Here is a 72,089-nt window from a genome sequence, read left to right on the forward strand (position 1 = left end):
GATACCGTGAATCTGCTGAAATGGATGTAAATTGCAATGGGTCCATCAAGAAGAATGAATCCTCTCAGCACGAAGGCCCTGATGAAATGTCCTGACTAACGGAACTGTGTGTCACTGGACGCATTATATCAGCTTACATCTCTTGCTGCTGTCCCATCCAGCCTTGTTTCTCTTCCTGCCATTTCCTAGCACGCCCATACCCATCTCCCCCTTCCAAGGCTGGCGTGCTCATTCTTCATCCCTCTGTGCCAGCATCACCCTTGCCTACTCCTGTTGCTCTTATCGTGTCTTAGACGGTGCTGTATTGAGGTGGTCTTAGTAAAGTGGTCTCCTTTTTACCAGATATCAAGCAATTTGATGCTTTACCATGGTAGATCATAAACATTGCTTGGATTAAATAAAATAAGTGTGCAGCTCTTTTAATGGAACCTGACTGGCTCGTCACTCAGTAATCTGGTAAGCCAAGAGCATGTCAAGGTATGACATATACTAGTTGCAGATAATTGTCAAATAGGAATGATAATAGTTCATAGGGTGACTGAGAGGATGAAATGAGATAATGCATGTTATAATTAATGAGCTCAGTTTTACCCACTGTTATCAGCGCCAGGTACAAGGTAGGTTCCTAAGTTGTTTATGTGGTTACCACAGTCCTAAGGAGTTACATTTCATTGGCTAGCATAGACTACGTTTTCTAGATACTTGCGTACAGTTCAAAATTGAACGTTCATTTCTTTAAGTGAATTGAAGTGAAATAGTCCTGCCGTGAGTAAGGGAAGACTGGAAATGCAGCTCCTCTAGGCGGGAGTGGGATGTGCTGTATGTAGTGCAGTAAATTAAACTTGCCTTCAGCTGCTCTGTCTCCTCACCAAGGTGAGCCATGCTTATGTTACATAGGCAACAAAGAGCACAGATTTAATTTATTTGACACCCAGAATAGGTTTAATAAAGCTTGTGAATTGTTGTTTGAAAAATGAAGGAAAGAAGCTCCTAATAACTGGCTAGACTCACTCACCACTCTTTAGCTCCTGGTTTGCTGCAAGTTGGTGTGGATAAGGGATCCAAAATTTAGAGCCCAAGGGCATAGGTCTCCACTCAAGAAACGCAGCTTCCTACCAATACATGTTACTGGACCTCTTTAAGCCTCTAGAAGTATGGAAAAATACATAACTAGAACGTTGATGACTTTACTTTCTGATAGTTAATCTTGTGAATTTGACAGGATTTAGAACCACGTGAGAGCAAACCTCTGCATGTGGGGATTTTTGGGTCCTTCAAGGTTGGGAGAGCGATCCTAAATGTGGGTGGTACCACAGCATGGTAGGGACCGAATAAGGAGGCAGCATGCTGGCTGAAGACCAATGTTCACCAATCTTTGCCTCCTGACTGTGGGTGCTATGTGGCCAGCTACCTCACTCTCTTGCCACCGTGTTTTCCCCTCGATGATGAATGGTATGCCTGACCTGGGAGGCAAAAGAAAACTCTCCTTTCTTTGATTGCTTTGGTCAAGCATTTGATTACAGCAAAAAGAAAAGTAGCTCTCTAGTGCACCCGGCATGCTGCTATGCACAAATGTTTTCCATCCGTGCCTGTGAGATGTGAGAATTTTAATAAATACATATGTAAAGCTTTAACTAAAATCGTGTCTGTGATGGAAACACTGCTGTAAACAAAGTAACATGGGCTTTGTTATCAGAGGAACCTTGATTCTAACCTTAGCCCTATGACCCCAGTAGGCTTTCTTTTCATCATGAAGTGGTGGTATACACATCACAGAGGAGACAAGAAGATAACATAATATGTGGAAGTGATACCACGGTACCTGCCATTCTGGACATAGTAGACACCGATGATTCATTTCTGACCATTAGCCCAAGAACTGGTGTGAACCTATGTGGCCGTGCAGGCTTGTAATCCCAGCACTTTGGAAGCTGAGACGGGAGGAATGTAAATTTGAATCCAGCCTGGACTATGAAGTGAGAGCCTATTTCAGAAACAATGAGGAAAGAGAGGAAGACAGGAGGGAAAGAAAGAGAGAGGGAGATGTGTAGAAGTTAATTGAATAGGATAACACAAAAATAATTCCAACATGAATTGGTTCTAATGGACTACATTGGTGTGTCTGTTTCAACACAACCTTCCACATAAATTTCAATACAGGGAACAACACATATGGAGAGGACCAATTGGTTTGAGATTTGGAAATACTCTTTGAAAATACTAAAATACGTTCTTCCTTCGAAGTCCTAATAAAAGTTAATATTAAGAATAATGTATTTTTGTCAGAGCATTAAGCTTTCGCATTATAGAAGAGGCAGATTAATTCAGGTTAGTTATTATAAACAAAGATAATCTAGTTTCAAATAGTCACAAGTTCATTATTTCAAACATTTTAAAGCTTTTCTCAAAATTGATTGCACGCTCTTGTTTCCAATGGTTAAACTTCCTTGCCTTTTTAATACTAATCCAATAGAAATTTGGTTTTTGCAAGCTGTTGAAAGACATGCATCCCTTTCATGGGCTCCAGGTCTATGGTTATGTGCTCTTGAAGAGTTATGTCTAGGTATGTATGTCAAATTTTAACTTACATATTGCAATTGCTTGCTTTAATAAATTACAAAATCATTAGACTCCTTAATTAAGCCGTACTTTAATGGTACAGTGGCCACCTCTGCCTTACTGGGCAGTGGTAGAATTTTTTGCTTTATCTTTCCTGTGTTAAAAGATGAATAAATTAATCCAGGACACCCCCATTTTCAAATAAATCCATGACTTCTTTTGGGGAACAAATCAATTTTTCAGTAATCTTAAAATATGACCCCCCCACAATGCTTTACCATTAGACTTTGATACAAGGAGGAATTCAGAGGCCTTTTATGTTTTTCATGATAATCTAGAATTTTTATTTGATTCCAGGTAATTTTAGACAATAGACATGATGAACTGTTTTCTTTTGAATAAATAACAATTAAATTACATCAATGAAATAAAATATACTGTAGGCTTAATACATTGTAAATATTACAGAAGTACTACTTTGCTATAGTAATTTAATGACTGAAGCTACATTTAAATAACAATCTTACCAGTACTTGTATACAAAATATTATACAGATTACTGACAAAGACATCACAGCAGTTTCAAGGATGCTACCAGCTTAACAAACATCTAACAGTACAATGCACTTTAAGAGGAAAAGGATGTACCATTTACAGAGACAATAGGGAGATACATTTTCCACTTGAAACACTGGAAATGAGAATCAAGATAATCTGTATCTCGTTTCCTATTTTTACAAGAAAAGATTTTCTCCCTTGGGGACTCTGATCCCCAGGACCTAGAGTTTAGTAAGTTTCCACAAAGAAAGCTTTTTCAAGATACCACAGCAATGGAAAGAAACTCTGTCATCTGAAAACCACGGCTTCAACACCTGACTGCTTTGTAAAACCTATGTACATACATTCAGTCCAAATCAGTAGATAGAATGTTTTTTTTCTTTTTGTATATTACAATAGGTGCGTTAACGTTTTATCAGAAGGCCAGCGCCAAGCGATTGTGAATGGCCACTTAGGAGATCTTAAAATATTATACAAACATACAGTTAAGAGGATGAGAAATCTAATTTTTTTCGCATGACGTTAGTGATCTTGGTTATGGATATGAAATGGCGGAAATTAATGAATGGAACAGTAACCAGAGACCTAGTCCTCATCTGGTAGTTAAGCCTATTTCCTGCAGAGTGGGATTAGGCAACAAAAGTTTTTTTTTTGACATTTGATACCAGCTAAGCCTGACAGTCAGTATCAGGGAGCTTGGGAGTCACCTGTCACAGGCAAATGTCCAAGCTGCCCAGATTCATGCTTCTTTTACACAGGTTTAATACATAGTGGAAAACAGGGGTCCTTGGCGATAGCTTTTCTTGTTTAAATGATGCTATTAGTTCAGGACTCAGTCTTTATTCTGGAGAAGTCCATCAGTTAGGGAGTTGACTCCCTTTGAAAGTGAGAGGAAAGGCAGAACGCATGATCAGGATGAATGTCAGAGGAAAGCAGATAACCCTGATGCCAGAGCATATAAGCGATTCAACTGAAATTAATGAATCTAATTAAGGGGCTGGTAAATGAATGATTCTAATGAATGTAATTCTAATGACTGTATCCACTAGGGAGAATGTTTTGGTCGCTAGAGTTAGGAAATGATAGAGGAAACACCAAAGTGGATCCAACTAATTTGAAGTATTTTTTTAAATGAAGGTAGTTTAATGCGCACATGATGATAGTTCACAGATATTTCTTAGAGTATCAATAAGCACCAAGTTTAGTGCTATCAGCCCCATTGTCCCTTAGCTTATTATATACGAGTTAGGTCTTAAAAGTTCAATACACTATAAAATCTACCACTAAAAATGGCATTTGCACGAACACAGTTTTAAAAGTGAATCTTGGAATTTTTTTTAATACCTATACTCAGAATTTCTACCAGGTCTTTGTATCTATGAGAAGAGGCCGTAATGCCTGAAGACATGAAGATTGATATTCAGGTTGATGTAGGACAAGTCTGGCAATTCCTAGCCCCTGGTGATAGTCTGTCAATACTCTTCTCTATGGAGTTACTAATCCTCCTGAATCCTCATCTGTGCGCACAGAAGGAAATCAAGAGGCTCAGAAGGCAAATACATCCCAGTCTGATCCTCAGGTCACATCTGTCTTACTATCGATTACAAGAAGGGGTACTGCCCCTTGAGGCTGGAAACCCCAAACACTAGAAATCACAGGAAGATGCTAGTTCTCTGCTTCATGCTATGGCGTCTTTCAGGACTGGTGAGAATCTATACAAGGAGGAGAGACTCTAAGTAGAACTTATCAGGACCAAATGGCTTTTTCAAAGCAATAACTCTCCTTACTGGAAAAGGGCCCAATTCTGAGCACCTCAGCAGAGGAGCCAATCAGAAGCTAGCCACCCTCATTTCTATGCTTTTCGGCAAGTGGAAGCACTGACTATTCCTTACGCAAAAGGCTGACCTAAACGAAGCCAGGCACAGGGCTGTCGCAAGATGTTTGCTACCCTTTTGCCAGACCACCAACCTTCTCACCCTCTGAAATCTAATGGCCTGGACCGGGTAACGGGCACGCTGTGTGCAGTTCTGCTTAGCCTGGGAACTCACTGCCGCATGCTCCACTGATGCTTGTTCCTCTTCGGAGTTTTGTAAAGTCTTAGAACCACCTTCCTTTTATTGATTTTCACTTCCATGAACTTGGCCCTACTAGGTGCTCACCATCCCCCACACTCGCATGTCCCTGCAAGAATCCTCTACGTTTTTGCACCTCTTACAGATTACTCTTTGCTGAAGGCTGGCCTTACGGAATGCCTACAGGTCATTAGAACACTAAACCCAGTCACTTAGGTGGGAAGATTTTCCTGGAAGGCTTTAGTTAGGATTTGTACAGCCACGGTTTCATGAAGAACTTGGTTTTAGGACCTGGATTCGTGTGCAAGAGTGTAGCAAGTGGTACAGTTCACACTTGGTCGGTTTTCTCGTGTTATGACATTGCTGTAATAGTTACAAGATAGAACACACACACACACACATTTACAATCACACTCAAATGGTACAATTCCACTGAATCAGACAATACTTCTTCTGAATTAAAAAGAAGAAGAAGAAGAAGTGTTTTGGCCACCCAGGCCTGAAATCGACTTAAATCTGGAAGGTCACTGTGCAATAGACTTGGTGCAGACAGCAACCGCACAGTAGTGACAGTGTACATCAGCGCTGACACATGCTGGCTGAAGAGGTCCGGTGAAAGCTAACAACGCAAGGATGCCAGCGACGTCAGCCTTAAAAAGTCAATACGCTTTTGCTTCTCCATTTTGATTATAATCCATTACCCAGCTCAAGAGCTGTGTTCCAGAAGATAGGAAATGTCCTCATGGCAATTCAGGCCTAACACGGTTTATGTCTCCAGGAATTCTGCTCAATACTTTGGATAGTCTTCAAATTCTTCTTGTTGTTTTAACCAAAAAAAAACAAAAACAAAAACAAAAACAAACAAACAAAAAAAAACCCTTTATGGTTATTTCTGTGTTTTCTTTAGATATGAATACTGGAAGAAATACTAAGGTTTCTAAATGCGTATCATGGACAACCATTCCATCTAAACAGGGGTCACGCTGCTACATGCCCATCGAGTACGACATTGTTCTTATGAAGGTCTACCTTCTGGTTTTGCTAAGCTAGACAAAGTGACACAGTAAACACTGATACGCAACTCACAGGACATAAAACAGTTTACAAAGTATCTCTATTGTAGCACTGTACCTATTGTAAAAATGCACTTTTTAGTACTAGGGACAGACACATACCACATTATCATGAAAGTTGGGGTTACAAAGGCATTACTCATTTTGTGGTGTTTCTCTACAGATACTTAGACTTCAGATTTTGTAGTCTAAGGTTTCCCTTCTATTTCAGAGACTTGGAAGGACTGTTGAGCAACTGAAGCAACAGGCTTTCTTCATTGTAAACCCCTGGAGAATGGGATTTAAGTACCTAAACTACTAAAATGTCAGCAAACTGAAAAAAAGCACAGTGACAGTCACTATTTACTAAACATGGTAAATTTTAAAAAAAAATAGACCACAGACTTCTAAATTTTAAGCTAAAGAGAAAGAAAGAATTTCCTTTTCTGTGCAGCCATGAAAGCAGCAGGCTCACAGAGCCTCGGCAGACGTGTCTGTGGACACAGACATGGTCACCTTGGCGATCTTAACCGTGCTCTTGATGCAGCTTTCCGCGGCCCTGTGCATGCTGGCTGTGTTATTGGCGTGCTTGTGCAGGCAGTCCGAGTCCCCCATGCTGTTATCTAGAGGCTGTGCGGTGCCTTCACACGAAGGGAACATGCTGCGGAAAGCGTGTCTCAGGTCCTTGCTCCTCAGAGCATAGATGATGGGGTTCACGGTGGAGTTCAGCAGGCAGAGCATGCTACAGAAGGCAAACACTGTCTTGATGAGCTTATTCATCTTCCCAAAGACATCATACACCATGATCGCAAGCAGGGGGCCCCAGCAGATGATCAACACCACCAGAATCAGGACCAGGGTTTTGGCCAGCCTAATGTCCATGCGGGCTTGGTCGGGCCGGGTCACCTGCACCTTGCCATCTTCTGACGTGTGGATGATGATGCTCTTCTGGGTTCCACGTTGGATCATGCGGACTGCATGGCTGTGAGCCTTCCAGAGAATGTACATGTATGCATACACAATGAACAGCAACAGCACGCTGGTGACTCCGATCCAGAACATCAGGTAGGTTTCATCAATGAGTGGGAAGATGTCCGAGCAGACAGATTGCAGCTTCTTGCAGTTCCAGCCAAGGAGAGGCAACACGGCAATTACTATCGCAATAGTCCACATCAGGCAGAAGGCCACTACGGCCTTGGGCCTAGTCACGATCCTCTTATAGGCCAGAGGCCTGTGAATGGATATGTACCTGTCGATGGCTGTGAGGAAGAGGCTGCCCACAGAGGCTGTGAAGGAGGCCGTGACCCCACCCAGTTTGAACAGAAACACATTGGGGCTGTCTTTACGGTGGAATACATGGAAGTCAACAAAGCTGTAGACAAAAATGACGCTGCCCAGGAGGTCAGCCACGGCCAGACTGCCAATGAAGTGGTAGGAAGGCCTGCATCGGAGACTGCGGGAATGCAGGATGACACACAGCACCAGCAGGTTCTCCAGAACAGTGAAGGTGCCCAGTGTGAGGGACAGAACAGCAATGGCCAGCTGCTGGCTAGGGTTCAGGATCATAAAGCACTCCATGTCCATAAAGTTCTCTCCACACTGGATGTTTTCCTCATTCTCCTTGTACGAAGAGAGAGACTTGTTGTAGAACTCTGTAATGTTGGTGGCGTCTACCACGGGGACCAACTGGGAGTTGTCTCCTGCGGTCATCTTTTCTTGGAAGGGACTACCCCGGAAGGAAGTCAGAGGGAATTTCTGCGGGAAGTATCCTAGTTTGGATGCCATGTCTCCTTTGATGTCTTCGTACTGAATGTCATTGGAGCCCACGTAGAGGAGGTCTGTGGTGATGGTGCGGAAGGTGGTGTCTGCAAGGCCATCCAGAATGGACTTCATAACCTCAGACTTCGATCAGGCCAGACTCACAGTGATGGAGAAAGGGGTGCCAGAAAGGAACCCTAGTAAGAGGGAAAACAGAGAAGCTGAGTGGTCAGAAAAGCAGGAAGGTAAGAAACAGAAGCACTGGGCACCATAAACCACCATCACCTCTAAACACAGAGGTTCAGTCAACACAATGAGTCAGCTCAGAGAAGAACTCCCTGCCCCACAAAAGTAAAACAAAAACTACAAGGATATGGAGAGCCACACATCAGACCCGTGATTGTTCTCATTTCTTAGCAAAGTCAGTTGGTGCTGCATGAACCTGCACAGTCAAATAAACCAAGATCAATGGAAGAAACTTCACTGTGCATGTCATGGGAAGCGTTGGCCAGGAGGCTTCTGCTATCAAGTATACAGCCATCTGTGGGGAAGTGGCTGGAGGCAGCAAGCTCACAGCACAAAATCCCTGAAGGACAGGTGAGACTAAACAGGCAAGCCAAGCAAAGAACACGACAGCACAGAATCAAGGGCTGAGCTGTGTAGTTTAACTGTAAAGGAGGATGTTTAGGACAGCCAGAGAGAGCTCCATACCACAGTGGAAAGATGCTCTCCAGCAGGCATGATTCCTCACCCAGAGCAAGGGAGACTGGGATCAAGGCATGGCTGATATGAACTTATAAAAGATGTCTATGCCAATCAGTTAAATGTCACGAAGGTTTGCATCAAGGCTTATGGAATCCCAGGGTTAACACGAGGAAGGTGGTGGTGATGAATGGCACTTCAGGAAAGCACCCCTCGGCGTGCTGACACGAGGGACAGGAGAGAGCCATGGTGGTGCCCAGTGGTTTCCTAGAAGACTGTGCTGGAAATGGGGATGACTCATACAATGTGCCTTTCACCTCTACGTTAAGCAATTTGATGTCATTTTCAACATAAATAGCAAGAGAACTGATCTCGTTATTTATAAATATTTTAAAGATGGCTATTTATCTCTTTAGTTTATAAAATTGCTACAAATACGGGATGATACACATGACAATTAAATAACCACAAATTTCAACATTTTACTTATCAATTGTCCTTTGTCGTTTCACATATAACACATTTGAGAAAGCTTATTATCTCCTGAAACAAAATTTAAAACCTGTCTTTGTGTTAAAATACAGAGAGCCTATTTGTCACAATAGCTAAGTCATTAATGCACAATCCATTCCATAAAGGATAGCGCGCCATGGCACACCATGCACTGTGCCAGACACTTACAGATCAAGCCCACGGGGACCCTGACATCTAGCAGGGCAGATGGCCAGCTACCTCAGCACTTACTGGCAAGGGTGGCTGCCCTGCAGATGGCAGAACTCTGGAGCATTAGCTCAGCACAGCAAAAGGGACTTCCCCAAGGAAGTCATATGCATATGCTGAGCATCTAGGATGAGTGTGGGAGGGGACAGGATGCCAAGATGAGGACTTTTTAAATTAATATTCTGGGTTTCACGATTTTTCAAAAGCAACCTGGGGTAGGCATGAAGTGGTGGATGTGGCCCTCGTTCCACACTCGGCTGCCTCCAAATCCAAGCCTTACCACTGCTTACCAGGGTCAGATCACAAGCCCCCCCCCCCCCCCCCCCCCCCGCCGTGTAGCTTTCCTAATCCCAGCCCTGATAATGCTACACAGCTGCTGGAGGTATCTTCAGAAACAGATGAAGGTTCTATGACTCTCATTTCAACCACTCTGCCCCAAAGACCAAACACAGCCTCAACCCAAGCTCCCCTTCCAGGCTCACACAACTCAGACGAGCTTCTGGACTCCCTGAGAACATTCCACCTCCGTCCACCATCCATCGGCATGCTTCCTGGGTCAAGCTCAGCACAAAACCTTCTGCTATCCAACCCTCGTCCTTTCACCCTGCCTCTCCTCAGCTTGGTCTCCCCATTTGGGCTGTACCACACAGAGTTTGGTCACACAACACTTGCTCGGTGCTGTGGTTTTCACTGTCCCAAATTCTCTGCCGGAACACTCTTTACCTCCGCTTGTGGGAGACCCCTTACCCTTACCAATTTGCTGTTTCTAATTCCCTTAGCTCACTGATTCCCATACTCAGATGAAGCCCACGTTTGGGGCTTCCAGAATCCTGAGACGGTTCCATCAACAGCATTTACCTAGTCTGCTTCTTGTTCTTAAGCTCCAGAGAAGGCTCAATGAGGACCACACTGGGCAACTTATCTGTCTTAGTATTTAACTCGTAACTCAATGCACAGCAGAGAGCAGCTGAAAATTGAGTTGTATGACTGATTTTATTTTCTTCAAATAGAGTCAGAGCAGCTCTTTTCTGCCTAAAATAAGTAAAGGAATCTCTCCAGTGAAACAGGAAAGGCACATGCATGTCACCAGAATCAAGATTTCTCGCCTAATAAGCCAATCTACATGTGCTCAAAATAGAGTTCTGTTTTGGTGAGGGTTATCAGTGTTCTAATTGCGTGTGTGCATGTGTGTGTGTGTGTGCACGCGCACATTTACCACCTCTTTACTTTTTCAGAAAACATTTGCATGCACTGTATAGCTTCCCGTTTATAAGTGCACACCAGAAAGGTCTGGTAGATGAATGTGACCAGCCCCCTAGTGACAGGAGGCTTGGAGATTTTACCGTCTTTTGTTACTGCAGATAATGTCGCAATGAATTAATGCCAACCATCACTTTCTTTACCACATTGTTTAGGCTATTGTGAGCAATCTTTCTAGTCATCTTAACTCTTACCTTGGACTCATTTGATACCACCTCCTTCTTGGCCTCTATAATCAGGTGTACCTCTTAAGTGTCCCTAATCCCCCCCCATTTCTAAGCACACAGAAAAAGCTTATTATGGGCAGGAGGCTTTTACATGTATCAACTCATTTTACTTCTACAAAGGCTTATGAGGCAATTTTTGCATGAAAGGCACAGAGAAGGTAAATAATATACCATTAACGCATCTAGTAGGTGGTAGGGCTGGGGCTGAGCCTGGGTGTGGAGCTCAGTTCAAGTGCTGAAAGTAATCAGAAGAGGCACACTGGATGCTGTGAGTCTAGAGTTTCTGCTTTTAACCATCATGGTACACTATCTAAGCCAAGACAGGGATCGATTGCCCCTCAGTTTCCCTACTGATTCCAACCGGCAAAGCCCTAGTCTATGCAGAGAACACTGCTATAGGAATTGCCAGACAGCGGGGCCATTAAGTCACCCACTCTCAAGCAGTGGTTCTAGGCCTTAGTGTTTCATCTACAAGCTAAGGATAACAAGGACGATAATGAAGCCTAAATCACGGATCTGTTCGGAAAACTGACTCCAGATAAATCCTACTTAGGCCTGGCACTAAAATAAGTCTTCAATAAACATTACTGTCCTCACCACCCAGTGCCACCAATGGCCCAGCACCATATACTACATACTAACTGTATTTCAAGTATATGTAATATATACTAATTACTACATTATATACTAATTATTTTTCAAGAAAATGCATTATCTTAATTCACTTACAGGCTGCTTATTCAGTTGTATTAGAACCTAAGCCAAGACGTCGAGGAGGAGCTCTGATGGCATGCCAACTGCATTGAGGCACTGAGGGGCTTTACCTACATTCTGTCAGTAAGCGAGTGCAGAGGCTTCCAGGCACGGTTCTTACCTGACTCGCCAGGCAAGGAGGCAGCTAGATACTTAGTCAATTGTCCAGAACACAAATGGGAACCCTTGTTCCAAGGACTCCAGAATCTCCACCATAACATTATGTCTGTTTTAAGGTTTAACAGGAACTAAATTAAAGCTATTTTGCATCTTATATTCAAATCTTATCTGTTTAAACTGTCAACGAAGGCATTGTAATGGTGATTAATGACAGCTCCTAATAAATCACCATTTCCTGCCCCAGACCCACCAGATAAATCTGCCCACTGGCACGACACCAAGGGCTGAAACTGTGCAGCACTGGAGAGAATCAAGACTTCTCAGGGATGGACAAGGGATGTGAGCTAGAAAAATGCCCCGGGATTTACTGTATTTATGATCGCCGCATATGACCATGATGCCTATGGCAACGCAGCCAAACACTTTCATTCTGGCAATGGTATGTCATATCTAGGCCAGAGACTGGTGGTTACAAGCTGTCATGCCTGTCTAATATATGTCAGAGAAGAGTTTAAAATAAATGAACTTTGTAAATTTTAGAACGCAAAACACCACTGTGTATTGGCTATTGCAGACTATTGATGAGAAACACTGGTTGTTGTTTTTTTTTCTTTTCTTCTGCCCTTTTTTTGCACCTTTAGAAGTCTTTTATTCATTTCTGCACTAGGATTATTGGAGTAATTTCCACCTTATTATTTTTGCACGGAGAGTTTTCTTTGAGGGTTCATTAGTAATATAGTTTAGACTTTGGGGGGTGAAGCTGCCGTTAATTTTGTTTTTGTTTGCTAATGGGAAAATCATAATTGGAAATTCTAACAAGATGTGTAGATGTGCCTATTAAAGAAGCAGTTGGGGCTTATTACAGTGATAGTGAAGGAACTGAATGACAGCTAAGGTTTCCTAACAACTTAATATAGAAATCATGCCTTTATAGTAACAGTAATAAAAATTTTTAAGTGTGCTGAATCTATTATTTTAGGTTCTTAGGTTAGTCCCATCTGTTCTTGTCCCGTCTCTTTGAGCATACACCTGCGCTTCTCCCTCCTCCCCCAGAAAAAAAAAAACGCATTATCAACATGCAGTGGTAGCGGTAAAAGAATTTTATGAGGATGGTCATGGCATAGAGTCTTTTAAAAATATTTATCCAGGGTCCATATCCTTATTTCTATAACTACTGAATGTATAAAGCTCCCATGTGTGAAGCTGGCTGTGGGGGTTTTTGCTTGCAATCCTGGCACTCAGGTGGCTGAAACAGGTGAGTCATGACTCCAACCCAAGCTGCCGCAGTAGGGACCTGTTACTAACAACAGAAGCTGGCCATGCTTCTGATTAGATGGAGTGTGGAATAAGCTTAAAAGCAAGACCTCGAGATTCTGTCTATGTTATTTAACACCAGTTCCTTTGGAGAAAGTATTGAGGAAAAAAATGGTTTTTTTTGGTTTAAGCATATGAATGTTTCTGGCTGCATGTATGTATGTATGTATGTATGTATGTATACCAAGTGCGTGATGGGTATTCATGGGAGTTTGAAAAGGGCTTTGGATCTACTGGAACTGGGGTTACAGGCAGTAGTGAGCCATGTGGGTGCTGGGAATTGAATTCAGGGCCTCTTGCAAGTTCAGCAATTGCTCTTAACCACTGAGCCACCTCTCCAGCTCCTATTTATTTGTTTTAAGAGAGGTATTTCAATAATTTAGGTGTCTATTGCTGCTGTATCTGAGTTAAAATTCTTGTAATTATGACCTGACTGGTATCTCTGCAATAAAAAGTAATAGGCTGGTGTTTGTTCAATGCAGGATATATGTTCACGAGTATAGAAAGTCCCAGAATGCCTGGTCTGGACATGGCTATAGATTATACTGGCACACTACTAAAATTCCCTAATACTAACATAAATGCTTAAATGAGACAGTGGCAAGCTCTTAATGTCTGAACTGACAGGGTCTACACCAAGCATGGGAGTCCAGAATCATTGCCTAGCCCTGCTCCTTCCCTGCGTCTTTTTCTGCGGTTCAGCTTGAACGGCCTAATGAAAGTGTCTCATGGAGTGTTCACAGGGGAAAGATTTGTTATTTTTCCACTCACTTCTGGGAATAAGTCTGTTTTTTACTAATTTGCTCAAGAAAAGTACCTTGATATTCCATTCCTCTGATGTTAGCAGGGAAAACTTTTAGTTGACTACTATAACTGTATTACATCTAAGTCGTAGGTGCTGTCCATAGCCAGAACAGTAGTATAACCTGATGGATGAGGTTTCGCTGCCAGCTGAGCAGGCAACGGGTCTTTCCTATGCTTACCTATTACCCACTGTGTGGTCGTCCTCTCCCTCATCTTCTACAGTTAAGTATATAAAGAATTGCCTTAATCATGCTGATAATCCAGGCAAAAATAGATAATATTTCTTACTTGTATTAATGCCAGTTCCTTTTCATATATATGACATTATATATATAAATACATAAGTGAAATTATATATATATATATGTATATATAAAATATATAAAATCCATTGTGCTGGTAATGCTTGGCTAGCTCTCAAAGCTTCACCTCGTTATATATTTTGTAAAAGAAAAACGGAACTACTTAAACACACCATTTTCCCTGGTCTATTCCTTACTAACAAAGATATTAGGGTTTTTTTTTTCCTTTAAAAATATGTCAATTAGTATGAGCTAGAGACATTAAGATACCTCCAAGGCTATATTTTCTTGCAAATCTAATGTGAAACATGCCCTATTATTTAACACTTAAAGGCTTGTTAAAATTTAATTGCAGGACTGAAGAAAAACGATGCCTTGAAGTAACATGGGCTTCCGCACAGTGAGGTGTCACTGGTACAAGGAAAGTCCTCCACAAAGGTGAACTAGTAACACGCAGAAATGACTTGTGGACTTGGCGGTAATACCCATTTGCCACTTAATTCTACTTGGTGGCTTAGATGTTTGCTCCTACTAAGTGCTTTGACCATTTCTGTGAAGCAGATATATTTTCCACAGTCTGGAAAGAGTGTGGCTGTGGAAGCAGCCTTCTCCTAAGAAAAAGATTATGCAGTTTCGGATTCAAGAAAAGCTCCATGGAGTTGTCTTTATCCTGTTCATAAAAGTAGAAAGCAATATATAATTCTAGGCCATAAAATATGTAGGACCCAGTTAATGGGCTCTTATCTTTACAGTTCATTACCAAGGTCTCCACAGCAATGGTTTAAAACACTTGACATGATGTCAACTGTGTCATATAGCTTTCAGTTTTTCTTCCTTTCATCTGCAGATGAAGGGGTGTTTTCACTTTGAATCCATGAGCATATAAATTAAGTCTAAAGAAAAGCCAAATATGTTCTTTGGCTTCACATCTTAGATTTGGATGAATAAATGCATATTAAAGAAAATCTGAATTTTCCCTGTATTCTTGCCTCAGAATCATCTGAATAACACATTATTTTCCTTTAGTATTTATGTGAGACAAATAAATTACAATTCCCATTCTGCATGAGGCAAAAAGGCTCAGAAAGACAAAAGCTTTGCCTAAAGCCTCCAACAGCAAATGTCTTGGGGAAGGTAATGTGGACCTTCCACCCACATCTGCATAACTGAGACTTCCTGCTTCTCACTCTGTGGTGCAGGAAACACAGAAGCCACCCTTTCATAGTTTAGAGACAGAGAAGAGTTGGTTTGGGCAAGAGACACCCTACGCAGTATATGATGTTACTCAGTGAACAATTAAAATCTGAAGGGACAGACAATCCATTGACAGTAGATAGTGTGTCCCACTCCAACTACCTACAAAGCATCCTTGACCCCTGCTCTTCAGAGATAAGCATGACAAACAGCTACAATTTCTACATGCTATAATTTCTGATTCTGGATCAGCACCTGGGTCGAAATGACTGTCAGTCAATAAATAAAATCTAAGCTATCTTTGTCACTATTGTTTTTAATTTGGTATGATAGGATTTGCGTGTGTGTGCTGATTTGCCTCATTAGTCAATTTACAAGGGTTGTTGATGGTAACGGCACCTTTCTTCACCACAAGGGAGATCTGAAGAGGCCACCTTCGTGTCTGGCACCTTTCTCACACTTTCTCACTTTAGAGCAAGACCTGATGGCTGTTAGTAAACAAGAGCTTGAAACCACCACTCCCTGCGTAGGGGAATGCAATGGAGTTTTCTTAAACACAGAGTAAATCCCTAAGGCCGATTCCCAAGTTTTGAGCTGAATCAACATAGACAAGTTATATAAATTTTATGTTTCAGCAAAACCAATGACCGTTAGACTCTTAGCATGTGTCAGAATCAGTTGTGTGACTGTAGAATGTGGCTGATGGATGCTATACACCTTCCCATGCCTCATTCAGCCCATTTCTATTGGGCATATACTCTGTGCCTAGCACAGACATTAAACTCAAAGCCATGAACATTTTCTGCAATATGTTACTATTCAATGTTTCACACTTGCGTAATAGCTTTGGGTTGAGTAAGTAAATCAAACTCTAACCCAGCCCACCCATCGAATAAAGCCTATGCCTATGTCTGCCCCAAAAAGCTTTTACTGGGATATGAGTTATAACAAGTATTGTCTGTGCCTTGAGAATTCTTCCAGAAGAAACTGTTGGCAATGCTGAGCCACCCAGTAGCAGTCTCTCCCTGCAGGACAGCTGCCTGTTTCGGTACCTGGTACGGAGCAGGTTAGTTCAGGGATGCTACTATGCACTAGACGCCCTGCAAATCTAACTTAACAGAATGGCTTTCAAGGGCAAATAATTGCCCTCAGCATAAAGAAAGCTGGCCATTAGGAGTTGGTCCCATGCAAATGTCCATCTGAAGAGGTGTAAAATGACAAAATGACATTAAATGTACCAATAATAATGATCAACCCTGGTGATTCTTCTCTCAGAATCAGACCAGTGCAGAAGTCATGGGCAATGATTGAGGGCCCACTCTTTACTCTGATTCTTCTTCACTCGGAGTGAAGATGAACTATAACAATTTAGCATGGGACAGAGGATCCTTGTAATATGTACAGCCTTGAATGGATCCTAAATATGTTTCCAATACACCTTTAAAGACATATGAAAGTGGTCTGATAATGCATATTTTCCTTTCCCAAGTTAATGCTAAGCACTGATCTTTCTTGAATGGTCTGTCAAAAGAAGTGGAAACTCAGCCACTAGATAGAATGGCTTTTAAAGGCCCTTGGGAATCAAACTGTTGTTCTGTTCGCTGGACGCAGCTCCTGCTTTGGTTGAGTAACCTCTCCTGCTACAATATTTCATGACTTTACTGCTGAATTACTTAAAATATAAAAAAGGAAATATGTCACGGAGGTTAAAATTTGTTATTACTACTGCCTACAAAAACCAAATTCTTAATTACTTTTCTGAGGTAGGACATTGAGAAAATTCAATATATTAATAAAAATTAATTGTGAATATTTGGAATTTTGACTCAAGAAAGTAATTAAGAATTAGTAAAGTTCTACTGAAAACTAATATGCTTATGCCAATTGATACTGAAAGTAAGATGGGAAGTCTCAGGAGCTCAGCAACAATTCTAATAACAAACTCATTTCTATTTTATGAAGTATTTAGCTTTCTAGCTTGCAAACGTGAAATCATCAACACAGATCGTAGCTAATTCTGAGATGGAAATGAATGGAAACTATTTTCTTCTATTATTATGACTAATATGAAATATTTCACAAGAGAAGCAAATATTAGTTCAAATAATCATATTCATTGAGAACAAGGAGAATTTCTACATAATTCAATTTCCTTCCTATTATTCTCTCACCGGAATGATTTTAAATGAATTGCCTTGTTATTTGAGTCCAGAATTTCCTTTACATATTATTTTTAAAACTACAAACTTAAGGATTAGGGGCTTTAAACATTCAGAAAATATTCAGTGTGTACTAACAACACAAGATACAAACCAAAGACACTTTGAAGATGCAAATAATTGCTTCCACATGGATAGGAAAGTACTGGACTTCAGTGGCAAAGCAAAATACATGATGCACTTGTGACTTAGAAGCATGCAAACTGGATGGAAGTGCAGAATCTTCATGCCTTTGTCCACATTCAAGGTCAAACTCATTCTGGGGTTTGTGTGGCACAATTACAAGGTTACGGGTGAAGCCGAACCTGGAAGTGTTTGTGAAGAAGAACATGAAGATAAAGAACTAGGTTGTTAGTAAGACAGGTGCAAAGAATCAGGAAACTCATCCAACTGCACACACCAACAGCAGTCTGAGAAGTCGCCTAGTGGTCTCTAAGTACAGCACAACATGCAGGTAGGTCAGTGGGTTTTCTTCCAGGCTGCAGTCAAGGCAGCAGCCACAGCCACAGCCACAGCCGCCACCTCTGGGGACTAAGGAGAAATGCAGATTCCCAAGATGGATCTATGCTGTTGGAAATGGTAGAGTTGGGCTGTGCTGTGAACAAGACTTCTAGGAAATATTTCTAGAATTTGAGAGCCACTGGTTAAAGTGATGAAACCCATGAAGAACACAGAGCAGGGGAGAGGTATCATTAAGAAGACTGGCGTTTAAGTGAGAAGGTAGGATATTTACAAGTGCAGGTTTTGAGATCACAAAACAGGGAGAGAGGAGAACTTGCTCAAGGTAAGATAGCTTCCCCCAGCAAAGCACAAAGGCCAGGGCACTCTTGTCCATCTAGAATACAGGAACAGCAGCCCAGCCTGCAAGTGGGAGTAGGCTTGGGGGCTTTCTCAGGGGTTTTGACTACAATGCGGGACTCCTCTAGACTTTTTTCTGGAAACCTCCTGGTATATATTTTATCCACTAAAGGAAAGTGACTTCAAGATGTAACACATACTGATCCAGTAGATGAACACTCCTAAATCTATTCACAAACCTTATCATCAGCTTTATATAGGACAGCTACGCACTTCTTTAAACAACACTGAGAAGAAACCGTTCATTGCTGAGCATAAAGGGATTTTTTTAAAAGTCATAGAAATTAACACCTCAGCTTATTTTCCTAACTTGGGAACATTTGTGTTTGTTCTTTACTCCCAAGCCATAAAGTAATGTATCACAAGATATGAGCATAGAGACTTTGCCAAGGCAGGGACTCTCTGTGGACTTGCTGCTTGCATCTGATAGCAATAGAGTCTACAGCTGGTATCTTTTTTTTTAAATACCTAGGAACTATAAACATGTAGAAATATATCCAAAAATATTCAGATGTATAACTCTGAGCAATCGTTTCCCAATTATTACAATGAAAATGAATCCCAGGATACTTTATCATCTTTCCCTCTTAGCTTTATGAGAAGTTAAATGTTACTTCTAGATGTAGTTGACTATTTCCAAAGCCCAACTCCCTCAGAAGCAGAAGTACAGAATTCTTTGGCATTTTTTTTTTCATTTCAGTTATGTGTTAAACTACCCAGCTTTGCTTTGTACCTCTTCAAGTGCACTTGCTCATCGCGTGTGCAGAGGGTAAAGAAACACAAATTCCAGCTAGTGGCCCATTGAAATCAGTTGGAATTTTAACCAGCCAAAACAGTCCCACTCAACTGAGTGCCTCTTACAAGAATAGATACATGTGATTTTAAAGGAAACTAAATGGAAAGCAAATATGAATGGCAAAGCCATATTATCTCAATTTTTAGAATATTGATTTCCTTGCTATAGAAATTAGTATTGTAAAATAACCAAGTACGAATCCAAAAGGGCAAGGATTTATTTAAGACACAATTTTTAATTTGATTTTTTTTAATGCATCCTAGGATTTATCAGCAGTTCTGATGCCCTGCTCCTTATAACTCGACTGTCAAGTGTCATGGTGGCTACAACCTTGTTGTTTAAAAGCATGACTCAAGATAACAGAAAAGGAAATGGGAAAGAGTAGAATGAAGCATAAACTTTGAAAAACTAGATCTCCTAATTACGTTGTATTTTAATTACATTTAAATATACATATACAGTTTGTGAGAGCATTTGCCAGTATATTAAACCATCGCAACAGATTGCCTGGCGCAGCTCTCAGAGATGCCTCTGCTTTTCTTTAAAAAGCTATAGCATGGAATTTGTTAGTAGGAAAAAAATAGATATTACATTATCAAATATAAAAAGTTAAACTGCACCTTCTTTCTCAAAGCTAAAAAATGTTGATTAAATGCTACTCATAGTTGATAAAAGTAGTAAGGAATCCGTCAAAGGTATTAAGATCTATTCAGCTTTCATAACTATAAACAGCTAAGAATGCAAACAAGAGTAGGAACATAAAATTAAATAATAAAGTTGTACTGTTAAGGAAAAAAGTTTCATTTGAGTTGGAAAAGTGGGGATTAAAAACTCTCTGTCAACCCCTCTAAAAATTGGAAAATCTGTTTTATGAAACACACTCAAAAGTATAAAATGCAATGCAAGTAGCCCAATGAGACAATAACAAACACTTGTCTAGAAAGCAAGAGTTCTCTAAAGAGGTCCTATACATTCATTCTGAAATAAATGACAAGACAAAGAAAGCAAGACTTCAAAAGTATTCTTGAAGTGAGAGTGTTGGAATCTCTCCAGCTGAGACCAGAACAGAATTCATGCCACTGCCAGGACAAATGTCAGGCCCCTTTGCTCATGTTTGGGGGGAAAAAAAGTAATTTAAGAAAGAAATCACACACACACACACACCACACTCAACTACTACTATAGTCCTCAAGAATTTTTCAGTCAGTGTTATGAGCATAGCCAGTCCGAATGAAACGTTCCAACCAAAGTCTGTCCCAATATCGTTCAACTCTACATAGAGAAGCACTCAAACATAGGGACAGCATCGGTGACAGTGGCATCAAGAACGTTTCTTTTATACACGCAGCTAGCTTTCCTCGAAAAATTTCTGTAGAGGAATGCATTCCATTCTGCCATGATACCCTGTTCCGTGAAGAAACATAACCCAAGAAAGCTTTTAGTAGATATTTTCTGCTCCAAATTACAGGTAATCATATTGATTCACTTAAGAAATGGCTTTGACCTATTATTACCCATCTTTCATATATACACCTATTATCCATGTAGCAAGCCCAAGGAAAACATTCATATCACATTAAACAATTGAATAACGTTAAGAGGTGACGGACTCTACTAAAATTAACCATTCTCTTCTGCTCTCACATATTTCCTATGATTTTAACGTCCTTGTAATAACATAATAATGCTTGACATATAAAGCAAATGGGGTTATTTTAACATAAATTTTGTGATTTTTTTTGCCAATTAGTATATTCAAAACTGCTCATTATCAAGGCTGGCAAAAAGCTGCCTTCAACCCATTGGTGTTTATGATGAAACTGTAATCAAACGTGCTGATGCTCATCCCGGTGCATTCCCAAGATTCTTAGAACACACGGGACTGGAGCAGATCTCCATCTACCCTGGGGAGCAAAACAGCCTGGTTTTGATTCAAGGTGAGATCTTCCTTTTGCTTGGAGTCTTCTGGGTCCATCTGTACAGTTGCTTAGAACTTGGCCATCTTCCCACAGCTGCAGTATTCATTTAAAACCAGAGTGGCATTCTCAAATACATAAAAAGGCAATGTACCTCAACTTTTATTTACACCTGGACTAGACATAAAAAGTATGCTCATGCCTATGCACAGAAGTGTGTCTACACATTCATATTTTTAAATTATGCGGTATAGAGTTTGAGAGCATTGATGTTCTGGGTGACATTTATCACTTCTTCTAGTCCAGGAGATATTTTAGAATCTGAAATGAACTTTTTAAGATGAGTCTAATCTAACCTAAGAACATACAGCAAAGTGAATTAAATAGTTATTAAGGAATTAGCAATTCAGCAGTGAAGTGTTGAAGTCTCAACCCACACAAAGGAGAATCTGTGCAGCTATAACGTGAAGTTAGCATTTATATATATATATATATATATATTATATGTATGTGTATATATATATACACACACACACACACACACACAAGATTGGGAAAGAACTGAAGATTTGGGAAGATGGCACAAAACAGGAACTTCAAATACATAAATGATGTTTTTATTCCCTCTTGATCTCTTCATCATCTGCAGGCAGTAGGAGAAAAACAAGCAGAGCTGCATGCCTCTGCAAATACAGGTGTGCAGTCCTGACGTGGCCCTGGCAGCTTTTCAAAAAATGTCCAGTCCAGGTTTACAGCAAAAAAAAATTATAAATAATTTAAACCCCAAAGCTGGTTTCACTCTATCAGCTCAGTTAGAAATAACTACCAAAATAAGATAGACAGGGCTTTACCTGGGAAGACACAACATCCTTTAAACACTGGGGACCCGAGCTCTGAACTGTGTTCCTTACGCAACTAAACTAACGTAATTACCTCCAAGACGAACAGGCAACATCCTAAAGGAGAGACTCCATCTCACTAACCAAATTCAAGAAGCTATCACCAATTGCACTTTACAAATTCTGTGTCATTGGGTATATCTAAAATTCAATTTGCCACTGTTTTTTTCCTTACAAATTCCTGACTAGCTAGTTACAAGAAATTACTTGTTAGGCCAACTGTTTTCTGGAAAGAAGCATTTGGTAAGTGTCATGAACTCTAAACTGCTAGTATATAAGCTCTATTTCATAATACTTGCTTCTAATACGGAAATTCAATTCTAGTTTCTAAGACCAGTACACGAGAAAACCAAGGAGACTGTCTAAATACCCTAGTGGTTAATGCTAATTCTGAGTCAAGGCGAAGAAGAATGTCATGGATGGTGTTTGAAGAGTTCCACAGGCTTTGCCTTCATAATTAATAAGCTGACACAGCATACTAAACACTTATCAACACAATCAATGGGGACTGCTTCCTTCTTGGGAAAATAGAAAAAAACCGTTCATGGAGTTTTCCTGCAGAATTGCCTGTAATACACAGCATGTCACCAATACCATGGTTCTTTTGGAGAATTTCATCCCCAGCAGTTTCATCTGGGTAACATTTAACAATTTCACTATTTTAACATTTCGAAATGCCAGAAAGAACACACTGATCCTGCAGCTAGGTTTATTAGACAAGAGCAGTCTCCCAGGCAAGGCAGAAAGGAACACAGTCCGCTGGGAGATGGGTAACAGAAAAAAAAAAAAAAAAACACTAGACAGCAAACAAAGCCGAGCCCTGCTCCACGGTGAGGTCTCATTTCACCAGAATTACAAACTTTGCACACCCGCACACACACACACAATTAAGTAACATCACCTATGGCTTAATCAAGGTTCTAGTAACAACATCCCTTTCGATACACAGCCACTGATGTCATTAAAACTGGGGGGCAGAAATATGAGGTTTGTCTTCTTAACAAGGAGCATTACAAGCACAGTGATTTGGAAAGGTCAGAAGTGAGCATTCCCACCATGTGGTATTATCACACCCTCATGTAGGATCAGGAACACAATGAAATCCCCCCACCCCATTAGACATCTGATACATACATACCTCAGCCACAGTGTTCCTTGCGTGGAATGGGAGACATCTTTTGAAGCAATAAAAAAGATTGTTCACAGTAAGTTCTCCTAATGACCTCAGATGACTAGTTTTTAAAAACCACATCAACATCAAGCCTCCTTCCTTGCTACAGGAAGTACTAGCGTGCCTACAAACAACTGCCTGCAGTAGTGCTACTTAGCATTCTGGAGGTGCACGGATTGTGTTCCTGGGTGGATGCAATCAGAAAATTATTCTCCCGGTTAAGAAACTATTCACGGCCTTTCATTTTGATAAAATTGCTCATAACTGAGTTAGAGAAGGGAGGGGTATGGAGGGAAATGGGAGGCAGAGAAAAATCAATCAGTAGATCTATCTCCCTTTCAAATTGCCAAAAGCTGGGGTTGAAAAGCAACACTTTAAGCCACACAGTCCTGCAGGAACCTCAAAGGCTGGCTGCTCCTATTTTCTCAATTTTCTGCCAAACGGGATTTAGGAGTGAACCCACAGATAATCAGTGCCCACTGAGTTTCCTCTAAGCGTGTGCATTGCCCCCATTGTTCAAAGGAATTAACTTGGTAATAAAAGGAGAAGTTAGGGAACCCAGAGAGGTATCTTTCAACATCTTTAAAACCAGTAAATCTGCTCTAATCTGTTATTGGATTAAATGCCCAAGGAGGCTTAATAAACCAAGAGGTAAACAAAGGCTAACAGCTCCTATCTGGAAGAAAATTAAAAAGATGGGAAACAGAATGCTTCATAAACAGGTTGCTAAATTTTTCTCATCTCTTTCAAGCCTTTGAGAGATGAACCATGTACTACAATTAAAAACATGCATGTTGCTTTAAACTTTGAAATGACCAGTTTTTGACATCTATCCCACAAACATTTGCATTCAGGAGATGCTCCCATTTATGACTTGTAAGCCTTACCAAGAAATATCCTAAATGAAGCATCAACTTTGTTCACCTGGTGACAGCTCTTAGTTGCATGGTATTATAACGTTCAATTACTATGCATATTAGTTTTTCCTTAAAGAGAAATGGCTATTGTAGCTATCGTTCTCTATCGGAAGTTCATTATTTGACATAGATTTTTTTTACACGCCATTTAATATCTTGGTCGAGTCGTTTACCAGATTTTGGTGCAGAGACATGTATTTCTCTGGAAGACTTAGTTTCTGATATGGTTAAAAGACATCACGCATCAACTCAAGCACCTGTTTTTTCAAGCATACACAATTACACATTTTCTACAAACAGACATCAGTGTCTACAGAGCTAGATGCACGTTCCATATTTTGTAAATGGTAGAAGCCTCCAGGAGTAGCTCAGACCACAGTTAACAAGCTGGGACTATACAGCTAAGTAAACACCACCGACGCACGATTTACTCTCCTGGAACAAGAACTCCACGTAGGACACCTGGGGACCACTGGCCAGTACCGAGGGGGGCGGGAGGCGGAAAAGCTATTCCCAAACGTCACTGTGCCAGGTCTTACCCTTCGCATCCCCTGGTCCACGGGCCAGAAGCTCCCTCGGCACCTGTCGCCCAGCCAAGGGGCTGGCTCTCCGCTACAAGGAAATCTGCCCCCAGACTCTTACGAGAGCTCTGCAGACAGTCCAGGCTCCCGCCTGAGCCAGGGGAAGGCTCTGGCGCCAGGGGAGCCCGAAGGAGGAGGAGGTGGATAAGAAGTGGAGAAGGTAGAGGCAGAGAGCGAGCTGGGGAGGCGGCGCGGGGCGCGGTGGGGCGGGGTGGAGCGGGGCGTGCCTGCGGCGATCGGTCAGTAAGTCAGTCGGTCTGCGCGCCCCGCGTCCCCGGCTTCCAACACCCGTGCGCCACAGCCCCCAGGACTGTCGCCCCTGGGCTCTGGCAGGCCCGGTTCGTTCCCTGGCTCTCCCTGGCGTCCCGTTGACCGCGCTGGCCGGCGTGGGGCCGCCCGCCTGGGCCAGCCCAAGCGCCCGTCGCCGCGCCCTGCTCGCGGTCCCTGCCTCTCCCTCCGCTTGCGCGCTGTCTCTGGCTCGCTCTCGCTCCAGTCCCATTTATGAAGCGTGGTCCCATCACGTGTTAATGAGCCTTTGTCCTGCCCTGGCAGCGGCGGCAGCAGAGACTCCGCCAAGGGATCTGCGCGGGGAGGGACCGGCGCGCGGCGCCCGCGGCTCCAAACTTTGCTGCGCGGTCCCCGCCGCGGCGCTGGCCCGGGGGCCAGAGAGGGCCGGCCCTTGGCGCGTGGTGCCCACTGTGTCATCCTCATTCTCCGCCACCGCCGCGCCCCGGGGACCCCCGCGGCCTGACCCTGTTCTGCTCCCTGGCGCCCTCCCACCCTGAAGGGGCCAAAGGGGACGCGTGCCTCAATGCCCGCGACCTCGGGGCCGTTAATCACGCGCGCTGCTCAGTGCCAGCACCTCGCGGGAGGTCACACACCGGGCAGCCGGGACCCGGAGCCAAGGTAGCAGGCATGCCGTCCGGGTGCGGTCTCCGCCCGACCCTCCCCTGCGCGCCGCCGCCGCCCCCGCTCTCTGAGCTACCTGGCCGCCGCCACCAGTCCTCCGCCCTCGGGGCGCACGACGTCGCCCGGGCGCCTCCCGCGCTAACCCGCAAGACCACTCGGGCGCGCCCAGCCTCCGGCGGGGGCCGCACACGCTCGGCTCCGTGGGCGGCCGGCGCCCCCTCCCCAGCCCTGGCTCTCCCCGCACCTCCTGCTCGCGGGGAGACGCCGCCGCGGCGGGCGGGGGCTCTGCTGGGGCGGGCGCCTGGGGACCAGCGGTGCGCCCGGCCGCCGCCGCAGGAATTAGGGGACATGCTCGTTAATTGGTTCCACTATCCGCTGCCGTCTGCCTCCTGTGTGCACGGATCAAACCTTAATTGGTCTTTACATTTATCACGGCGAATTGCAACCCTATACACGAGCGTAGCCCGCGCTTCAGTCGAGAGGGCCATTCTCCGCCGGGTCCCCGGGGCCCAGCCGGTTGTGGCTGCGGCTGAATTGCGTTTTAGACCTCTTTCTCTCCTGAGATTTGGCTCCACTCGACCCCTTAAGGTTTCCACCTGATGGAGCCACATTCTGGTCCCCGCTGTGGGAACAACGTTCAGTTCCAGGCAGGCGAAGTAGCTGCTTGGCATTCATTTTAAGACGCCTTGTTCAGATTCGAGGACATCTAGCCCAAACAGCATCCTACAAGACGGTTTGTTTTTTTAAAAAATCAATAAATAAAACCAACTTTCCCTCACGTCCTATCCCTGCTCAGTGCCAAAAGCAGTCATAACGTGTATCTGGGCCCCTATTTTGAATCTGGTGACAGGGATGCCAGAGGGCGAGCCTCGGGAAGAAGGAACATTGAGGGAGAGGAAGCTGCAGAACCCGGGGAGGAGAGTCGGGCTCTGAGAAGGAAAGTCTGAAATCTCCATACCTACAGGGCTAGCTGAAGAAAGGCTTCTTGCAGAGCTTCAGCTGTCTGAATATCCCTGAGACCACTTTCCACTAGAGAGAGTGGTTTCCGTTTCCATGTCAGGAGATGGCCTTTCGAGATCCAGCCCACAGCTGAAGCAATCAGGTTGTAGGTAAATATAAACAAAGATCTGACGGACCGGTCCATAGGGGGAGAAATGATAGCGAGAGATGGTGGGTGGGTGTGGGATATCTGCTGAGTCCAAACCTATGGCCTGGTACAGGCTTTGCTTTGCTTCCTCCAATCAATCCATCTAGGGCATAAGGATCGCTCCTGAAGATTTCGAGAAGGAAGTTTCTGTCCTTTTCTTTCAGACGTTGTGAATGTTTTTATTTTGCCCCCACCTCAGATCTCTAGCAGAAGCAAACATTTCCAAAAAAGGGGGGGGCTTTCTTTGCACCTCCCTGCCTCTGGGTGTCTCACCACTACCTGCCAACACTAGTTCAAATGGAGGCCGGTAATTTAAAACGGGGATCAAGCAGTTCTTGCTCTCAGTGTGGTCAAGTTGGAGAGCTGGGCTCCTCGATGGTTTCAGAAAGCATGCTTTCTTGTGGGTGTCGGTGCTATTTATGCACTTGGGTGGCTCAGCACCGTTGTTCGGCGTCATCCAGGTACCCAACAGAGGCATACCCTGGCAGGATATAGAAGACTTTTTTCCCAATATTGAGTCACCTCCTTGCTGGTCAGTATCAAATCGGGAGGAAGAAGTCACAACCTGTGGGAGGAAGGTACTCTATGGAGTCTTCTGTCAAGAGGAGCTTTGTTTCCTCCTAAGACAGAGCATTCTAATTCCTAACGAGGACGCTGATGCTTATCCATGCCTCAGAATCATCCCAAAGCTCTCTGATTAGTGGTGTACTTTTTCACTGAATCCTACGAAACATGAGCATAAATAAATAAATAAGAATCTATGATTTGGATGGCTAAGAGTTAGCTTGTTAATTGACTAGCTGAAGCGATCCACAGACTCACACTATCAGTATTAATCTAATCAGTGAGAGATTCTTGCAGCTATTACTGTTCCGCTAGTTATTTTGTTGTTCAGAACGGGGACCTGGAGTCTGGCAGCTGGAAAATCACTGCCGACTTTATTTAGGGTTCAAAGATAACGCTCAATAACGGAGTCAAACTTGGACTTGTGCCCTGGTGTTTTATCACCACAAAGGAGAATTATGTCGTTTGGAAAGTGCCCTTCTTGTTGGTATGCATGTATGTTGTTTAAGTTCTGTCTGTCCCAAGCTCACCAGTCAAGCAACCAGCTGCTGTAACTTTCCTCCTGAGGTGGGGAGCTAGAAGAGAGGTGGGCAGCTGGCAGTGAGAAGGCCAGGCATCCTCTGACACCTTGGCCTTCACTTTGCAAAGATGGCTTTATTTGGGAGGGGATGATTTACATCCCACATGTGGCTCAGTGCATCCTGTCCTCCCAGAGGAGACAGCAGGGCTGGCACAGGCAAGCTGTCAGGCATCTATGCTGAGGACACGTGCAAACACGACACAGAATGTGAATGATTTGTGATCACTACAGACCAAGGGTAAATCAGAATCCACATCCTTCTGAGGACAGACCTGGCAGCTCCTTAGCCAGGCCTCCCTAGTTCCTTCAGGCTTTCTGCCTCTTCAGATGCTCATTCTTTTGAAATTGTAACAGGGCTATGATGAGCCAATTTGCTGCTGTTCTATGTAATTTGGGTTATTCATTCAGTGGGATGTAGAAGATAAGAACACAGTTAAAGTGGCATCTTTCAACTTCAAAGAAAGATATAAATCTTAGACAGTCGATATGTTCCTAGTTACAGGAGAGACAGAGCATTAAAGAAGCAATGGCTTCTCTGTGAGATGGCCGTTAATCCCAAAGAGGCAGCACAACAAGGTTTCCTATTTACCTTGTCCTGGCTCATCAGACCCTCCCACTCCCAGAGTGATAGACAGTGGTTCCCTTATTTGGAAACAAAGCAAAAACACCACTCTCTTTTAGAATTTGTGTGAAGCGTGCTCTAACAGAACAAACAAGCAAATAGCATAAAAATATAGCAGTGAGAAACCAGGTGAATACAGCTTTTGTTCCCCTTGATGAAACTCATACAATCACTGGAGCTCTATAATTTAAAAGGCTAAAAACATACGTCTAAATATTTCATTATTTTTAAAAATGTGATGAGCGTGTCTAAATATTTCATTATTTAAAAAAAATGGGATAAGCTGCAGTATAATAATGTCAGAACAGCAAAAAATACAAAGCCAGTAATAAAGACAGGAACTTCTTAGTCATCTGCAACCCTCCTTGCATAGCTAGTCTTTCTGGCTGTCTTAGTTATTTTTCTATTGCTATGATAAGATACTATGACCAAGGCAACTTTGTTAAGAAGAAAGAGTTTATTTGGACCTACAGAGTCATGACAGTCATGGCAGGAACTATGGCATCAGGCAACCAGGCATAGCACTGAGCAGTAGCTGAGAGCTTGCATCTTGAAACACAACCATGAGACAAAAGGGGAGACAGTGGGACTGGTTTGAGCTTTTGAAATCTCTAAGCCAGCCGCCAGTGGCACACCTCCTCCAATATAGCCATACCTCCTTCCAAATCCTTCCCAAATAGTTCCACCAGATGGGGACCAAATAGTCAAACATAGGAACCTGTGGAGGTTGTTCTCATTCAAACCACAAGTGTTCTTTATGGTTTCTTTATTTTGTTTTGTTTTGTTTTACAACTTAGAAACTTAGAAAAGAAAAGGAAATGATTACCCTTCTTGAGCAAAAGAGAACGAATGCAATATTGGATCTAAACTCCCCACCTGGCGCCTGGAACTTGGATGCTTGGTAAATAATAGTAACTTAAACTTCTCCAGCAGCTTATGCTGTGTTCTGCTGCAATGGTGTCAAGTATGTAGAGAGGATCACAACAGCATGGCTGAAGGCTTTATATTCGCAAACCAGAAGGTGAAAAGGTGCAGATGAACAAAGCATTTTCTTACAGTGGTGACTTGGGCACAGCTGTGACCCCATTGTCTCAACCCTCTTCTGAAGAGACTATGCTTTGCACTGTGATCTGGGGGTGCTAACACCTAGAGAAACCCCTAATACCTGTACTTCATGAGACTGTCCTTGAAATGAGACTGCCAGCAAATTTGAGAATTGGTAAAAGCCAATGGAGTGTGTGGTGTGGGTATTTGTAACTGCGTGAAGATGTATTGCCGTGATTCTTGTAATAAAAGCTTAACAGCCAATAGCTAGGCAGGAGGTAGAGGTGGTACTTCCAGGAAAAGAAGGAAAGAGGAGGAGGAATCTAGGTGCACACCACACAGGCTAGCCAGACATAGGGAGGAAGCAGAAGGTGCAAGATGGAAGAGCAGTAATGTCATGTGATAAAATGTAGATTAAATATAAATGGATTGATTTAAGTTACAAGAACTAGTTAGGAACAAGACTAAGATATAGGCTGAGATTTCATAAATAATGTGAATTCTCCATGCCATTATTTGGGAGCTGAATGGCAGGAGAAAAACTTGTTACATATGACACTCAGACTCAGGGCATGTATTTCCACATAAGGCCTGAGAACCCTTTTAAAAAAGTGGGCACAGCTTCCTAAGTAACCCAGTGCTTGCAGCTCACAGAGGTGTAGCTACTATACAGTGAGCACTTGGACAGCTGGTGCTAGATAGAAACAGCATGGGCTCAGCAAATTTACATAGCTGGGGCAAGTAAATGCTGTTCCGGGCTAGAGCAGTTAGAGAAGGCTGAAGGTACATAGTAAAGTGGTCCAGACCTAGAAAACCTTGAAATAGATACAGTAAAAGATGGGTGTAGACAGTCATAGAAAAATAAATAGTTTAAAGATAATAAGGTCTTTAAACAAATAAAATAATGCAATAAGAATATATATTGCACACTGTAATAATGAAAAATATTATGTAAATGTAAAAATGAGAAATACACAGGGGTCTAGATCCTGTATGGTACATTGCTGACTTTCAATTTTTTTAAATGCTAATATACAAAAAGCACTATAGTTGCTGACAGACATTGGATTATGGAAACTGCTAAATTAAACCAATCTATATATTTTTAAGGATGTTTTAACCTCAAAATGGAAGTTATAAAGTATGTTGTGTTGGGGGCAGAGGTTATGCTTTTTTGTTTCCATAGGAAACAAAAGATAATGGTTTCCTTCAAAATTAATGAAGATCAGATTTTATTGGGGGATACCTCCTGAAAATCTTGGCTACAGACATAAAAAAGAAACCAAGAAAGACTACAGGACAGGTGACACTGTTCAAAAAAGAACGGTGGGCATGAAAAAAACCTCCATATAGAGTTTGCTTTGTTGTAGCAAAGATAGCCACTAGGCAAGAAACTACCCTGGAATCTACTGATTGATTTGTCCCTGGTTCTTTTTTACTGAAAACTCATAAACTTTTAAAGGTAGCATATATGTGTGTGTGTGTATATATATATATATATATATATATATATATATATTATCTGCATTAACACAAGCATGGAATGTGCAGTGTGCACAAGTCAGCTAAAGATTTTTTGTTCTATGTTTGAGCAATTAAAAGGCATTTGTCAAATTTATAAATCCATTGGGACTGTATAATCCAAGTATAATATAAATCTGCATCCATCTGAAAGGATGACATGAAGTAATAAGTCATGAGGACTCTATAGCCAACAAGATTTATTATGTCTCATTCAGTGTCAGAGCTGTTCCCATGGTAAAGGGATCAGTATATTCATCACCTGTCCCAGAGTCCTTGGCTTTTTCTTCCTCTATGTAGCCAAGATCCCCAGGCGGTCTCCCCAACCAATCTGATCTTCATTAATTTTGAAGAGAACTATACCTTTTTGTTTCCTGTGGAAACAAATGCATAACCTCTCCCCCAACACAACACATTTCTCAACTTCCATTTTGATGCCAAGACATTTCTAAAGTATATAGGAGATTTAAGTCAACAGTCCCTTTTATAATCCAGTGTCTTTTAGCAGCTTCTGGTTGCTCATCAGCATTCAAAGAATTCAAAGTCAACAAAACACCATACAGAATCCAGATGTCCCACATGGCATATATAGATATAGATAGATATAGATATAGACATAGATATAATCTTTAAAGACTTCAGTTTTAAAATAGTTATTTTTTTCTATGACTGTACCCATTTTCTTTAGCATCTAAGCACATTTTTAAACATATTGTGCCATTTTATAGGTTTTCTGTGCCTGGACCTGGCTTTACTAAGTGCCTGCAGCATCAGCCTTCTCTGACCATGAGTCAAATCTTAAATTGACATGTCAGCTGCCACATGGCTCAGCTTAGCACATGGCACTGGTGGCTGACTCCAGCCCGCAGGCAGCAGCCAGTAGCCATGCCTCTGTATGCCAATCACTGGCCCACCTGAGCGACTGTAGGCCTCAGAAGCCATGTCTGCTCCAGAACTTTCTTAGCTTTCTCAGGCCCTGTGTTGGATATTCAAGCCTCTACATTGGGTACCATATGTAGCAAGTCTTTGTCTCTCCGCCAACCAGTTCCCAAATAGTGACACAGAGACTCTTATTAATTATGGAAGCATGGCCTGTAGCTTTGGCTTGTCTCAACTAGCTCTTATAACTTATTTCAATCCATAATTTTTTACCTATGTTCTGCCACGTGGAACATCCATCTTAGACCTCCTGTTTCCTCTCCATGTCTGACTGGCAACTCAGCCTTTATTTTTCCCATACTTTTCTCTGTCCCCAGAGATCCTGCCTGACCTCTTCCTGCCTAGCTGTTGGCCATTCTGCTTTTTATTAAACCAATCACAGCAATCTATTTCACACTGTACAAATATCCTACATCTTCATGTCATTATTTGGGAGCTAGCTAATCAAACAGAAAAAAACTCATTCTGGAATGCGAGATATGTGATTAATCTGTGGGCACATTACTTAGTCATTAAAGAAAACAGGCACAGCTCAGATATCGAAGAACTAGATAGGATATATGAAATGGCTTTCTACCTTCTTGTTTAAAGAATGATAGATTTATATGGAGGTGGGTGAGATTCACAGTCTGCATACAGAGCCGATCATAGCCTTCTGCTCTGTGTTCTTGCTTAGCATGTCTAGACCTCTCTTTTTTTAGGAGGAAGCGCTAACACTAATCTGTCCTACTATTCCTATAGCCATTGGGAACGTCAAATAATATAATAAGCCGGGAATCATTGGAAAAGAATTCTAGAAAAATTCTTAACTGTCAACTGATTTCTCCTTGGATCAAATCACTTAGGTCATTTTCATTATTGTGCTTACTTTAAGAAAGAACAATAAATAAATTGGGACTCTTAGACCAGTGATGGCATCACGTTGACTTTTATTGAGAGATGAGCCTGCAATGTGTGAATTACCAAGCTGGTGATTCTTCAGCAACAATATGGGCTCTGTGTATAAAAGATGGTTAAATGGACAAAAAGGAGTATCAATTTATGTTCCAAAGGTATCACTCTTCAAGATGAGAAAACGCAGCTTCTGTGTCAGTGCTAATGTCTCTCAAAATCTGTATCTTAAGGCCTAACCCCCAAGGTTATGATTATAAAGTAAGAACTTTTAAGGAGGCAGTCACGGTAGCTCTGCCTTTGCAGAAGAAACTGAGAAATATTGCCATGCCCTCTCTACCTTGTGAGGCCATGGTATTTGTCCCATTCTCTGTGCCCCTATTTTGGACTTCCTTCTTGATCCACAATGATGAGGAATAAATCCTAATGTTTATAAATTACCGTATCCAAAGTATTATCATACAGCAACCCGAATGGAATAAGGAGTGGATCCATCTGTAGTTATTGCTGCTACGTGTCACAGACTCCTGCCTGCTAAATGTGAAGCTCATAAAACTTTAGAAGATATGTGATTGATTATTCCTTTGAAAACATTTTTCAAAGCTGAATACTTAGTATTAAGTCTGTACAACGTATATGTCTGTGTGGAAACTGAATAAAATAATGGTAACTTCCTCTCTGTATTGTATATCATTCTCAGGTATCAGAAAACCAGCTTATAGATAAAAATCCAGTGCTTACACCAGTTTAGAAGATAGTCACAGTTTTCCAAATAAGAACTCATGTGGAAAAGATTGAGGTGGCAATTTCTCAGTGTGAAAGCTATAAAAGCATATGGAGAAAATGTCATTTTAGAAAATGGTTGATTCTGAGGTTTTCTGTCGTATTGTGTTACAACTATGGCTTCAGTGCTCTGAATTTCATCCTCCTCTGCATCCTCCAGAGGAAATCCTCTTTCCTTTCCCCAGTCCCTTTTATTACTATGGAGCCCATGGAGATGGGAAGGAAAAAAAAGAAGGGAAAAAGAAAAAAGAAGAAACAGGAGAGAAATAGAGAGATTTTTAAAGGAAGTTTCCAGAATATTTTTCTCTTGTCCCTTAAGTTCTACAAAGAAACAACTTAGGATTTCATGTGACATCTTTGACCTGATGCCTCACCTAATCTGATGGTGGTGCCGAGCTCTTGCGGGCAACCCCAAGGTCTCACTGTAAAGAATTCCCTGCACATTCTGAGAGGACGAGCTTTTGGCTAATTCATTTCTGCCCCAAAAGATTTCAAGGAAATGAATGTGTCTAGGAAAGGGCATGAAAGTCAAAATACACTGACACCGAATGAATATTTAACATCCTTACTTCTAAAGTGGCTCACAGATAATATGGCACAAAGACAGCAAGTTCAGTCTCATGGCAATCGCACACTAGAAGGCTCAACTGAGTCGCCGAATTCACAGCTCAAGATGGCAACGCCGTTTGTAAGCACTTTATTTTTTTATTGAGTAAATGTATCTTTTGAGATGATAAACAGTAAAGCATGCTTGTTTGTTATAGAGAAAAACTACAATAGAAGGTTTAAATCAAAGTTTTCCCCCTACTCTCCCATCATGCAACTCTTTATATTATGTACAGACACAATTAGTGGAGTGAATTCCCAGTAGAATTTTGTAGTCAGATTTTTCTGCATTGCAGATATTGAAGTAAAACACCAATTGAAAACCAAGTGCTTTAAATGGATCTGATGGACTCATTTAAGCACTTGTCTGGAATCACATGAGAGCCTGGCCTGGTCCCATCTCCAGGACAATGTTGGGCTAGCTTAAAGATGGTAGATGGTAGACCACGGGCAGTGATACCTGCTAAAGACTCTGTAAAAGTGAAGGACAAAGGCATCTGTTATTATAACTGGGAGAATGAAATAAGGAGATAGAATAGTACCTGTTGCAAAGGGCAGGGCAGTTCCATTCAATGAAAAAATGTCCTGCATTTCATAGGACTTACAGATGTTTTGGCGGACAAAATCCTTTCTCCACAGGGTGGGCTTTGTCACAAGATTCTGGCACTCAAAGGACTGGAGAATCTGAAGTCATCATTAAGACATCAACTCCATCTCCCATATGCAGGCTGCCTGACTTTACAGCTCCCCACTTTGCTCATTTCAGATCCAGCACCTGCAACAGTGCCTGATACATTCTCCAAATCACTGATGGCATTAATGAATTCTATAAAGCAAATACCCTTCCTTTTTTATTTTGGGGGTACTCTAATGCTTACCATGCAACTGTACTCAGGTTTCAAAGGTCAGAAATCTCATGGACTCAACTGAGGACCAAGAGCTAGTATTGTTCTAGATTATTGTTAGGACAGGAATTCTGCCCACACTAGTATGTAATGATGGTGATCTAGAAATGAGGAAATTTCTCCAACAACAGTTCACGTTTCTTAACTTTTAAGAAACTTACATGTGTTTGTGAGTTGGGCACATATATGTAGATGTCAGAGGAGAACCTGCAGAAATTAGTTTTCTCCTTCAGCCATGCATTTTGTTTTCATGTCTGTTTTTCAGTCTTTGTTTTTTTTTTTGTTTTTTTTTTCTAAGTCAAACCTATTATTCTTGTTTTTTTCTTGCAACAACGAAAAGTGAGTTGCTGGTCCTGCTTGATGGCACGGATAAGGCTGCTGCAGGGCGTGTAGAAAGAGGCTTTCACCAGACGGTGCTCATGCGTGGGATGCCCAGCGTGTTCCAGCCATTTCCCTGTAGTGCAACTGGTACTTGTTTGCAGTTTTATACAGGCAAGGAGACTACAAGCAGCAAAAGATAGATGACTTGGCACTGTTCCCAGCCTTTCCTGTTTATCTAAAGGCACGTATTTGAAATGTGGGTTATCCATCCTTATAGTAGGTGACATATCAGACAATATTACTGCTGAATCAAAAAGGTCCATATAAGAATACTAATTGAGATAGAAAGAAATAGGGAACAATGGGCCCCTGTCATGTGTTTCTTTATTTACCCATTTTGGCATACGTCCCCTGAAATTCTGTATCTTACAAGTCTTGCTTAATACTGGGGAATGAGGTTGGTACAAAGACAAAACAGAGGTTCCTGGCCTTGGAAATTTTATGGTATGGTAGAAAGATAGATACAGATGCAGATCTGTGCACACAACAGATGCCCTCAGGGCACAGAATGCAAAAGAAACAGAACAGGGGGAGTAACTAATTCTTCTTGGGGTAAGAGTTAGCAGTCTCAGAGCCTGTTAGGAAAGGCTGCACTGGAATGGCGGCTAATATTGCCTGAAAGAGTAGGAACCGCTCAACAAACACTTTCTGTAGAGGTACACCATGGAAGGCTCAGAAGGTTAAAGAATGGCAAACAACAATCAGGAATTTCAGATTACTTAAAGGGAGGACTGTTAGCCAATGGAGCAGTTGAAACCAAACAAGGAAGTTTGGAAATATTAAGAGGATCTTAGATTTAAAGAGTTGTCATTGGAAGGTAGAGTAGAAAGAAGGCAGACGGAAGACAGAGAACACCTGCGCTTAGGAAAGTGACAGGGGAGAGAGTCAGTGCCTCATCTCAGGAGAGTGGCCTTCAGTTGATGTGAAAACCCCCATAACCATTAGGATCCAGCAGTGGCTTGAATGTTCGTGCCCAGACAGAAGACCACAGAAAATGATCAAGCTGTAATCACTAGACAACTGTGTTCTTAGTGCACTGCAATTCAACTTAGGGGGAAAAAATGGCATCTCCACTGGAAAAATAAAGTTCATCCAGGGATCCCATTTTCTCAGCAGAATCTGCTCGCTGTACTTTTCCATCAATAGAGAAAGGTCTGTTTATTCTCATTCGAGTTTCTTGACTTCAAAGGTACCAGTATCGGTCATTCTGAAGGGAGATGACTTGGGTGGTTTTTCTCTCTTCATCTCCTTCCATGAAGCATGCCTCCTTTTGTTCTGTCTTCAGCGGGGTTTTGGCTTGTTCATTTTGTCTTCCCCTTCCATTCTTAGAGCCGGTCATACTCTTTATTTTCTAACGGGAACTTTGTGCTGAAATCAACTCATGAAATTACCATAACCACGATCCAGATTGCATCGTGCTTCCCCCTCAATATGCACATCAGGCCCCTTGTCTGAAGTAGGTAAAGCAGATTTTCAAGTACGAAATCAGAGAAGTCATCCAAATGGCATATGCAAGTGGTACAGCTCAAAAGATGAGCTGGGACTCTGCTTCTCACTAAGTGCTCTGCTCTCTCTTGACACTGTCATGCTTCCCACGGACTATTTGCAATTCAGATGGCTCATCTGCATATTTGTTCAGTCCACATCTAGGGGGGAAAAAAAAGAGCATTGGTTCAGAATGTAAACAATAATGGCCTTTTAGTAAAAATGGCTCTTTGTAACTTAAAAGACATTAATCTCACTTAAATCTACAATTTTGTTGAGTTGACAGTGTGCTTAAAAAAAGGAATATTTAAAACTTTGATCTTTGCCTTAATGGAAATTTTCTTTTGATGACTACTTTAAAGATTCTTGAACTTTGAACTAATGCATTTGTTCATCCACCCATCCAAACTCTTATTTATTTAGTTTTGAAACAGACATAGTGTTGTGAATACTAATTGTTGAACTAATGCATTTGTTCATCTACCCATCCAAACTCCTATTTATTATTGAAACAGACATTGTGCTGTGAATACAAAAAAGAAATAAAATACATTTTCTGTCAGCAACTCAGATTCGAGGTTCTGGATCCCAAATCCCCTATCTTTTGAAATATTTTTTCCCTTCATTTCTTTTACTTAGACCCCAACCTCTTCTAAAAGAAAGGCTTTGTACAGACACACCAATTCTTGTCATGTTTTGCTTAGTTATTGTTTGGTTGGAAATGTCACCTCAGTTCCCCTTTATCCAAGTAGTCTGGAAAGTTTGGTTGGAAGCATCACTCCAGCCCTTGACATTCACATTCATTTTGGAATGTTTGGTGGAAAGTTCCATTTCAAGCCCCCTCCCCTGGGAGTTGCCTCAGTCCAAACTCCACCTCGGAGAAAGCCCACCAAACAAACAGTGACCCCTCCCCACAGAGGATCAAGACCACTCCCACAGGCTATTTAAACTGTCCACCTGAGAATGAACACATGGTCTCTCCGGTTCTCCTTCCCCTTCTCCGTGTTTTCCTGGGTGGCCTCCTGGGAGTGCAGGCATCCATTAAACCTGGGCTTTTTCTAATTCAGTTTGATTTGGTCTAATTTGGATCATTGTGTCAGTGGAAAGGTTATAAACAAATACTGGGCATTAAATAGCATCCTTTGAATGACTGATAAACAGAAAAATCGCATCACCTACAAATATATTTTTAAAACAAAACAAAAAAGACAACAGAAAAAATATAATAAAGCAACCTTGAGGGTGGAGATGATCTACTTCTGGTCAGTCATTTTCAATAGACTTTTGGAAAAAAAAACTTGTTTGATAGTGACGATTCAAGAGATATTGGAGAATTACATAACTTGAATAAATAATTATGAAAATATGATGCAATGAAGGATTGCTTAATTTGAAAAACATGAAAGCCAAGTTAAAAAACTGAGATGGGAGCAGTGAAGCAGACAAAAGAGAATGCTAAAGAAAATCTGTTACAAAAGAATTATCAAAATTATTAAGAAATAGGAGAAAAATGATTAAAAACTTGAGGCACTTGGGGACATGACATATACATGGGAATCTTATATGTTGGGGTTGGCAAGAGGTCCCCCAAAAGACCACCAGTCACGATGCAATCAGCAAAAGCATTTATTATACCATGCACATCTGGGCTCGCACACACCTGTACAAATGCTGATAACTCTGAGAGGGACCCTGAGAGAGCACAGCTTAAACTTGCAAAACAGTGTGACCATTCTACTTTGGATTGGCTTCTGCAAGTGGCAATCATATTTGAGGCTTTCTTGGGGAGCTTGGGTCCTGAAAACGCACCTGAAAACTGTCTAAAAGAAAGAGACCAAAGAAGAGGAAAAGGCACAGAGGCGGAGCGGCAGCTCGGCCAAACGCAGCGGAGCGGCGGCGGCCAGACGCGGCGGAGCAACACCGCATACAGGAAGAGGCTTTCGGGGACCGGTGCAGCGGCAGACCCAAGCGGCGGGGACAGGCGTGCAATAAGGAGAGCAGATCGCCCTACTACAATTGAATCAAAGAGGTAGGCCTTTGGTTGGCCAGGTCACTGGCACAAGGGGAGCCTGGTCCTGTCCTGAAGATCCTTCGGAGGGGTGAGAGGGTTCTTGGCCTGCAGCAGGAACCACGAAAGAGAGTGAGGGCATTTTGTAAGCGGAGCCCTTGGCCAGCAGGGAAACCTGATCCGGTTTTAAAGGACCCATTGGATAGGATCAATAGGAAGAGATGGGCAGGCGCCAAGGCAAGAATTCACCCAATAATCTGAAAAGCAACATGAAAACACCAGAACCCAATGATCTTACAACAGAAGTATTTGAACAACCTAACACAGAAGAAGTGGAAAAAATCGACTTTATGAAGATAATAGAGTCCCTTAAACAACATATAAAAAATGCCCTTATAGAAATGGATGAGAAGTATAACAAAAAGTTTGAAGAAATGAGTAAATACGTACATGATACCCTGGGAAACCAAGAAAAAACGATCAAACAGGTAATGGAGACAGTTCAAGAATTGAAAACTGAAATGAAGGCAAAGAAGAAAATACAAACTGAGGACCAGCTGGATATGGAAAATCTAGGCCAATGAGCAGAGTCTACAGAAACAAGCATAATCAATAGAATACAAGAGATAGAAGAAAGAATCTCAGATGCTGAGGACACCATAGAGAAAATAAATGAACAGATCAAAGAAAACAGCAAAGCCAACAAATTCTCAACACAAAACATTCAGGAACTATGGGACACAATAAAAAAAACAAACCTAAGAATAATAGGAACAGAAGAAGGAGAAGAGTCACAGCTCAAAGGCCCAGAAAATATTTTCAACAAAATTATGGAAGAAAACTTTCCCAACTTAAAGAAAGATATTCATTTAAATATTCAAGAAGCATACAGAACACCAAACAGACTGGATCAAAGAAAAACATCTCCTCGCCATATAATAATCAAAACACAAAATATACAGGTTAAAGAAAGAATATTAAGAGCTGCAAAAGAAAAAGGGCAAGTAACTTATAAAGGTAAACCGATCAGACTTACACCTGACTTCTCGATGGAAACTATGAAAGCCAGAAGGTCCTGGATAGAGGTTCTGCAGAAGCTAAGAGACCATGGACGCAAACCCAAACTAATATACCCAGCCAAGCTATCGTTCATTATCAATGGAGAAAACAAGACATTCCAGGATAAGAACAAATTTAACAATACGTAGCCACAAATCCAGCCCCACAGAAAGTAATAGAAGGAAAATCGCAACCCAAGGAATCCAACACTGCCAACACTGCCTACAATAACCCAGGCATCTAATGACCCTTCACGAGCACATCTCAAAGAAGGGAGACACACAATCTCTACTACCAAAGGCAATAAGAATAACCGGAGTAAACAACCACTGGTCATTAATATCACTTAATATTAATGGGCTCAATTCACCTATAAAAAGGCACAGGCTAAAAGATTGGATACGAAAATAGGATCCAACATTCTGCTGTTTGCAAGAAACACATCTCAACCACAAAGACAGGCACCTACTCAGAGTAAAGGGCTGGGAAAAGGTGTTTCAAGCAAATGGTCCTAAGAAAAAAGCAGGTGTGGCCATACTAATTTCTAACAAAACTGACTGCAAACTAAAATCAATCAGAAGAGACCGAGACGGTCACTTTATACTCATAACAGGAACAATTCATCAGGAGGACATCTCAATCCTGAATATATACGCCCCCAATATAAAAGCACCTACCTATGTAAAAGAAATATTACTAGAACTCAAGGCAGACATCAAACCACACACACTAGTAGTAGGAGACTTCAACACACCTCTCTCTCCAAGGGACAGGTCAATCAGACAGAAACCTAATAGAGAATTAAGAGAATTATTGGAGGTAATGAAGCAAATGGACTTAACAGACATCTATAGAACATTCCACCCAAATAGGAAAAATATACCTTCTTCTCTGCAGCTCATGGAACCTTCTCAAAAATTGACCACATACTCGAAAACAAAGGAAACCTCCACAGATACAAAAAAATATCAGTGTCCACCTGTGTCTTATCAGATCATCACGGATTAAAGTTAGAAGGCAACAACCACGCTGCCCCCAAAAAACCGACAAACTCATGGAAACTGAACAGTCAACTACTGAACCACACCTGGGTCAAGGAAGAAATCAAGAAAGAAATTAAAGTCTTCCTTGAATTTAATGAAAATAAAGGGACAACATACTCAAACCTATGGGACACAATGAAAGCAGTGCTAAGAGGAAAGTTCATAGCACTAAGTGCCCACTTAAAGAAAATGGAGAATGCATACATTGGGGACTTTACAACACACCTGAAAGCTCTAGAAAAAAAAGAAGCAGACACGCCCAGGAGAAGTAGAAGACTGGAAATAATAAAACTGAGGGCTGAAATCAACAAAATAGAAACACAGAAAACAGTCCAAAGAATCAATGAAACAAAAAGCTGGTTCTTGGAGAAAATCAACAAGATCGACAAACCCCTATCCAAACTAATTAAACGACAGAGAGAGAACACGCAAATAAATAAGATCAGAAATGAAAAGGGGGACATAACCACAGACACAGAGGAAATTCAGAGAATCATTAGATCTTACTACAAAAGCCTGTATGCCACAAAACTGGAAAATACAAAAGAAATGGACATTTTTTTAAATAAGTACCATATACCAAAGCTAAACCAAGACCAGGTGAATGATATAAATAGACCGGTTACTCGCGAAGAATTAGAAATGGTTATCAAAAATCTCCCTTCGAAAAAAAGCCCAGGACCAGATGGTTTCAATGCAGAATTCTACCAGAACTTCCAAGAAGAACTAATACCTATACTCCTTAATGTATTTCACAATATAGAAACAGAAGAGTCATTGCCAAATTCCTTTTATGAGGCTACAGTTACCCTGATACCAAAACCACAAAAAGACCCAACCAAGAAAGAGAATTACAGACCGATCTCACTCATGAACATCGACGCAAAAATTCTCAATAAAATACTGGCAAACCGAATCCAAGAACACATAAGAAAAATTATCCATTATGATCAAGTAGGCTTCATCCCAGAGATGCAGGGCTGGTTCAACATACGCAAATCTATCAATGTAATCCACCATATAAATAAACTGAAAGAAAAAAACCATATGATCATTTCATTAGATGCTGAAAAAGCATTCGACAAAATTCAACACCCCTTTATGATAAAGGTCTTGGAGAGAATAGGGATACAAGGGTCCTACCTAAATATAATAAAAGCTATTTACAGCAAGCCAACAGCTAACATTAAATTAAACGGAGAAAAACTCAAAGCCATCCCACTAAAATCAGGAACACGACAAGGATGTCCACTCTCTCCATACCTCTTCAAGATAGTGCTTGAAATTCTAGCAATAGCAATAAGACAACATAAGGAGATCAAGGGGATTCGAATTGGAAAGGAAGAAGTTAAGCTTTCGTTATTTGCAGATGATATGATAGTGTACATAAGCGACCCCAAAAATTCTACCAAAGAACTCCTACAGCTGATAAACACCTTTAGTAATGTGGCAGGATACAAGATCAACTCCAAAAAATCAGTTGCCTTCCTATACACTAAGGATAAGGAAGCAGAGAGGGAAATCAGAGAAGCATCACCTTTCACGATAGCCACAAATAGCATAAAATATCTTGGGGTAACCCTGACCAAAGAAGTGAAAGATCTACTTGACAAGAACTATAAGTCTTTGAAGAAAGAAATTGAAGAAGACACCAGAAAATGGAAAGACCTCCCTTGCTCTTGGATTGGGAGGATCAACATAGTAAAAATGGCAATTCTACCAAAAGCAATCTATAGATTCAATGCAATCCCCATCAAAATCCCATCAAAATTCTTCACAGATCTGGAGAAGACAATAATCAACTTTATATGGAAAAACAAAAAACCCAGGATAGCCAAAACAATCTTACACAATAAAGGATCGTCTGGACGCATTACCATCCCTGACTTCAAACTCTATTACAGAGCTACAGTATTGAAAACAGCTTGGTATTGGCATAAAAACAGAGAAGTCGACCAATGGAATCGAATAGAAGACCCTGACATTAACCCACAAACCTATGAACACCTGATTTTCGATAAAGGAGCTAAAAGTATACAATGGAAAAAAGAGAGCATCTTCAACAAATTGTGCTGGCAAAACTGGATGTCAATCTGTAGAAGAATGAAAATAGATCCATATCTATCACCATGCACAAAACTCAAGTCCAAATGGATTAAAGACCTCAATATCAGTCCGAACACACTGAACCTGATAGAAGAGAAAGTGGGAAGTACTCTACAGCACATGGGCACAGGAGACCACTTCCTATGTATAACCCCAGCAGCACAGACACTAAGGGCATCATTGAATAAATGCGACTTCCTGAGGCTGAGAAGCTTCTGTAAAGCAAAGGACACTGTCACTAAGACAAAAAGGCAACCCACTGACTGTGAGAAGATCTTCACCAACCCTGCAACTGACAAAGGTTTGATCTCCAAAATATATAAAGAACTCAAGAAACTAGACCGCAAAAGGCTAATCAACCCAATTATAAAATGGGGCACTGATCTGAACAGAGAATTCTCAACAGAAGAACTTCAAATGGCCAAAAGACACTTAAGGTCATGCTCAACTTCCTTAGCGATCAGGGAAATGCAAATCAAGACAACTTTAAGATACCACCTTACACCTGTCAGAATGGCTAAAATAAAAAACACCAATGATAGCCTTTGCTGGAGAGGTTGTGGAGAAAGGGGTACACTCACCCATTGCTGGTGGGAATGCAAACTTGTGCAACCACTCTGGAAAGCAGTGTTTCGGTTTCTCAGGAAATTCGGGATCAACCTACCCCTGGATCCAGCAATACCACTCTTGGGAATATACCTAAGAGAGGCCCTATCATACAACAAAAGTATATGCTCAACTATGTTCATGGCAGCATTGTTTGTAATAGCCAGAACCTGGAAACAACCTAGATGCCCTTCAACGGAAGAATGGATGAAGAAAGTATGGAATATATACATATTAGAGTATTACTCAGCAGTAAAAAACAAGCACTTCTTGAATTTTGCATACAAATTGATGGAAATAGAAAACACTATCCTGAGTGAGGTAAGCCAGACCCAAAAAGAGGAACATGGGATGTACTCACTCATATTTGGTTTCTAGCCATAAATAAAGGACATTGAGCTTATAATTCATGTTCCTAGAGAAGCTAAATAAGAAGGTGAATCCAAAGACAAACACATAGGCATCCTCATGAATATTAACCTTCATCAGGCGATGAAAGGAGACAGAGACAGAGACCCACATGGGAGCACCGGACAGAAATCTCAAGGTCCAAATCAGGAGCAGAAGGAGACGGAGCACGAGCAAGGAACTCAGGACCACGAGGGGTGCACCCACACACTAAGACAATGGGGATGATCTATTGGGATCTCACCAAGGCCAGCTGGCCTAGGTCTGAAAAAGCATGGGATAAATCCGGACTAGCTGAACATAGCGGACAATGAGGAATACTGAGAATTCAAGATCAATTGCAGTGGGTTTTTGATCCTACTGCACGTACTGGCTTTGTGGGAGCCTAGGCAGTTTGGATGCTCACCTTACGAGACCTGGATAGAGGTGGGCAGTCCTTGGGCTTCCCACAGGTCAGGGAACCCTGATTGCTCTTCGAGCAGATGAGGGAGGGGGACTATATCGGGGGAGGGGGAGGGAAATGGGAAGCGGTTGTGGGGGCGAGGCAGAAATCCTTAATAAATAAATAAATTTAAAAAAAAAACAAAGAAGAGGAAAAGGAAATATGCCTTTCTGAGACATGGTTCAGGAAGGTGAAGAGATCCAGCAGAACCCTTAGCCATTCTCGTTACCTGCACTAGAGGATGGAAATCCTGGGGAGGAAAAAAAACATTACCTTATTAAACAAATAATTATTCCTTCCTTTAACACTTCTTAAGATGGTTCTGCCTAAGGAGTGGTCACTTAGTCGGCTGACCTGCTCAACTCAATTAACTCCTTTTGGAGTACCGCGAAAGGTTGTGCCTGCACCTAAGCCAGGAAATGGCTGCTCCTAACGGCTGTCACAAAGCCCAAATCATGGAGGTTATTCCACAGATGGCAACCTCTAATGGTTCAGGAAGGTTAGAACTTAATGAGAGGGTTAGAAATGCAAATAAGAAGAGTGAGGCGCCCTGAGGTTTCAACCAAGGGAAGCTGTCGCCTGTGGGCTGAAGAGGCAAAGGAGAAGGCAGGACCTGGTGATGGCTGCTCCCGGAGCAGCCATTTTCCAGGTCTCCCAAAGCTGCAAAGGGCTTAACACTGCCAAGATGCTGCCCCTCAGGAAGACAGTGGGAAAAGGCAGCAGGCCTCCCTCTTCCTCCTGCCTTCAGAACTCCGGTGGGGTACCTCCCAGAGGATGATCAAACCAGAAGGTAGCCAGCTAAGTGTCGCCAAAGCTGAGAATGGTCCTCATTGCTCTGGAAGGATCAGAGCTGGGCGGATAAATCTGGAACAGAGGAGGAGGGTAGGACAGGGACTTGTGTAACACGAATAATTGGTAACACACTGATAATCAAGCTAATCAAATACTTACAACTGAATCTGGTTAGCCTTGGGAAGGAAGCTGTTTTGGTACAGGAATTCTACATTCAATTAAATGGGTACTCGTGTGCAAATGAAGTGAGAACAATCACACAGTCAAGGCCAGGCCTGGCTAGCAGTCTTCTGGAGTAGGAGACAGGGTCCTTTATGCTGCTCTCCAACGTAAAATCACGCTAAAATCAATTTGTAATGAACAGTGCTGAGATTTCTCTACCAATTTAGATTCTACTGGTTGCAGGGACATGAAACTGTGAATTAATTGACAAGGGACAGGTTAATAGAAGAAAACAATGTATTACGGATGCAGGAATACCCAGAGAGTTTTGGGTAGGGTTTTATATCAGCCTGCAGGAGGAACATAGGAACAGGGGAAAGGCTTCAGTGATAGAAGGCTCTGCTCCCATGATAAAGATTATTGACACTACATTTTTCCTTATTGTTAAGGTGCCCACAGTCAGTTTCCCGCCAGTGTTTTTGTGACATCTGGCTCTCCATCTTGTCAGGTGAAGCAAGTTGAAGCACGACCTCTTGCTCTCAGATGGTTTCACTGTGAGGTCATCTCTCAATGCCAGTTTGGTGGCTCCCCGGCCCCTTGACATGGCTGTGAAAGCAGGAGCACAAAGTGCCATGGGAATGCCTTCGCAGGGGAAAGAATGGACAGGAATGCCTTCGCAGGGGAAAGAATGGACAGGAATGCCTTCGCAGGGGAAAGAATGGACAGGAATGCCTTAGCAGGGGGATAGAATGAACAGGAATGTCTTAGCAGGGGATAGAATGGGTTGGGAATGCCTTAGCAGGGGATAGAATGGGTGGGAATGCCTTAGCAGGGGATAGAATGGGTGGGAATGCCTTAGCAGGGGATAGAATGGGTGAGAATGACTTAGAAGGAACAAAGTGGGCTATCAGGGAGACTTCAGCAAGAGCTGAGTTGAGCCTGAAGCATGCATGGCTACTATATATCTGGAAAAACAGCTCTAGAGGAATCCTTGGACCAAACGTTGAACAAGCATGACACAGAGTTCATGGGATTATGATTTGCCTGGCAAGCTCAACGTTAGGGTATAGGGAACATACTCTAAAGAGAGCCAAGTCTCTCTCATTCTGTCAGATTATTGAAATAGACTTTGAAGAAATCAAAACAAGAGACCTTAAAGAAATAGAAATGTCTCTAGGAATCTCATGCTGGAAGAAGAAAAAGGCCCTAACCAATGGGGAATTTGTCTCCCAGAGAGAGATCCCACAGGGTTCTTGTGGGAATACATTACTGGCTGATTAGAGGTCGCAGTCTGCCATAGCCTGGCAGCTTTTTCTAAGACTGGCAATAGAGAAATTCCCTCCCTCCCCAGCAAGGCTTCCCATTCTCTACCAGCCCTTACCTAGAGAATGTCCCTGGCCTGGAAGACTGACCTTATCTGAAAGTTGTCTCCAAATCAGATGCCTGTGTCTAAAAGTAGATGCCTGATTCATCTTTAGCTTGAACTTTGGCACAGATTCCTGCTAGAAGATCTGTGCTAAAAGTTCTGGTATAGGACCCTACTGCCACATACTAAGGCTTGTGATAGGCGCATTGCCACTTAATGCAAATTAAGGTTGGTCCCCAGGCTCCCCAATCCTATATATGCTTAATACTCTGGAATAAAGTTCAACTGCTGCATCACTGAAATCTCTCTCCCAGAGAGCTGCCTCCCTTTGTGCTCATGGGCCACGTACAAAGCTTTCTATCACCCTTCTGCCTCTTTCTCCTCTCAGACTGATGGTTACTGATGGCTGACAGGCCAGAGGGAAAGAGGACCCACACACAGGTTCTAACTTGTCAGACCACTTTGCTGGTGTGGGAGGTGTAATGTACAATTAAGAAATGTAGGTTAATAATCAGCTCTAATAGTCAAGATTGTAGTCATGTTAGATTTTCTAGATGGACAGATTTGTATTTCAGATGGATAGGCATTCTTCAAACCTTTTAAAGACTACAGAATATAGCATTTAAAATGTTTTAAGAAGTTAGGACTTTTCATGACAGTGAGACACATCTGCTCCTGGCAGCACTAGTCTACTTCAAGAGGATGATGGGCATGGAAGAGCCTCCTTATGGAGTTGGTTAGCCATTTGAGCAAGAAACTGCTCTTACCTGGACTGCTTGATAAACTGCACATGCAGGACCCGCAGAGAAATGGACTGCTGAATTTGCCTAAAGGTGAGATAGTCCTTCGGGGTTCCTGCTTAGTGAAAGAGTCTGCTAGACATTCTGCAGGACACAGAAAAATGTGATAGCCAAACTGCCAATATAGGCAGAACTATCTTTTGAAATTTTCTGCATTATGGAAAAGTCTGCCAGATACTATGGGCCTGTAGGCTGAAGATGCCCCAATAGTACAGAAGAACTTTGGGTGACTGTCCAGGCAGTGAGATGTCTCTGTCAATTCTAGAGTATCGGAAGTTGCTTACAATGCACATCCTGTTTACTTAGGTAATAATATATCCTTCTGGAGTCTTTGATGGAGTTGAAGAATTTATAATTATAGTTTTCCTTAGTTATGATAAAAGATAAAGTAGGTATAAATATTGTCACTGTAATTCTTGTTTGATACCTGTTTTGTTATATGTAATTTTACTATATTAAAGTTAAAACCTTCTGTTTTGTTTAAACAGAAAAGGGGAAATAGTATGGGAGGTCCTTCTGTCTATGTGTTGCTTTTATTGGTTAATGAATAGAGAAACTGTCTTGGCCTGTGACAGGTCAAAAGAACAGAGCTAGGCAAGGAAAACTAAGTGAATGCCGGGAGAAAGGAGGTGGGGTCAGAGAGGCGCCTTGGAGCCACCAGAGAGAGATGCAGGTAGGAACTTTAGCCAGTAAACCACAGCCACATGGCAATACACAGATTAATAGAAATGGATTAAATTAATATAAGCGTTAGCCAATAAGAAGCTAGAGCTAATGGGCCAAGCAGTGATTTAATTAATATAGTTTTTGTATGATTATTTTGGGTCTAAGCTAGCTGGGTGGTCAAGAACCAACAAGCAGCCTTCAACAACACTTTACAGGTTGAAATCAAAGCCCAGACAATGATGGGTCAATAGTGGCAGGGTCAGACCTTGTCCAGACTGCTTAGATGTACATGTCCTCAGGCCTGTTTTTAAACTTTAATCTCATTTTAAGACCCCATAGATGGTCTCTGTGGGTCACTGTATTTCTTTGTCCCTTTTCCCAATAGGATCACATGAAATGAATCCCCTTTTCTGATTTCCTCTATTAATTTGGTTATTTTACTTGGATTCTCAGGGATGGGTGGCTAAACTTGACATCTTGAAGTAGATCGTGATGCCAAGTTAGGTAATAAAAATTGTCCAATCCAAAAGTCCACAAAAATTTTCACAGGAAATGGGTATCATATCTAGATTAAACCCATTTATCATCTACTATAGAACTGATACCAGGGACACACAAACCAACAAAATACTTCATTCCATGCAGCCCTTGCGTGCAGATGTTGCAGATGAGAAGAGTCAAAGCAGCCTCTGATGGGGCTGTACGGTCAGAGCATCGAGGTAAAAGGGGCCCTGCCTGGCAGATACTTGGGCCTCCCTGCTCATTGCTCATTGCTAGATTTGAGATTGTGTGCTGCTGATCTGAACACTTAAGGTCTTTTACCCTTAACTGTGCTGCTACCATGAGCAGGACTCTGAATAATGGGTCACTAGTAAATTTCACAGAAGCCACCCTCCTAATGAAAACATAGAGGAAATAGATTTCTCAGTGGGTTTGTGTGGAAGCCTCTACAGCAGAGCATGCCAGTCACACAAATTTATTTAATTAGTATTTCATGGCCCAGAAGGCTTCAGAAATGAAATGGGAAAACTTCTGTGTTGTTATGCTAAGTCTGACAAGGAAGCCTTTGCACAGAGGTATCATTAAACAAAGAGGGACTCAGGCGGCTTGTGGCTGTGTCTTGAATTCAGAGAGGTTTGTTATTCCCAGGAAAGGCCAGAAACTTCCTTTTCATGTCTCACAATGGGGCAGAGGGCAAGAAAAGATCCAAGATACCTAGTATGTCCTCTGTGTCAAGGTGCTAGGCTTTGGGGTTCGCTATCTGAACCCTATGGGATTCATATTCACAATGCTGTGCAGCTGCCAGTTGTCTCAGATGGCCAGTTCTTGTTGCAGGACATTTGATACCAGGAGACTGTGTTAATAAAGTTAACCTTGAGTCAGGGGGTGGAGCCAGGCACTAGCTGACCAGAATTAGCCATAGAGAAGTTGGGAATAGGAACACAGATAGAGAAGACACGAAGGAAGGAGAAGGGAGAGACTTGGAGATTTTGCAGGCTCTTTGATCTAGGAAGTGTGGAGAGAAGGTCAACCTGTCCCTCCTCTTCTTTGATCTATCAGATTTTCACCCTGGTATTTGACTCCCAAGTCTTTTTAGGTAATAGAATAAGTTAGATAAACACATCAATGTCTCAGCTGTATTCACTGCTAAGTTAGATCACGGCAGGAGAAATAGTACAGGAACACTCAGTTTCCCAGAGATTTAAAGTGTTACTGAGTAAATTTTTCATTGAAAATCTATGTTTTAAATTATCTATTCAAATAAACACACCAAGTCTTCTCTAAACCATTCTGCGCACGCACACACACACACACACACACACAAAAATCTGTGTATTTATTGGCCAAGATTTTCTTTATGGTCTTATTTTCTCCTTTGATTGGGGGCCCTCAACCCTCAGCTCTTAGACCCATTTTGGGCTTCTATCTCCATCCTTACAGAATCCAGTTTTAGCAAAGATTCTATCTATTTAGTTTACCCACAATTCACTTCCAGCCCAATAACGAACCAAGTTTCATATTTCCCACTTCCAGCTGTCTATGTCCAATCATCCCAGCATGCCTTTGATGTATGGTTAAGTTAATAAAGAACTCATACAGCCTCTTAAAGCAAATTTCCAACCATGGATCCCTACCTTTGCTCTTCTATTCAGGGCTAAACTTATCTCCCTTTTTCACTGCAGAATTTCGTTAGAAATAGTTCCTATACTTATCGAAATAGGCCCAGAAAAAAAGCCCATCTTGTAAAGCCTGTTTTAATGTGTCAGAGTAATGTTTTTTTTTAAACATTACACATATTTCAATAGATTTTCTTCACAATCCTATTAGGCCATAGTCTGTGCCCCAAGCCAGATTCAGTCAGTCATCCTCAATAAAATAGCCCAAGGAGACCAACAGTGGTAAGAAGAAAAAGGAGATTCATTCAATGTGGCCATGTTTGGAAGAAGGACAAAGAGATCCAGTGAGTCCCCCCTCCAATACACACACACACACGCGCGCGCGCGCACGTGGGTCCTTAGTGTTCTGAAGTGACCTTAAAGTTTAAATAAAGGGTCAAAGCAATGTGTGCTTAAGCAGTCCCAGGGAAGCTGTCCCATCGACCACTGACCCACCCTGGGCTTTAGGGTCACTTGTAAGGTGGCTTGACATGTTATTAGAATGAAGAGAAATATCTTTCTGGGAGACAAAGTTCCCTTCTAGCTGGCTGCTTTTCCTTCTCCCACCAAAAAATTCTAGGGGGCAATTTCTATTTCTCTGGGTATATTGTTTCAATAGTCTGTTAGTAAGATTGAGAGACACAAGTGTCTATTTAGAATATTTTCATTTCTGCCCAGCCGGCTACAGTTCCCCACATTATGTTTTCACGCCATAACCTTGAAGTGAAGTATGCCTATGTCTGAAACAAACATAATAAAGAGTATGGAAGTGGGAGCTGGGGTTAGAACACATCTTCAGTTAGTGCCAGGCAGCATGCATGAGAATAATTTTTTTCATAGCCCCAATTGTTTTTGGAAGGCCTGGTACAAGCAACTATATCTTGATGCTTTGAGACAGTATCTCATCATGAATCCTAGGCTGTCCTCCTGCATCAGCATCCCAAGTGTTGGGATTACAGGCAAGCACCACCATGACCAGCATGACTTTATTTCAGTCCTGGACAATGTTCCCCTTTGTCTCAGAACGATATTCTCTAAGGACGTTGGTGATGGCTCTCCATTGATGATCTTCATTGATCATCTCTCCTGATGCTAGGAATGATTCATCCTGATTGATCTGATTTGATTCTACATTATGGGTGGGAAAGAGACACTGTCAAAGAGTTCATGCCAGCACACCACTGAAGACTGGTGTAAGCAGTTGAGATTTTACTTTAAAAAGTAGCTTTTAGGTCAGATACACTTGAATCCCATTCTACTTGTCTTGTGGGTAATGTTGTAGCATCTCAAAATTGGTGTTCAGGCTTCTTTGTCAGCAGTTATGCTTCTGTAAACAGTGCTACTTAGTATAGAATATTTAAGTGTATCTCATACATAAATACATATGTATATGTATATATATAACACACACATATATATATTATATATAATAACCAATTACATATTTTGTCAGAGTAAACGGATACTTACCTAGATTTTGAATAGTAAGATTATATAGAGGGCAAACTTTTTTGATGCCTTTAGTCTGTAATGACACTAAGAGATCCCATTACCCCACACATGTAATGAAGCATCTCTGAAGTCCATCATCATCCGTTTTAAGAAGGTGCCCTTGGTTTCAAGAGTTAGTAGCTAGGGGAACTAAAGAAAAATATTAGCAAGGGCCAATAGAGCACAAGCAATTCCACCATTTGTATCAGTTCTGTCTTTAAAATTTCAAAATCTGTTTCCCCAAGTTCCCCCCATTCTCCCCTTCTTACTTTTCTCTCCCCATCTCCCCTTACCCACGTCCCACCCCACCCCCAAGATCCCAATGTTTTGCTCGGCAATCTTGTCTACTTCCCATACCCAGGATAACAACTATATGTTTTTCTTTGGGTTCACCTTCTTATTTAGCTTCTTTAGGATCACAGATTATAGACTCAATGACCATTATTTGTGGCTAGAAACCAATTATGAGTGAGTACATCCCATGTTCCTCTTTTTGGGTCTGGCTTACCTCACTCAGGATAGTGTTTTCTATTTCCATCCATTTGCATGCAAAATTCGAGAAGTCATTGTTTTTTACCACTGAGTAGTACTCTAATGTGTATATATTCCACACTTTCTTCATCCATTCTTCCACTGAAGGACATCTAGGTTGTTTCCAGGTTCTGGCTATTACAAATAATGCTGCTATGAACATAGTGGAACAAATGCTTTTGTCATATGATAGGGCATCTCTTGGGTATATTCCCAAGAGTGGTATTGCTGGGTCCACAACGGGATGATTGGGAGAAAGGAAGGTTGGATAGAGGAGCAGGGTATCACATAACTTAATTAATTAACAATCTTAGGGTTGGCAAGAGACTTGAACCTAGAGGGGTTCCCAGGTGCCCAGGGCGATGTCCCCAGTTAGCTCCTTGGGCAGCTGAGGATAGGGCACCTGAAATGACCCTATCCTATAGCCATACTGATGAATATCTTGCATATCACCATAGAACCTTCATCTGGTGATGGATGGAGATAGAGACAGAGACCCACACTGGAGCATCGGACTGAGCTCCCAAGGTCCCAATGAAGAGCAGAAGGAGGGAGAACATGAGCAAGGAAGTCAGAACCACGAGGGGTGCACCCACCCACTGAGACAGTGGGGCTGATCTATTGGGAGCTCACCAAGGCCAGCTGGACTGTGACTGAAAAAGCATGGGATAAAACCGGACTCTTTGAACATGGCGGACAATGAGGGCTGATGAGAAGCCAAAGACAATGGCACTGGGTTTTGATCCTACTTCAAGTTCTGGCTTTGTGGGAGCCTAACCAGTATGGATGTTCACCTTCCTAGACCTGGATGGAGGGGGGAGAACCTTGGACTTTCCACAGGGCAGGGAACCCTGACTGCTCTTCGGACTGGAGAGGGAGGGGGAGAGGACTGGGGGGAGGAGGATAAGAGTGGGAGGAGGGGAAGGGAAATGGGAGGCTGGGAGGAGGCGGGAATTTCTTTTTTTTTTCTTTCAATAAAAAAAAGTTAAAAAAAAAAGTTCAAAATCTGCTGTGTGGATGGGAAGAATGTTCTTGTTAGCCTCCAGAATTCACAGTCTCCATGAGTTATCTCCTCTTTTTATCCAAGGTACTGTCATGGGGATTTTTCTGTATTTTCAATACTGAGTAGGGATATCTCAGTCTATATGAGTTATCTCCTTCTCTTATCCAGGGTACTGTCAGAGGGTTTTCTTGTATTTTCTGTACTGAGGAGGGTTATCTCAGACCCCTCAGTCTGACCAGCTTTATTATCAGGTTGGCTCTGGCTACAGCCATAGACTCTTAAAACCCATTATGGTGTCTTCTTCATGAGCCCCTCAGCCTGCTGAGAATACTCTGCTTTGAGCAGTAGGCAACACCTATTGGCTACTTTGCAAGTACTAACCTAACACACTTTCAACTCTGTCACGTTTGCATAATAGGACATTTATATACATGCCTACAAATGTTTTTAGTCATGGATACAGACAGAATTAACTGTACTAAAGTCAGTTTAAAATAGTTGTTTACAAAGCAGTCATGTAGAATAAGATGTCAACACAGACGGATCCTTAACCGACTCCTGACTTTGTTAAGACAGTTTCCTAAGTAGCCAAAATTATGAAACACAAACAGGAGAAAACATAAAACATTTTTTTGACAAAACATAAATCTTGTCTTAAGTTTATGATAAAATGTTCAGAAAAAAATAATTTCTTTAAGAACATCTTGCTACTTTAGACATGGGAATTAGCTTCTAGTTTTCATTGGCATCTCTATATTAGAACATTAACAATTTTGAAGTGGGTACATTTTATTAGATTAGTTCTCAACCTATGGATTTTTATAGTTGGGGTGATTTACTAATTTCTCTATTGAACTTTTATCATTGTTCTAAATGTGTGTTAGAGACAAACTAAACTTTCTAAATAAGTACAGAAAAGTCCAACTGTATGAATCACATTATTTAAGTATTTTATTATCAGAAGATGATAGCCATTATCACACTGTGGGGTGCTCCCTCGCTCCCTCCCATCCTCCCCTCCCTCTTTCCCTCCCTTCATCCCTCCTTCACAGTTACTATGAAAGAAAATGGAAGGAACTCTACAGAGCTTTAGAGTCTCTGAGACCCCTTAAGCAAACAGGGACACATCTCACATGGGAACTTTCCTTGACTAAACCCCTGCTTCTTTCTCTTTTACTACTTGCTTCAATGCAGCTCACCTAGCACTTTAGCCAGTACAATCACAATAGAAAGAAGAAGACACCACAGTTTTAAATATACACTCTAGTGTAACAGCAAGCTTTTCAAAGAATGTCTCAGTACTCCAATGAGCTACAACTATTTAAACACAAAGGGAATTTTAAAGAAATGCCAAGTGAAGAGGGAAAAAGGAACTCACTATATGACAGGAAGGAATGGGATTTCCTTTCTGAAAATGCAGAAAAGAAAAGGAAGCTTCCAAATGGATTTGACATGAAACTGTGATAGTGAATTACGAGTGTGTGTGTGTGTGTGTGTGTGTGTGTGTATGTATGCGTGTGCCCGTGCACGTGCATGTCTGTGTGATCCAAAGTAAACAATTTCTGCCGGCATTTTATCAGGTTGTATCCGTCTTTACACACTGATAACATAAATAATGAGTTTAATGATAGGGTGGACAGAGAGACTCTTGGTCTCACGCCATCTTTTGTGTATGGTACTGCTTTTTATCTTGATTATTTCACAATGTACATTTCCACCAAATTAAATTAGATTGGAGACAACCATTAGAACATTTAGAGGCTCCAGAGAGTCAGGCACCTCCTTCACAATCATTTTTAGACCCCATCTCCCATTTGTTGGCAATACACAGGGACAGGGAAGTGGTACACCCCAAGTTCTGTCTTGGTCCTGGGTGGAGACATGGCAATCCAATCTGTTCCAAAGACTGTAACCATATACATTGTCGACTTCTCCATCAGTGCTGTTGTTTACAGATCCTTATAGTTTACCTTGCCTGCTTTTCTGACTCCAGGAAGAACGTGGGGGAGCCTAACCTTCCCTTTTCCTTCTCAGATAATGACTACAGTTCTAAGTGTGTCTGTCCTGACGCTCGGTATTTTTACTGCCTCACTGGAGACTGCTTTCAGTGTAGCCTCATACAGACTTCCATCCCCGAGCCTGCCTGTTTTCTTGGTCCTTAATTCAAAAGGAATGAACTTTCCTTTACAATTCATCCTCAAATTTCCCATTGGCAAGTCTATGTCCTATATAATATTTAAATGTTAAAAATCTAATTTTATATTATTTACATCAAAACATGTCATCTGTTAACAATCATCCCAACACAGCTGGCTCATTGTCTTATTAATAATCTGCATGTATTTTAAATAGACCAAGGCCTAGAAATCACATTAAAATATTTCCACATGCAGCCTGATCCTAAAAATATTTTTTGTCCAGAAAAATTTGCAGTTTAGAGATGTTTTCGACTGTTTAATAAATGTGCATCCTTTCTCCTTAAGATTTATTTTTATATTATGTCTATGAGTGATTTGCTTACATATTTAAGTATACTGTGTGTATGCTTGGTGACAGTGAAGGTCAAAAGAGGGCCTTCAATCCCCTGGAACCGAAGTTACACATAGCTATAAGAAACCGTGTCAGCACTAGGGCCTGAACCTGGGTTCTCTGCAAGAGCAACAAGCACTCTTAATTGCTAAGACATATCTCTGGCCCTAATGTTACCTTTTAAATGCAAGATATTAAGCTAACAGATCTTCAAAGATTATTTTTCTGTAACTTTCATTAAAAATAATATAAATATCTGACAAACATATAACTCTATCATAGTATACATTGTAGCCAGTCTTATATGTATCATTGAACCATAACAATAATCTAATAGCTATTTAATGTCTGCTATTAGGAGTATTTTTACCAATGTAAACCACTTTAGGTGTTAAATATTTTAAATTTTAACTAGTTTGGTAAATTCTATAATTTTTTTCTGTTATCAAAATTAACATTTGAAAGCATCAATCTCAAGCATTCTACCCAAAGAGAGACTCAAATTAATCTTTGCACTAGCCACATCCCAAGGCCTGTAACCCACCTTCCTAAAGTCCAGTGTTTCTTTTCTGATGTGGGAGTGTCATATATCAATCTGTTGATTTCATTGGTTAAGTAATAAAGAAACTGCTAGGCCCATTTGATAGGCCCACCCTTAGGTGGGTGGAGTAAACAGAACAGAATGCTGGGAGGAAGAGGAAGTGAGCTCAGACTCCACAGCTCTCCTCTCCGGAGCAGACGCCTCAGAGAGACACCATGCCCCAGCTCCAACCCAGGATGGACATAGGCTAGAATCTTCCCCGTAAGCGCACCTAGGGGCGCTACACAGATGATTAGAAATGGGCTAAATTAATATGTGAGAATTAGCCTAGAAGAGGCTAGATAGAAATGGGCCAAGCAGTGATTAAATGAATACAGTTTGTGTGTTGTTATTTCAGGCATAAGCTAGCCAGGCAGCCGGGGTGCTGGGGACGCAGCCCCACCGCTCTTATTACTACACTTTTCAGTTTCAGGTTTTTTTGTTGTTGTTGTTAATTTTCTGTATGTCAGAGAAAAGACAGAAGATGCAAACGCAATGGCTGTTATATAGCACAAAAATCACTCCAGAGCGCTCATGCTCATTCATACCCATGCTTCTACGTACATTCTTAAAAGGCAACACCAATAATAATTTTCAGTACACAGTGTTAGTGAATAGCCTCAGGTCAAGAGGGATTGATTCAGGCTGTACTGGGCAATAAGCCCTCGTCATAAAGAATGGCTTAGCCCCTGCCTGATGGGTCTGTTTCACCGGCAAAACAATATGACTGGGTGTCAAAAACAACCTACCCTGCTTCCAGTCAACCCACAAAAAGTAGCTGTTACTTCCTGGTAGCTACCCATGTATGTGTGTGTATATCTATCTATCTGTCTGTCTGTCTGTCTGTCTGCCTGCCTGCCTGTCTGTCTCTGCCTCATTTTTCCTTTCAGGATCCTCTGGGTGGAGATCCCTCCTTCCCCTTCCCTGGGACCATTCATCTGGGAGCGTGGACACACCCTAAGCTCACTAACCAGGTGAAATGGCCACCATTCCCACCTAAGACCTCTGGTCTTTTGTGGTCTCTGCCTTCATGAGTAGTGCAAGTCCCATGGGCGGAATCTCTGTGTAAGCCCAGTTTGACCCCAGCCCATTTTGCTCTCCTACTTTTTTTTGGTGGGGGGTTTGGGGTGGGAGGGTGCTACCATCCACACTCAAATTCTGCAGGACAAGGTAACCTTACCGTCCATCTGGGTCTGACTCAGAGGTACCCTAAACAGACCCCAGAAACCCTGGGAGCCTCTCACTTCTGGGGACTACAGTCTTGGAGGTTACAGGAACTTCCCACAGTGTGATTAACTGTATGACTTCCCAAGTCTCAGGAGCCTGGGATGCACCTTTCTAACACCATCTTCTTCTTTCCCAAAACCTAGGGTATGCCTCAGGTGGGTTTGGGCTAAAATTTCCATTCCTTTGGGGCCTATTGTGAAAAACTCTGATAGTCAGATTGAGAGACACAAGTGTCTATTTAGAATATCTTCATTTCTGCTGGGCCAACTATATTTTAAGGGACACACAGACAAAAAAGAAGCACATACACACAAAAGGCAAATAATCACAAAATACATATATAATAAACTGCATAGTTTCTGAAATTTGGCTCAGTCATTAATGTAAATGCTCTCAATTATTTTGCCTTTAAGGCTTTTCTTTATGATTAAATATATAATTATTTGTAATCAAATTTATAAATGAATTTAATTGCTATAAAGATAAAGTATGTTTGTGCAATGTGACTTCAAACAATTTTCAATTATTTCTCTACAGAGGTTTAAGAGAAAAAACCAAGGGGGCTTTGGAGTTTGATATATAGATCTTGGCTTTCACAGGCTGTCTCTTTGTGAACTGGCAGGATCAGAAACACGCTCCTTTGAATAATTTTCAAGTTATTAAAATAATGTGTGCAGGTTTTTTCTTCTGAAAATAGAGTAGTTTCTAATGAAATACGTATATGGACAGAGCCATTAAGCCATACTTTGTCTTCTCTGCCTAAGATTATGATCAAATGTTCCCTGCTGCTAAAAAAAAAAATAAGTGTGGTGAACTGAACAGCTACACTCTTTCCATCAATGAATTAAAGATTCTCCTGTTAAAATGTAAATGCAATAGCTTCCAGTGCTTTAAAAACGGTAACAACGACTGTGGGACTTCATTAACTTGTCATTTCCGTGGCTTCCCACAGGACCATTAAAAGGTGGGAGCTAAACTCCCCAGTGTGACCCAGAGCCACTTCCTGCAGAGCAGAACAGGAACCCAGTCTTACACTGTAACACTACTGTCACTTCAGAATGGGCCAGCTAGCCAGCAAGAGCAGGGGCAGTGCTTCCGAGGGCCACGTTAGAGAGAAAAACACAAAGCAGGTAACCAAGCCCCGTTTGACTAGGAATTTGTTAGACTGGATCAGTTTTGGGTTAGGAGCAATCTGAAAGAACTTGCTTCCTCCAGAAGCAGAAGGCTCTTAAAGTAAAGAAAGGACCCTTGTACTGAGAAGTAGAAATGCAGAAGAAGTCTACTTGACTCCCCTCCCTTCCTAATGTATATGAGTGTGTGTGTGTGTGTGTGTGTGTGCCTTTATTGTGTGATAAGACTTTTCTTGGGGTGATGCAACATGCTTGCCTATCCATCCTCTTGTAGCACAATCCTAATTAGTATTGATAAGGAAAACCTGGAATCAGATTATTAAGGGTGAAGCTGAGTGATTACCCCAGATAGGGAACCCAAGACAGCCCAAAGTATGGATACCACCAAAGTCCTACTTAGTGAACCATGAGTTTTATTGAGATTACTTACAGGAGTGTGGGTTTGAAGTTACCTTACAGGAGCAAAAATGACTCAAAGACAGGTGCATCACCAAAGCCCACCCCAGCATGGGTGTCAGCTCACGAAAGCTTGGAACCTGGAACACACTGCATAGCCTGCAGGTAGCTCAACAGGCTGAAGAGTGTCCTTGCCAGGCGCCTCAGTTGGTCTAACACTTCTTCAGGCATTCAGCTGGTTTCTGTTTCTCCCAGGGAGCTGGTCTAACCTGAGAGTCTTGCAGTAGGGGTTTGTCTGAGAGAGACTGTCAGGGGTTTATTACTTCCTTTGAAAGGGAGGGACCTGGTAAATCTAGTCAGTTTCAGGAACTTCCTAAAACTACTTGAGTTGTTTACTAGTGCTTAAAGAGTTCCTCTTCAAGATAGAATGTTTCAATCTCAGTGAAAAGTGTTACACAGTAACTTTAGCCGGCCTCAGCTTTTCTATTGGGTCAACAAATACATTCTACCGTTTCCCAGAGGAAAGAATCCAAGCAGACAGACAGAAATGGGGAATGAAACTTCCTATTTAGAAAGTACTTAATCATCTACAAATGAAACATCAGCCAAGCCCCTGGAAAGGGCATGCTGTTCTAACCTGTTGCAAAAAGACTTACTAGCCCACATTTCATCTTCCTGTTTTCTCTTAGCTTTGTTTATTCCTACATACTTAATGAAATTGATTGTGCATTTGAAGTGATGCTGAGTTAAATGAGTGAGCTCAATGGAATGATGTTGTAGCTTCTGAGAAGAACTGAAACTTTGAAGAAGTGATCTTTAATCTGTTGTTCTGGGTCCCACCCCCAGGTTTCAGCCCAGATGTGATACCAAAAAAGGCAGGTTTTTTTTCCTATTAGCCTCTTCCACCAGAATTCCTTTCATCTCCACTTATGCAATTCATCTTCCATTTTGATATACAGACTCCTCCTACTCTGCCCACAACCAACTAAATATACAGTGCCAATACCTGGGCAGCACATAGGAGAGAGGTGACATTCTCACTGTGGCATCTGCTGCTTGTACCAGGTGGGATTTGTTAGGTAGCTTGTCATCCTAGCAGCTGACAGATGCCCTCCCAGCATGCTTCAGGCCTTTGCAGTCCTCAGCAGCTTTCTTGGGAGGCAGAAAGGGTCAGAAGAGTATGGAGCAGTAGTGGCTGGGATAAACTCTATGACTGGGCTCCTGTGACAATGTGCTCATCAACTGACTCCCTAACTATGAGTCTATGCTAATGCCAAAATATGTCCTTTTAATGACAGGATGAGAAGCCTTCGGAGATGTGAAAGCACTGGTGGGGAGGAAGAAACAGCGACAAAAATAGGAACTTTTATAATTTGTCTCTCCTCCACACTCCTGAATTAGCACGGATGGGAAAGTTGACTTTAGGGCAAAGCTGTTTTGGATCCTCTCTGCTCTCGACCATTTGGTGCAAATGAAAATGCCAACAAAGGATGAACCCAGAAACCTAATGAACAGCAGAATGAATTTTTTTTAAAAGCAGGTATGTAAACAAGTATTTCACTTGATGCCAAGCTAAAATAGCCAGGAAAGTTGATAAGGATGGAAGTTGCTCCGCTTATTTTATTATGATGCAAAATGAATTAGATAAGGCTGTAGTGTTTGTCATAGAAAATGGTCTTTTCTCTTTCTGAAAACAGTCTTTCAGAATCCACATCCAAATCATAAGATAAAATTTGATTTAGAATTTTATGCATACATATCTTCTGAGTGATAAGGCTTTTAAAGGAAAACAACCTCAGTGTGCTAGTATTTGGAGTGCTGCACGGGTACTGTGATGCCACACTTAGCTAAAATCCATCTTGTGCTATATATGCTTTCTACTTTGCTTTTTTAAAAAGGTGATTGTTTCTGTCTTACGTGTAATTTAAAACCATACATATTTCTGTCTTTACAATTTTGTTTCTAAAATTTGTTAACATGCTTTTGTAAAGAGGCATCTGCTCAAAATTATCTTCAACCAATAGGATTCTGGAAGATTTCAATGTTGTGCCAATAAAATACATAAAGAAGTTTATTGTTTAAACCAAATCAGAAGGAAATACAGGAAAACATTTACCATCATATTTACACAAACAAATAGAGCATTTATCTATTTATGAGAGTGAGTGTGTGTACCTGTGCACATATGTATGCAAGCAAGCCTTCCCCAGGTGTGAAGGTCAGAGAACAGTTTTCAGGAATTGGGTCTTCACTTTCACCACGTGGGTTCTAGGGATTGGTTGTTAGCCTTGACAACAATGCTGACAGCAAATGCCTTACCAAGTGAGCCATCTCCACAGCCTGTATTTTCTCTGCATATATTTTATGTCAATATAGTCTGTATTCCTCTCCACCAATAAAAAGGTCCTAGATATAATAGCTGAGCTATAGCAGTAAATACTTCTATCACATCACACACAGCCAATACAAATACACAGCCAATCAGACTGTGGTCTCAAAATAATCAAGTTCCATTCAAATAAACCAGAGTAGCTGGGGAAATGACCAGTTTCAGGTCATGCATCTTGGCATGATGTATAAGAAAACGAGGAGCCTGTTGAATTCTATTGAAGGCCTGGCAAAGATCTTAGAAGTCATCTTGGAAAAGAGTCAAACATAGTTGATGCTTAAATTGAACCACATTGAAAATATTTAAACCCTTAAATCATAATGACGCTTGGTAGAAAATTTACTGAAAAATAAAAAGTCATCTGTCAACTCTGGGAGATAAGAAAATTCTTTTGAAAGCCTCTAGGTAAAGGAAGAGAGCTGAGTGTTTGTTCTGATGTGAGCACAGTAGGCAAGGGTTTGTGGAGAAGTTTCTCTTTACAGGATTCCGACCAACAGAAGATGTATCAGAACTGCAATGTTGCTACTGTGTTAGTCAGCTCCCAGACACAGTAGAAAGCTGTTCTAGCCTGTGGTCGGTCCTCTTGCTGTGGGCTGGCTGCAAGGCACCAAAGAACAGTGAAGATGAAGAGACCAAGCAACCTGTCCACCTCATGGTGTCCGGGAAGCTACAGAGAGACAGGGAATGTTCCTTCAAGGGTATCTCTGCCTCAAAATAGGAATTCAATACTGTTGAAATAAAAATTGACATTAGAATCCTATGCGCATAACAACAACAGCAAAAACCACAGTGTGCTCACTGAATTTTGTATTTATAACAAAAGATACTAAGTACTTAGAGTAAGTATATTTATTTCGTGCGGTATCATACCTAGCCAAAAATCATTCTGTGACACAGGTTGGTTGGTTGTAAAAACTATGCACCCTAACTTGTTTGGCTAGGTTCCACCCTCAGTTTGGGACCCAGGTGGCAACACACGAACCAACACCATCAAGTGAACATAGTAATTACTATGAGATAGTGAGACACCAACATCAGAGACAGACAAGCACACATGGTTTACCTCCTGATGGTGGCACACACCGACTCACCACCCACTGAGCTGGGTCCAAACTACAGGCCACACACAGATGTGGGGGCATGATAAAATCCCACCATGCAGATAATACATTGAAGTTCTTTTTTCACAATTCAAATGCAAAGGAAGCAGAAAGCAGGAACAGGAATGTCATCTATCTTCTTTGAAATAATATCTTCCATTGTCGTAGAGCTCTCCAGTTAGGCTAGACTTGTTGGCCAGTGAGCCCCAGCACTGAGGTTATAAACACACACCACCAGATGCAGAAATTTGACACGTGTTCTAAGCAGCAAATCAGGTCTTCACGTTTGCAAAGCAAACCATTTTCCTGACGGACCTGTCTCTCTAGTCCCATGGCTAGTCTTCTAAAGTGTTCTTTACTAGTTCTGAACTGAAAGAATTCCAGATGCAGTTGGCTTCAAAATCATCCAGGTGACCAGCAGAGTGAGATGGGATGGGGATGCAGATGAAACAGATTGGATCAAGAGTTGGTCACAGATGTGGAATGCTTGTCCTTGAAGTCTCTATTTAATTTTCTCGATTCTTCTATGGACTTGAAGTTTCACATAATTTGAACTTTAGCAAACCCTTGGGAATTTTTCTCCTTTTCTGCCGTGTGGGTTCTAAGGATTGCCCTCACATTATCAGGTGTGGCTGCATCACCTTTACTCACTGGGTCACCTGGCCTGTCTGCCATGAAAAGGTATCTCAGAAATGAAATTTTTAAGTACTGTTTCGTTTACTACCCCAGAGCAAAAATAGACGATAATATCATCAAAGAAGAAACTAATATGCCAATATTGACCTTAAAGCAATGATGATCTTCATCCACAAGGCCACAAATACATTTTGCTATCCTCAAAGCAAAGATTGGCCTGGCTCTTTTTGACTTTTTATGACTGGAATAAAACATGTTATTATGAGTTGAAAATTTGCAATTGGATTAATGATGAAGTAATATATTTCTAAGTACCCCAAACAAAGATAGTTTAAAAACTAGAATAAAGGGAAATTGTAAATTCAAAAATTGATGGTTGTTTGTAATTTTTTTTTTTTTTTCGAAACAGGGTTTCTCTATAGCTTGGAGTCTATCCTGGAAGTGGCTCTTATAGACCAGGCTCGCCTCAAACTCACAGAGATATGCCTGTCTCTGCCTCCCTAGAGCTGGGGTTAAATACATGTGCCACCACCACCTGGCTGTAATTTAAATTTTTAAATTTTTTTATTTAGTAAGAATGCAAACTATAAAAAAATAATTATTTCCTCTGAAGTTACAAATTTAATAAAGTTGTTGGTTTTAAAAACAACTACAAAATAAAGGGTCTATCAGATAAGAGAAATTGGTAGATAATATCAATAACTATTATTTCTATAATACCTGAGTTCACACTGACAGTGACTCTAGATACAACATACACAAAGCTAATCATGTGAGCGAACAAATATTTTTTCTAGAATGTGGTAGCAAAAAGTAAATATTTGTATTCATTCATTCACTTTGTTGTGTTTCAACCACAGTTAAATAAACAAAGAGACAAGGCAGTGTTTCACCCGTAAAGGGCACACACTCTGCTGGGGTAGATAAGAGACTACCCAGTGACTTTTAGGAAAACGAAGATCTACAGATAAAAAAGACACAAATTACTGGAGAGTTTAGACCTAAATCTTATTCTTCTAAAGGAATATAGCAATAAAAAAAAAATGAGTCCTCATGACTTTCTTACCCAAAGATCAGGGTGTCACCCTGCCCCATCAGAGAAGCGTCTTCTTCCCCTAGGGTGGAAATCACGAAACTCACAACCTGACAGTGTGCAGAGAGAAAGACTTTGGAGCTCTAGTCCTATATGGGATGCCTTTACCAAACCCCTTCCCTTACGGCACAAGGATGGGGGGAAGATATGGAAGAGGGGGCAGGGAGAGTGTTGGAGCCAGAGGGAATCGATGGCTCCAAGGAAACAATGCCTTCCAAACAACAGAGCTGACGCATGTAGGAAGTCACAGAGACTGTGACAGTCAGTTCAAGTCCTGCACAGATTCAAACCAGACAAATCTCATGATGGAGAAGGGGAAGTGGACACAAAATCCCACCCCTAACCAAGAAGCTGTTTACAATCAATACTTGCTGGGAAACAGAAAGTCAGCTTTCCAGTGCAGTGACACTGGGGATATCAAAATATCAACCATACTACAGCCATGCTCCATGCCCAGGAGTCGTTGGCTAACACAATGGTGTGTGTGTGTGTGTGTGTTGTTTTGTGTGACTGATTTTCTTATTCCTTTGTTTTGATTTTCATTGTTGTAGGTTTATTTTTGTTTGAGAGAGAGAATATGAGTGTCTGTGGGTAGGGAGGTAGGGAGGATCTGGGAGGAATTGGGGGAAGAGAAAGAATATGATCAAAATATAGTGCATAAAAAATAATAATAAATAATATATTTTAAATACTTGGGAAATCCAGGAAGCTACCCTAGACTTCTCTTCTGTGCAGAGCCTCTTGCTTCATGGATCTCAAACAGGTGGGACCCTATTCTTTGTAAACTATGACTCGTCCTTCTCTGAGGTTCACACCACTGCGTCTTCACACTGCTCCCTCCAACCTCTCCCTATCAGCCAACAAACTCACCCATGCCCCGTGGTCACTTCCAGCCTCCGTTCCAGGGGCATCGTCCCCGCCCCTGACTTCTCTCCTTCCTGTTGGATCCTGCCTGCAGACAGCTATGTGAGTACATCAGGGTCATTGCACTGATTTGCAAAGATGTTTTGACAGATTCTGGTAGATGATCATAAAGCCACGAGAGAAGGGGTACCATTTCCTAGTTCGCGCAATGCCGCCATATTGGCTGGTTGCAGGACATTGTATGAGCAACCCACTCAAAACACACACTCTTCCATGCTTGACTCTCCTCATGGTTATCGTCACCATGCCACTTCAGTCAGCCAGCCGTGTGATTCAGAGTCTCTCCCTGGCCTTTGCCACCTGCAGAAATTAGACAATCTCCTAAACAGCACACCTAAAGACTCCGTTTCCTTCCTGAAGCTCCTGTGTTTCCCGAAGTACCTTTCCCATGGGATGGATGTCACGTGCTCAGCTTTTCCTTTTCGTTCTTTCCTTGGTCCCGGTCATCTTTTCGCCACTCCTGTCTCACTTGAGTTCCAAACGGACCGTCATTAGAACCACCCTCTTACGCACGTTCTCAACATCTCTGCCCCGTCCTTTCACATTCTCTAGGGGGAAAACAATTCTGCAGGCACCCAGCGTCTGCTCTCCCTGGGCTGGCGCGCACGCAGCCACCATATGGTGCCCACCCACGCCATCCTCCAATGTGCTCTCCGTCACTCGCACAGTTCCAGCGACACTGGCCTTTCCACAGAGCCCGTGAGCTCCAGCAGCTTTGGATGCGCTGTTCTCTCCTCCTGGAATGCTCTTTCTCACAACCCTAAGCACGGCTGGCCCCACCTGCCTCCACACCTCAGCCTAATAAACAGTCATGAGGAACTCCTGTTCACAGAGCGCTTGCTTTGGGCCGGGTGATTTATATACACTGTCCAAACCCAGTGCTTCTAGAGGTAGATGGCATTATTGTCTTTATTTGGTGGATAAGGAAATTAAGAATTAGAGGTTATGTAAATTATTCAAGCTCACCAGGGTTTGGTATCACGCTAGTTATCTGTGAACCTGTATATTATCCGGCTCTGTTTCTCTGTTTTGTTTCCCGTCTTTTCTTCTTCGGCTTCCACAGATGCACCTTCCCAAAGGCCTCAGAATAACTTACAGCTGTTTTCTCAGTTTGCAATTATATACATATCTTTTGCCATGCCTTTTTGTACTTCAAAATTTTACATTTTGAGAGTATGTGTGTATGTGTGTGGATTAGAAGGCAACTTTGTGGAGTTCCTTCTTTCACTCCTACATTTACACAAGTTTCCAGGGGTCAAGCTCTGATTTTCAAGTTTTCTAGGGGGCTCCTTCACCTACTGAGCCGACTCCCTGGCTCCTTCCCTGTAGCTCACTGTTTCTCTCCTTTTCTTAGACTTAAGCTACACAGGCATCCTGTATCCAGTTCACCTCCCCGTGTGTCTCGAAGGCCTAGCGCTATGCCCATCCACAAACAAAGATCAGTCCATACTTGTTGAATGAGCAGAGGAACTCAACTAGGAGGCCAGAGCTGATAGTACAGAGCAGGTCAGTGGACCCAGTCTTCAACAAAGACACAGAGGAGGGAAGATGTGGGCCACCAACGTGACTGTGGCGTGACAGAGTCTCACCCTGTTGTGTGTGCTGATGACATAGGCAGAGTAAACACCGATGAATGGCGTTTTAAACACACACACCTACAGTCCCCACAGGATAGGGAGGACACCAAGTTCCAGACCAGACTAGAGTGCATAGTCCTGAGGCCATTGTGGGGTGGGCTAAAGTGATGTGAGAACACTGCCCGTCAGCATTCATGTTGGGGCCTGGGAAGCTCAGTAACCCTTCCTAAACAGCTGAGACTAATACTGGCCGGGTAAAAAATGCCGCAGTAGAAACACCCCAGACAGGGGATTCTTCCAGACTGGTGGAGAGGCAATATAAGTAAGCTGCAGAAGGAAATTTTATTACATGTGACCGAAAGTCATTTCAGGGTACTTAGCACAGTCATCTACCTGTCATCTTTAAGGTGACTTGAAAAGATCAAAACGGATCAAAGCTAAAGTGAGATTTTTAGTGCTCAGTAACATCGCGACTCAATTTTATGGGGCGAATCTTTCAGGAAGTAACATATCACAGTGTAACTTTAACCACGGTGTGTAATACAGTGTCAACACTAAGTTTGAAACCAGCAGATTACAGGCGAGTCTCCAAAGTGATGTATTTGTTTATGTGCTGTCTTAGGTCAGTCACTTTTCCTGATCTCTTCAAATTACTACAATTTTAAACGTCGCCAAGAAACCTTCAATTTGGTGCCACATACACAGGACAGAATAAAAGACTTAGTGGTTGACAACTTCATAGAAGGAAACAAAATTGAATTGAGGCATTACTACAAGTGAAGGCACGAAAGCCAGGACAGACTTTAGGACATGCCATAGTCAATTAATTAAGGCAGAGTTCTCAGATTTCCACACAAAATCTGCTGTGCAGGTCCACCGTGGACATTACAGCCTGTCTTGGCTACTAAGGAAACCTTCTGTGGAAAGAGGCCCAGGGGGATTGCAAGGGAGTGAACCCCTGTGGGAGTGAACCTCGATCCAGAGAAGCTGTGCACAGCTGGGTTAATACATCTGTCTGGGGCATGGATCCCACGTGCTCTGTGTAGCAGGATTGACCACAGATCCCCAAAGCAACCCTCTCACTCCTCCATGGCAGATTCTCATTTGCCCACTGCCATTCCTGTGCTAAGACTCCCCCCAAATAATCAAGTTAGCAAGATTTTAACAGGGATTAAAGCCTGGAAAGTTAAGTAAAATAAGTACTAGCAAAATATGGAGATCCCAGAAGTCCTCTGGTATCTTATACTAGATAACTTGACATAACTTTCCGATTCATTTCCAAAGCAAAATGCTTAATGATTCATGAGCTTTTTATCTTTGGGCATAGCAGCCTACAGTCTAAGTGGACAATGGCTTCAAGGAGATTTTTTTTTTCTTGGCAGTGCAATAGAACAGCAAAAGTTCATTTGTACAGTTGCCTATGGCAAGGAGAACTTTTATCACCCTCCCCCCATATTAATATTGTAACTGTCATTATGCCTTTGATAGACACTGCTGTCCGGACTGCCCAGCAAACCCACATCTTCCCAGAGGCTGCCACAAGAACTATTCCTGTTCCTGGATCTTAGGTACTGGTCCAGAACACAAGCTCATTCTTGTGTGCCAACATCTCCAAACTGTTCTGTTTACCACTAGAATAGATATTTACAGAGGCTTTTCTCTATGAAATTCGAGTGGATATGATCTTGGTTATGATCCAGTCCCAAATAAGAGAAAATTCACAGTCAAAAGGAGGACAACAGAGAGGAAGCGATAAGGGGTAGGGGGATAGAGACTGTAACACAGTTGTCTACGTCCTGGGTACTAGGCCTCAGTACATCCCTTTGCATGGTTCTTCAAGTTGCCATTCCACCGCTACCGCCAGCAGAGTCCTGCCCGCTCCAGAAACTCCCCTGGAACAGGTGCACCAAAGGTTACTGGATACAGGGCAGCAGACCAAAAGTTAGCTCAGCATAAACAACCAGGCTCTGAAGAGCAAGGTGAGTGGGCCAGGGCAAGCTCATGCGGCGGGAGAGCATGTGTGCTGGACAAGGGCGGGCTCCGGGGGGCGGGGGAGCGGGCACCTCTATCAGCAGAAGGCAACTAGCTGACCACATGGCAGGGACTCGTGCCAACGCCACACAGTGAGGTAACAGTAGGTCTCAGCAAGGGAGGAGCCTTTGTCCAGAAATGAAAATTGACATTTGGGGAATCCTGCTATGCCCGAGAGAAGAATTAGGATTTCTGTGATCTTCCTGTGGTCTAATACTTGATACACATAATTTTTTTTCTGTCTTAAATAATATTGCCATCTGTTAATTTATGCGAACACGTTTCCATGTGAGCCTGTGTGAGTAGTTCTCAAGGAAGAAGAAACCAGAATCTTTAGCCTGCTGGGATTCCGAGCAGAAAGGTATTTTGGGAATTTGGAGTTAGGAATACAAAACCAAGAAGAATGTAACTACCCTAAAGGTTATTCAAGGCATCTTTGACTAATTGATACTGTTTATTAAAAGTTTCTGCCAGATATGATGACTCATGCTTATAAATCCCAGCACTTAAAAGTCACAGATAGGCCATGAGTTCCAGGCCAGCCTGGACTACAGACTAAGACCCTAACCAGAAACACGCACACATACACATACAAACCCTATAGTTTCCACATGGGGTCATGATCATTGCTACCTTTATTTGAATTTCAAGGAATCTTTCAAAGGTGAGCAGAATTTACATAAGAAAGTCATCTGTATTGAATAAAATTGGCTGTCAAAGAACACTTTATTCTGGATGTACTTGTCAAATGCTTCTTTATTTGTCTAAGGGGCAAAAATCTTTTATTTATTTATTTATTTTTTACGAGAAACTCGGTATGAAAGTTAGATAACTCCTCAGAAGGAGATTCTTGTCCGTGGGGATGAAAAGGCCTCAGTAGCCTGAGTTACAAGGCAGTGGTGGAGAGTTACTTTAAAGAGCTCAACCAAATCAGGACTAGGAGCACTAGCAGACAAAATGCATGAAAATGGGAAGATGTTTGGTGAAGACTTCTCTTGGAGAGAATTACTGTTGTTTCATGAGTTCTTTAACATGGGAAGGGTTCTGACTCCATTATCACGAGCTTTCGTGAAGGAGGTTTGGATGCCATACCTTGGAAAACTCTGAGATTTGTTGAGAGATGAAAAATAAAGACTAGGGCCCGAGAAGTTAAAGTCTCACTGTGTCAACGAAGCTGTACTTGAGCTGTTTGGGAACAGTCTGAATTTCCAGTTAGTCTCGTGTTTCCTCGTGACAAAGCATGCCCACACGCGAAGCAAAAGTACTCTAGGGTGACCCCATGTCCTGCCCTTAAAGGGCTAGGTAGCAGGATGAAGTGTTCTCAAGAATAAAAGCCTGGAGGGAGAGTCAGGATTCGCAGATTTAGAGAAAGAATGCAGATGACCACCTGGAAGAAAACTGCATTCACTCAGAGCACACAAAGTGACATCAGAGAGGTCATCAGGCAGACTCTGAGGAGCCACACAAAGACCTCGATCTTTTCCACTAGCTGGGACCAAAATATCATGGCAGTCCTGAGCCATCATGTGGGTGCTTAGAATTGAATCCGGGTCCTCTAGAAGAACATCCAATGCTCTTAGCGCTGAGCCATCTTCCTGGCCCTCTCCCCAGCACACTGAGGGGCTGCACATTCTGAATCTTCACCACTTCCAATGTACCTGTCTCACTTCTGTGCTTACCTCTTGTTGTTTACTGAGGGCCAATGTGTTCGTTCCCTAAATGTGTTGGTGATAGTCACCCTTATTGTAATTAAACAATTTAAGTAGACATTATATCATACAAAAATTAATGTGGACATTAATGTATTGAAAGTTGAAATGAATGCAAAATAAAGGGGGCTTTCTGATAAAGGAAGGGAAGTAAGGAGGAGGATAAAAATGATAGGGTGTCTGAAAGTCATAAGATAAATTATTAGCTACCTAAAATTACCCATACTACACATAAGTCAGTACATAAAGACACATGCATAGTTTAAATGCAATTTTCCCATCTGCGCTGACAATGCTCTCTCCAAAAGCCAAAGATCACCTAACAAAAACCTCTGCCAGGTGTGAGAAACTCTCTTTTAAGTTGCTTGTCAGGGCTGTCCAAAAGACCCCCAAACATAACATCTGGTTACTGTTGCTCTTGATTGCCCCCCAGAGGTGTAAGGTAAGTCTCTATTGCTAAAGACATCAAACACTTTAGATATCAGGCCCAGAGGTCCCTGAGCTGGAATTGAATTAAGAGCCTCTTCCTGAGGTCCAGCTTTCACAGTAACAGAAGACACCATGAAAGCTTTCAAAGCAGGAAAATAAACAAAAGTCTTAACAGATATGACACCTGTATACCTCAACAGCAGCCAACATGACACAATAATCATACAGGCGCAACAGTGGCACACACACCTTGGTGGTGACCAACAGCTCTTTAATTGACCTTAACACCCACTCAACAGGAAGGAGGTCATGGCTGGTACTGTAAACCTAGGCAACTATCTAGAGCTGGTGAAGTCATGGATCTGGGAGGGGAACCTACAACTCCCACGTTACTGAGCTAGCACAACCCCTAAGCATATTAAACATTTGTTCCTATGCCCAAAGATCAACATGGCTCTCACCCTTCATCAAGGAAACTTCTCTTTGCCACAGACAGAGACCATTACAGAAACCACGGACAATCAAAATGCAGAGTTGCAGAGCCCAGCCTCAACATCTACGTCTAAAACAC

General features: G+C 41.9%; 1 protein-coding gene across 4 annotated transcripts; it reads right to left on the minus strand.

Moving 5' to 3' along the window:
• Nucleotides 1-6,014: 6,014 nt before the first annotated feature.
• Nucleotides 6,015-26,268, minus strand: Cnr1 (cannabinoid receptor 1). Of its 4 annotated transcripts, none has more exons than XM_041667572.1 (2): nucleotides 25,906-26,268; nucleotides 6,015-8,196 (listed from the first exon to the last, which is right to left on the minus strand). In XM_041667572.1, the coding sequence occupies exon 2, from the start codon at nucleotides 8,132-8,134 to the stop codon at nucleotides 6,713-6,715; it is 1,422 nt and encodes a 473-aa protein (XP_041523506.1). In that variant the 5' UTR covers nucleotides 8,135-8,196; nucleotides 25,906-26,268; the 3' UTR covers nucleotides 6,015-6,712. The 4 variants fall into 4 exon arrangements, with proteins under 4 accessions (XP_041523506.1, XP_041523505.1, XP_041523504.1 ...); XM_041667571.1 differs by lacking the exon at nucleotides 25,906-26,268 and adding an exon at nucleotides 25,738-25,897; XM_041667570.1 differs by lacking the exon at nucleotides 25,906-26,268 and adding an exon at nucleotides 24,711-24,849.
• Nucleotides 26,269-72,089: the final 45,821 nt, after the last annotated feature.

This window comes from Microtus oregoni, unplaced genomic scaffold (genome assembly GCF_018167655.1).
Source record: "Microtus oregoni isolate MIOR12 unplaced genomic scaffold, Mior012 000017F_ref0000208, whole genome shotgun sequence".
Taxonomy (NCBI): Eukaryota; Metazoa; Chordata; class Mammalia; order Rodentia; family Cricetidae; genus Microtus; species Microtus oregoni.

Excerpts from the sequence above, each read along its gene's own strand:
- Cnr1 (XM_041667572.1), bottom strand. The coding sequence starts at position 8,134 with ATGAAGTCCATTCTGGATGGCCTTGCAGACACCACCTTCCGCACCATC.